The sequence below is a fragment of the Miscanthus floridulus genome, chromosome 9 (genome assembly GCF_019320115.1).
Source record: "Miscanthus floridulus cultivar M001 chromosome 9, ASM1932011v1, whole genome shotgun sequence".
NCBI classification, from domain to species: Eukaryota; Viridiplantae; Streptophyta; class Magnoliopsida; order Poales; family Poaceae; genus Miscanthus; species Miscanthus floridulus.
The window spans coordinates 49,147,377-49,219,465 of NC_089588.1; the positions used below are offsets into that span (position 1 = coordinate 49,147,377).

The following is a 72,089-nucleotide window of genomic DNA, read 5'->3' on the forward strand; positions in this document are numbered from 1 at the left end:
AAGATTTATTTATGTTGTAAATCTATGTTGATGACATCATATTTGGATCAGCCAATCAATATTTTTGTTAAGAATTTGGAAAGATGATGGCTAATGAGCTTGAGATGTCCATGATTGGAGAGTTAAGTTACTTCCTTGGTCTTCAAATTAAGCAATTGAAGAATGGTACATTTGTGAGTCAAGGCAAGTATATCAAGGACATGATCAAGAAGTTTGGCATGAGTGATAGCAAAGCCATTAGCACACCAATGGGAACAAATGGCAACTTGGATAGTGATGCAAGTGGCAATATGGTGGATCAAAAATTGTATCGGTCTATGATTGGAAGCCTACTCTATGTGACTGCATCAAGGCCGGATGTCATGTTTAGTATATGCATGTGTGCAAGATTTCAAGCCTCACTAAGAGAAAGTCATTTGAAGGCTACAAAGAGAATATTGAGGTACTTGAAGCATACATAAAATGTTGGTTTGTGGTATCCCAAAGGAGCAAAGTTTGAGCTAGTTGGTTACTCTGACTCGGATTATGTGGGATGCAAGGTTGAAAGGAAGAGCACCTCGGGCATATGTCAATTTTTTGGGAAGATCACTTGTTTCATGGTCATCAAAGAAGCAAAATAGTGTTGCATTATCAACCGCCAAAGCCGAATACATATCCACCGGTAGTTGTTGTGCACAAATACTTTGGATGAAGGTCACTTTGAGTGACTTTGGAATCAAGTTCAAGAAAGTGCCATTGCTATGTGACAATGAGAGTGCAATCAAGTTGACCAACAATCCAATTAAACATGCAAGAACAAAACACATTGATATCCGCCACTATTTCATAAGAGATCACCAACAAAAAGGGGACATTTGCATTGAAAGTGTAGGCACCGAAGATCAACTTGCCGATATATTCACCAAGCCATTGGATGAGAAAAAGGTTTTGCAAGCTAAGAAATGAGTTGAACATATTGGATTTCTCAAATATGTGTTGATGACATGCCTCTCCTTCGAGAAATCCAAGGTAAAAGTTGATTGGCATGGCATACATCCTTGCTAAGGACATGTTTAGTGCATCTAGTCATTCTTCACATTTAATAGGCTCATTCATGAAAATCAAATGAATTTGATGATTGTATGGTACCACTATTGCTTCTATGCTTATTTTGATCTAGTGGTAGCATATGACATGTTTGTGGGCTTGTAAACCTAGTGTTTGATCTAGAAAATGAGCTCTAAGTGTTTAACTCAACATGGTACAAGATAACCCTTATTTGAAGATGTGAAGAAGCTTATCCTTGGATCAAACTGAGTTAAATATCTTTGGCAAAGTATTCTAGATTGGACCAAATTTGGAAATATGATTCTCACCCCATTGATTGACATTGATAATCTCAACCTATCCACATTTTGAACCTTTGTGGTCATTGATGACAAAGGGGGAGAAATAGTGTACAAATATAGTGAAAAGACAACAAAGGGGGAGAATTTGACATAGGAGGAGAGATATGACAAAGGAAAGGGATCAATTAAAATTTTGAGCACACAAGTAGGGGGAGCAAGCTCATGAACTTGTATGGTGCATTTGAATGTGTATTTCATATGTTTGCTTGCATGGCACAAGTTTTAAATTTCAATATCCATGTTTGTGTGGTGTATGCTAGTTGTATGTTTGAATGATGAAATGAAAAACTAGCATGCATATGTTATCTAGTGATTTCATTTCCAAGTGGTATCGAACTAACCATGGTGCTAAGGATGGTATATTGGTGCACTTCGATTGGTATCACGCTTCAAAGGTCCATCTTTTATACCTTAGCATCATTTGGCAGATATTGTCTCCTATATTTCCTATCTAAGCATATGTGCAAGCTTCAATCCAAACTCTTAGCACATATGTAGGGGGAGCAATTGCTACCATATGGAGTTCATGAAACTTGTCCATATCCATTTACACATAGTAAATATGCTTGGACAAGCAACATGGATTCAATTAAATTTCAATTCATATCTTTGTGAAAGGGTTGTCATCAATTACCAAAAAGGGGGAGATTGAAAGCTCTAGTTTGGTTTTGGTGAATTGATGAAACCCTAAGTGCTAACCTAGTTTATCAAGTGATCATGAGATAGGTAGCACATTCCAAGTGGTGAAGCAAATGAAGATCATGACATGATGATGGCGATGCCATGGTGATGATCAAGTGCTTGGACTTGAAAAGAAGAAAGAGAAAAACAAAAGGCTCAAGGCAAAGGTATAAGTCGTAGGAGCCATTTTGTTTTGGTGATCGAGACACTTAGTGAATGTGATCACATTTAGGATCGATAGCCATACTATTAAGAGGGGTGAAACTCATATCGAAATGCAGTTATCAAAGTGCCACTAGATGCCCTAACTCATTGCATATGCATTTAGGATCTAGTGGAGTGCTAACACCCTTGAAAACATTTGTGAAAATATGCTAACACATGTGCACAAGGTGATACACTTGGTGGTTGGCATATTTGAGTAAGTGTTAGGAACTTCACCGGTGGAGTGTCCGCCCGTAGAGTGCGTACAGTCCGATGATGCCACCGGCGCCCTGTACAGAAAAGATAGGGTTTCATAGAGTGGACCGGACGCTAGCCTCAACTGGACCGGCACATCCGGTCAGTAGAAGTAGTGAAGATGCTGGCGTCGGTCTTCGACCGGACGCTGGGTCACTTGGTGACCGGACGCTGAGTGGGTGTGTCCGTTCCCACTGACGTGGCAATGCACAGAGGAGATAGTGAGTGACCGGATGCTGGGTGAGTTTGGTCGAGCATGACCGGACGCGTCTGGTCGTGAGTGGAGGCTTACTGGAAATGATCGGACACTGAGGTCCTACGTCCGGTCATGGCACTGTGCTACGTCCGGTCATCACTTGACCGTTGGGATCGGGCGCTCAGTATTTGAAGAGAGGGACAACATGGCAGCCATCCATTGACCGGATGCTAGCAGGGTGCGTCCGGTCGATCTGACCAGAGCGTCCGGTCACCCCGTGTTGTGCCCAGTGAAGGGGTACAACGGCTCTATTTCGTGGGGGCTTCTATTTAAGCCTCATGGCCGGGTCTAGCTCACTCTCTTGGCCATTTGCATTGACATAGCAACCTTGTGAGCTTAGCCAAAGCCCTCCTACTCATCTCCATCATTGATTCATCATCTTTGTGGGATTGGGAGTGAATCCAAGTGCATTGCTTGAGTGTTTGCATTTAGAGGCACTTGATGTTCGTGTTTCACTACGGGATTCGCTTGTTAGTCTTGGTGGTTGCCGCCACCTAGACGGCTTGGAGCAGCGAGGATCTTCGAGTGAAGGTTGGTGATTGTCTTCGGCTCCGATCATGGTACTTGTGAGGGGTTCTTGACCTTTCCCCGGTGGAAAGCCAAAAGGTACTCTAGTGGATTACTCATGGTCTGCGTGATCCTCATCTTGTGTTGGTTGTGCGGCACCCTATTGAGGGTTTGTCGTGTGATGCCAATTAGTGCGTAAACCTCCAAGTGAGTGAATCACCACAACGAGGACTAGCTTGCCGGCAAGTAAGTGAACCTCGGTAAAAAATCATTGTGTCATCATTTGATTCCGAGGTGATTGGTATTTATTCTTGTGATTGATTGGTTCACTCCTCGACTCGGCGGTATAACTATCTTTCTCACTCTCTTTACATTACCGCAAACTAGTTATCAAGCTCTTTAGTGTAGCTAGTTGTGAGAGCTTGTTAGTTTGGTTAGTGTGGCTCTTTAGTTAGCCTTTGAGAGCACACTAAGTTAGTATAGTGACATAGCCATTGTGTGGTTAGCAACAATAGAAACTAGAATTGTGGTAGATGGCTTCCATTTTTAGTAGGCTAGCGCAACGCTTGCTTCGCCTCATAATTGTCTAACCGGTTTGCTAAGTGTTGTTGTAGAAATTTTTAATAGGCTATTCACCCCCTAGCCATTAGGACCTTTCAGAGTGTTAATCTTTTTTAAGACCAAAGGCTTTAGAGAGCGTTAATCCATTTCCAACAAGCTTTTTGGGTGCAGATTTAGGCTTAGACTTCAAATGACCAATACCATGCATTTCCATGTGGAATGATTCACCCATTCTTTTTCTCAACCCCAAACACGGCCGAGTATGAATGTTACCCAACAAATCAAGTGACACTACTGAAGGAGTTGATAAATGAGCAAGGGTATAAGTGAAAATAATGACATAAGCCAAGAACAAGGGTATAATAAAGTAAAAGTAATGACATAAGCTAGGGCTTGAGAATAATGCATATTACTTCTTATTATGCACTGGTGATCACTAGTTGGACCGAGGCGGAGTTGTAATGCGTGTTTTTATTGTTCTCTTGTCTAATAAAAATCATGGCAAATCTCTTGCCATTCTTTAAAAAAAAAGAAGTACGCTGGTGATCAGGTGTACTCAACATAATAAACAGTTGTAAGCCAAAACATGATTTAGGTAATGATTTGAGATTTTGGCCCTTGGAAAGAAACATCCATCCTGCAGTCCCAATGTTTAGACAGGCCAAAATGCAGTTCAACCAATTCAACCATTCGAAACCGGCACACCATGGCCTGTTAGCATTCTAGTTTTTTCCCCGATGTGCCCGAGTAGAGTATTTAAAATGGTGGAATTTATTGGGTAAGCTAAATAATTCCAACAAGCTTACAAGATAAGTCCATGTCACAAAGTTCCCACTATGAAGGGTAGATGAACGGGGTACGTGGGATGTGGATCGATAATTTAAAGTTCCAGATTTCTAAGGGGGTATACCTCTTCGGGATGATTGATTCATAGAGGGAAACATGATCCCTAAATATTTGGGACGATAACGTGAAACGTAGCCATTAAACGAGGATCGTGATCAAGGCTAAATTTCTTTACATATATAATTTTATAATAGTATGACTTTATATTGCATTTACATATTAAAGTGTATAGATCTGAATATGAAAAACATCAATATATTACAGCATCTTGGGCTACAGGCCCATTTGCATTGACCATTAGGACAAAACTAGTATTTCTCATCCAACTGCCGCCTCAGCGCCGCCTAGCTCGAGAGCCGCGTGGTCACCAGCGCCCATCACTACAACATTGATCTCTGCATCTCGTCTTTGGGACATCCGTGCTGCTGATCTCCGCTAGCACCCAGTGTGCTGTTGATTCAGCAGTGCTTCGGGATGTGGTCCCAATTATCCCCAGCATTGATCTGTTGATGTACCGTGTTGTCCCCAGACCACGACCCGAAACGACATTCTACGGATGCCGAACGCCACGATGACCCATGATCCGTGTAACTATGCTATAGGTTGCAAGCTCCGATACCATCTTGTATCCCACGATTTTAGTTCGCACATATAATACTGTTGGGTGGGCTTTACATTTCTTTAACAATAGTATAGTACAGTACAAAAGCATTTCAAACAAACATCTGATGTAACTTCCATCTAATTAGTTAGATCCCAACTAAAATAAAATTACCATTGAATCTTGAAATAATTCTAGAAAAATATGATCACCTAGGTGGACATGTTACATCACAACAAACCTAACCAATTGAGCTACGCTTGCATAAAAAAAGGTCATATGCTTAAATCCACATAGGTCATAATCATTGGAGTTAATTATACAAGAGATCAAACAATAACAAATTATGATACTTGTTGGTAGAGAGAATGCCCAAATTTTAGAGCCCGGTGTGGTATTGCACTCTCAGAAGGTTGAATGGAAACTGGTCCGAAGATATGCCATATATACTCTCACAAGGTATATGCTACTCTTAGGATATAACTACTTGGCATCTTTGCTACTGTCGGTGTTTAATGACCAGCAACTCGTCAAGGGGTTACCCGGGATGTTGTTCGGGGGGCTTCGGCATATGCAGAACTCGGCGGTAAACGCGAAGACATCGATTTATACTGGTTCAGACCGCTTGAATTGCGTAATATCCTAGTCCAATTAGGCGTGTGCCTTTGCATTGGGGTGTTGTGTATGATTGATTGTTACAAGGGTTGCGCGCCTACATCTCTTTATATAGCTCAAAGGTCAGGGCGTACTGCTATAGTCGTAGTCGGTTACAACAGGAGAGGCCTAATTCCATTATAGAGACCAATTTTTTTAAGAATCCGATTAGGTCAGTCCTTGATAGTTTGGAGATAACGCCACCTTGTTCCGCGTCTTCAAACAGACCTTCGGCCAGCCCAAACCCATGGTGGGTTAGTCGGCCATATAGGGAACCGTAGGATCCTGATCCGTTAGCTACTGAGGCCCCACATGTCCATGCCAGAATATAAATATTTTAACTATTAACTAAATCTATCAGGTCTATTTTTTCACAGAGGGAGTGATTGAGTTTTGTGACATTATACTACCCAAATAGTACTATGCGATGCTATACATGTTGAACATTAGGCTTTGGACTATTAAAAAATTTGTTTACCCCTTTAGATTTGAATATACAATCTCCGAATTCAGGTACTGCCCTTGTCCACGTACTTACAGTAACACAAACATATATAAGGACCAAATTATACATCTGGATCTAATCCAACAAAAATTATATGATGAGAATCTTGATGGAAAATAATCATGATACGAAGTAGCAGAGTTGAAAAGCTTACGAAATATGAGGCATTAAGAAAAACATATCAGCACATATGTTTATCATGCGCTTGCTTCCGAGCAACTAGCCAAGTACAGTAATCTTATCACCAAACACGCATGGTTGCGGTTTACTGGCACCTGGTAAAACTTGTACAATGAATATTTGTAGCTAATACTAGTACATAACCCACGTACCCTGCTGCTTTTTCCTTCTTCACTAAAAAATCCCGAATTGGCTCAGAAGATGGGTTGCTGCTTTTTCCTTCTTCATTCACTAAAAAATCCCGAATTGGCTAAGAAGATGGCCTCACCCATATCGAGAGGTTCTATGTCTCAAGGTGAAGAGTGGAGGTCAATAATGTGTACGTTTTTATTTGTCTTGAATGTTCCAACGCATAACGGATTCTATGGAGCTCTAGTATAAAATATAATTGAATTTCTTTTGTTGGAGTTAAGGCCTCAAAGAAATCACAACCCTAGATTTTTTAAAATAGATGGAACAATCCTTATAAGTTAGATGTAATTTCAAGATTTTTAATTATTTTTGCAATATATTTTTGCTATCTTTCAAAATAAAAAAATATGAATACATATTTCTTGGATTACCTCAAGGAGATAATATGTAATAATAACCAACAAAGTCTATCTACCTTCCTCCCTTAAAAATATCTACCTAAATAGAGTGCCGCTGAGCAGAGCCATGGCTTTCTGGTTGATATTGTGATGTTACACGGTCCAAGAAGAATTGATAAAACTTGACACCAATATGTACTTTTGATGCAGGGTTATCATGAACTAGACACATTGTTGACCATGCACGATCTGGTGCATGACTTGGCAGCTTCACTTCTTGGCAATCAAATGCTTGATCAGAGCAAACAGTGCAATACTAGGGGAAGCAGCTGCCAGTATGCGTTGCTCGTAGATTGTAAAAAGCCATTGAAGCAATGCACGACTTCTCCAGCCAGTCTAAGAGCACTGCGCTTTCTAGACTGCTGTGGAATTGAACTACGAGGTGCTGCATTTTCGCCTGCTAAGTCCCTGGCAGTACTGGATTTAAGGGGGTGCTCCAAACACAAGTTGCCAGATTCCATTGGCCAACTGAGGCAGTTGAGATATCTTAATGCTCCAAGGATCCGTAATCGAACGCTTCCAGAATGTATCACGAAGCTCTTGAATTTGACTTATCTCAATCTTCACGGATCTTCTATTGTCGCACTGCCTGATTCAATTGGAGAACTGCAAAGTCTGGCACATCTCGATTTATCGGACTGTAAAAAATTAAAACAATTGCCAGGCACATTCAGGAAACTAGAAAAATTGACGCATCTGGATTTGTCACGATGCCTTCGTATCTCAGGTGTATCAGAGTCGTTAGGGAGCCTGAGCCATCTGGAGCATCTGAACTTAAAATACTGCAGAAACATGGAAGACCTGGCAGGACAATTGGCTCGCCTCAGAGAACTGCAGTATTTGAACTTAGCACGTAGCCAAGACTACGATTTGGAGTTCTCCATATGTGGTCTAAAGCAAGTCCTGGAGAATCTCACTAAACTCAGGTACTTAAATCTGGAAAGATGCCTTGCTGAAGCAGAAAGTGACATTGTACTTGAGTGCCTTTGTACCATTTCCAATCTAGAGCATCTGGATTTGTCTTGGAATCATTATCTTTTCAGGATACCTGAAAACCTTAGCAACCTTAGCAAGTTACATACATTGAGCCTCTCCTCCTGCAGAAACCTGAAGAGGCTGCCAGATAGCTTATCTGAAATTGGTAGCCTGAAGTATATAGATGTGTTGGGTTGCTCGAGTTTGGTTAAGCCCATGCTGCCCCAGTACAAGAAAAGCTTAAAGGTTCTTCCAAGTTTTGTGGTGCATGTTGTCAATGGCGAATCTAGAAGCAATCTCTATCAGCTTGAATATGACAATCCTACTCGACTGGAGATAATCAGGCTAGAAAACGTTACTTCCGCAGAAGAGGCACGCAGAATAAAGCTGGTGGAAAAGCAGCGGATTCGAAGAATTGGATTACTATGGACTAGAGATGCTAAGAGATTCGCGGACGACACAGAAGTTTTGAATGAACTTGTGCCACCAGACACTGTAGACTCATTCAACGTAGAAGGTTATAATAGCGTAAGCTTTCCATCATGGATGATGAACATTACTACTTATTTACCTCAACTAGTACATGTTGTTCTGCTGGACTTGCCCAGTTGCAAGAAGCTACCACCGCTTGGTCAGTTACCAAACCTCATGCATCTGCATCTCAAACAATTGGACAACATTAGGATCATTGACGGGGACTTTTATGGGGGAACAAATCCATTTCCCAAACTCCTTACCATTAACCTGTGTCGTATGGAAAGCCTGGAAGAGTGGAACACGGAATGCTCCCCATTTCCGGGCCGTTCGAATTTACTCATGTTGCCCAATCTGGGATATCTGGAAACAAAGCACTGCCCCAAGTTGAGGTTCAAACCATTCGTGCCACAAGGTGGCTACAGATTGATCATAAATAAGAGAAGTGACCAAGTATTATTGTCATCACCAGGGGACGTGTTTGGTGGTTTCTCCAGTCCTGGACCACGCTTGCTTTCTGTGAACTGCTGTGAAATGCCTCTGCACCAGTGGACCTTGCTTCGCTACCTCCCTTACCTTCGCTTTTTAGACATCGAGAACTGCAGTGATCTCACATGCAGCTCAACAATCTTTGGATAAGTGAGTGTGAAGGTATCAAGACTCTACCAGAGAGCATACAACAACTTGCATGCCTCAAACACCTATCCATTTCGGACTGCCCCGAACTAGTTAAGTGGTGCAAATCAAGGGAGAATAGGATGAAGCTCGCTCACATAAAAAAAACAGTACGTGCCCTGCAAAGCTATCCATTATTACGTTTCTTTTCGCATAACTACTCTTTTTCTCATCTTGATAAATGTGGAATCTATATCCCATTATTACATATTTTGGACCTTCTCTCTTGTAGTACAAATTTTATTATTCCCTTCTTTTTCCCCCCGTCAAACTAGAAGGTAGTCCTGCTTCGTTTTACCCCCAAAAAAAAAGAGATAATTATGGATTCATTTACAATTGAAAAAAGCATCGATACTATTTGTTCAATGAGATGTAGGCAGCTGGAAACTCTTTTATATAGTTCGTCAAGATTCTTTTCTTTCAATTTGTACACAGGGCTAAGAAGTTAGTCCCTCTATCTTATAATAAGTGTGCTTCTAGCATTTAAATTTTATTCCGAAATAAGTGTATCTTTAACAATGGGACCACCTTGCTCTAATAATTTTTCTTCTGCTTTCGCTATTCCCAAAGTATAACTGTTACATGTTGGAGCAACTTTTCATAGACATATATATACGTAATTCCTCAATAACATTGATCTTCTTAATAAAACCCTACAAGTGCACTTGTTTTAGGATGGATGAGGTAGATAGATTTGTTAAAGTTAAATGCAAAATTTAACCGTGAAAAGTTATTAGAAAACCACCTAAGGCTTCGCGTTACTTGTAAGACTCTTTAATTTTATTTAATCTTATCCAGTAGGGGTCCACACCCCTCCTGTTTTCCTAAAAAAAACATCACCCGAGACGTACTACTGTATAGTACGAGGGAAATGGCGTGGTTTCTTATTTGCTTATTTCTTTCAAATGTTCGCCTTTTCAGACGTTAGATGGTAAACGGTTATTATATACTAAGGCTGAAAAAAAGAGCCACAATGTCGCAGAAGAAGCAGATATTCGAGGTACGCTTACAAATACTACCTTGTAGATCATCATTTTAATTTTATTATGAGTCATATAATCTTAAGTTTGACTGAATTTATAAAAAAATACAAATATTTCTTTATACTAATAAATAAATAACATTGGTTTCGTAATGCAATGCGTTTTTATATTAAATCTATTTAGTGTGGCAAATGTTAATAATCTACTAGTATAAACTTGGTGAAACAAATTAATGAAAACTAAAACGACGACAACCTTTACGAGACGGATGTATAGTAGTTTCCTTGCTCAAATACCTTCTAAACCACGCAACCTGGTACAACGAGGGTCTTTAGTCTTTACTAACATTATTCACTCGACCTGTAGAGCTTGATGTGAAACTCACAGGACCGAAGTCGAAACGCGCGAAGCTGTGTGGGTCTGTGGGATGCCACGACACTGAAGAAGTGAAGAAGACTCAAAACCGCAGCAGCCTGAAGGAAGGCGCACATCCAGCGGCCCAGGGCGAGGAACCGGAAGTGGAGAATGCACCAAGATCATTTGCAAGGACTAACTGAGTGCGACGACCCAGTGTCTGGCTCACCCGCCCAGATTGGGAAAAGAAGCCAACTGTGGCTTACTAAGCAAGTGTGTTGTGAAACACAATTTCAATAAAGAACTAGAGAGACCGACAAGCCTGGAGACCGTCAGCTTCATCTTGAGATCCGGCGAGATAGCCGGTGTTCAGTTCGTTTGTAAAATAGACAGTAAAACTCCATAGAGATTATTACTGGCATCAGAGCCATATTTCACTCGGAACTAAGTCCTTGGGAAGCTTCACGGCGGCCTCATTGTCTCGGCCGGCTGCAGTGGCGCTTGTTCATCGTTCGTGGCAGATCGACTTCTTCCTCGACTCAGAGCGGAGGCCGGCGAGCGAACCTGGCGGCCATCCTCGACTAGCTATCTTCTTCGGCCGCAGTACATGACGCGCAAGCACAAGAGAGATCGACACCATGGAGCAACAAGTTCCGGCGCATCCGATCGATCCTGATCCGCCACAAAAGGTCTTCGACCCAGAATACACCGACCTCGTAAAGTTGACTACCGCCCACTGGTTCCGTCCTAGGAGGCAGCTTCCGAGCCAAGTGGCCACGACTCTGTGTTTCATCACGAGGGAATCGCCTTGGGTCAGTCACCACCCTTGTGCCTTCCACGGACTCATGGTGCGAAGCTACAGCACTAGTTTTCTCCTAAGCAATTTAGTTTAGGCAAACTCTTAAAACTTTTGCTAGTATCACAAGTGCTGTTCCTCAACCAAGCTTTCCCCAATTTGATGGTGCAAATCCCAAGATATGGATGAAGCAGTGTGAAACTTACTTTGTTCTCTATTGCAGACAGCCAAAAGTTGCTAAAGCGTAAAAAGGACTTCATAGCAATGTTTCTGGCACTGAAACAATCAAGAAGAAGGATATTTGGATCATTGCATCTGGAGTTTGGAACGCGAAAAAGGATTGGTGCTTAGCCTACACAACCGACCAGGCCGATTTTCCTGCTGTGGCTGGCCGGCACCGTGAAAACCGGGCCCCCAAATCGGCCAGGCCAGTTTTCTTGCTGTGGCTGGCCGGCCAGGCCAGTTTGGGACCTGGCCAGGCTGGTCTCCCAATTATAGTCCGAGCCGATTTGTTTCCAAATCGGTTTTGGGTCCACTTTTGGTATAGAAAACTTGCGGATTACGATTTAGACTTGTTTTCTACTGAGATAATACCACCCCCTCTATATATATTAGAGGATCACGACTGATTGAGAGATCCAAACATCCAATCATTTTTTGCGTCTATTGCAATCTTTACCTTATTTTTCCCAGTCTCTTGCTGTTCGTTGCATCTCTCCGCGAGATCCTGCGACGTTCTAGGTGGCCTTGCCTGTTAGGATTGCAATCCCAAACAGGTTTAGGAAGGGGTGTGGAGATAAGAGGAGGCGGAACTTAGGGTTTGCAAAATGAGACCGGGAGAGAGACCCCTTACCCTTATGCTCTTGGCACTATACATAGCCAAAGAAAATTTACAAGCTACTACACTAACCCCTATGTCATACGGGCTCCCCTAACAGTAGCCCCTCAGCTATTAGGTTATGGCTAGTACTACTACATGACCTAGTTGATGCTCACACAAGAAGAGATCAAATATAACTCAAGCCTTGGTTGCGAGGACCACCCTTCGCAACCCACACGTGCGCGCCTCACTAAAAACTCCATCCCAAAAACCCTGTGGGAAAAAAGAGCAGGAAGAAAAGAGCACGCGTATGACTCTAGCCTATACATGTTCTAATTTCCGAGGCTTCTAGCTCCACGCCTTGATATTCAAAATGTCTTCATCTTTGGGCTTCGGCTCATTTTACCGCTTGGTCTGTCGACTTTGCTCAGTGCGCAGGTATTCGCCTTCAGAACCTTCTCGATGCGCAGGTCTTCGTCTTCGGGCCCTTCGTCTCTGGTATTTTCTCGGCATGCAGGCCTTCGTCTCCGGGGCATTCTCCTCCAGTGTCTTCTTCGTGCATAGGCCTTCGACTCCGGGGCCTTCTCCTTTGGTATCTTCTCGGCATGCAGGCCTTCGTCTCCGAGGCCTCCTCATTGGAAGCTTCGCTTGACGACGCGTCATGGTTGAAGTAGTAGATGTAGTCGAAGAAGTCATAGCTGAAGGTTGCTGTGAAGCCTCCAAATCTTCTCTCATGAGTGCAGGGCAAAAAATCTTCACCCTCCAAAGTGGATGGCCCTCCTGTATGCTCCTGTAGCACATCTTGGCCGGTGCTCATCACCGAAACATCAGTCGCTATTGGTGTAGTCGACATAGTGGAAGTAGATGTTCAGATTGAAGTTGTTGATGAGCCCCTCGAGTAGAAGTGGTTGACGAAGGTGTAGTAGACCTCAGAGCCAAAGGAGTTGACGTAGCCCCTCGAGCTCGGTGATGACGATAAGTCATCATGGGTGTTGGTGCCGAAGGTGTCGATGAAAGCTCTCGAGTCATTGTAGTTGGTGAAGATGATGGCGAAGCCCCTCTTGCCGAAGTGTTGGGTGAGGCAAGGCATAGATGCTTACCGAAGATGTTGGCGAACCCCCTCTTGCCGAAGTGTTGGGGAAGCCATGTCATTGTGGTTCGCCAAAGATGTTGGCTAGGATCCTCCTCCCGAAGTGCCTTGGTATGTTCATGCTATCATAACTAGCTAGCTCAATTTGTGATGAACAAAGGTACTACTTTGATGAACAAAGTATACTACTATGATCTGTTTATGAGTATTGTAATGACATGTGGTGTTTGGAGCTACATGTGATCTGTGTTGTGATGAACTTACTATGATCTTATCTGTGTAGTGATGAAAAATGATTTGTTACTGTGATGAGTTTGAAGCTAATTAAGTGAAGTGATATGTGTTCTGTGTTATGTGAGATTTGTGTATGTCATTTGTGAACATGTGTGTTCTGTTCTATGATGTGGCCGCATCTCTGATAAGCGCTAGAAAAATAGACGGGTGTAGACTACAGACGCGTCTGTAGTCAGAATAATACTACAGATGCGTGTAGACCAGCAGCGTCTGTTGGTACACTTTTAGTACATACGCGTTTATAAAGTGTTGTCTGTAGTATGGTTTTTACTACAGCTCGTGAAGAGAAAACACCATACTAACTTCTTTATTACAGACGAGTGTGAAAAGAAAACATGTCTGTAGTAATTTCTTACTATAGACTCGAGTGAAGAAAACGCGTCTCTGGTAAGTTCTTACTATATACGCATCTTGACTCTACCGGTCTATCTTATAAGCAAATTACTGACGTGTGTTTAAGTATCACATATGCGTTTAGATTTCACGCGTCTGTATGCAGGTTTATGCTTCTGAGGTAAGCAGTGTGAAAGTGGCGAGAACGAGATGCCCTCCTAGGGATCTCAGTTGCGTGGTATATTGAGCACAGGAAGAGCCCCTGGCGTGTCTTGTACATCAAGTAGAAGATACAACAAACTTAGGATAAGATCTATCCTAAACAGCCTTAGGCTACAAGCTAGGAATTCCCCTACGTGTCAGGGCCCCTAGCCAAACAACTGAAAGAACCTGATCATCTAACACTCCCCCTCAATCTTAGCCACTAACAAGGTTAAGATTGACTCTAAACTTGTCAAGAGAATATCGTCGGCAGTCCTCTGAGGGGTATCCCACAAAGGTAGATTGATCGGCAGAGATGCGTGTAATCAAGAACAAGAAGACAACAATGACACAAGAGTTAGACAGGTTCGGGCCATCGGCGCGACATAATACCCTACTCCTATGGTCTGTTGGATTGTATTGGCTATCGTATGATATTGCGTGTGTTTTGAGGGGGTCCCCTACCCGCCTTATATAGCTGGGGGGTAGGGTTATAAGTCGGTTAGATCTGGGAGATAACTGGTAAGAAATAACAGATTACATGAATCATGGGATCGAACATATCCTAACAGATCTCGTAGTATCTTCAGGATATCGTCTTTGATGTCTTGTAGTACACGTCGAGCTCATGTAGTCTGCCGTGGGTATCCGGGGTCGTACCCCCCACAGCTAGTCCCCGAGCACCTTGTATCCGCTATGCAACACCGTCTTGAGCTTGTCCGAGCAGGTGTAAACAAAGCCAAGCAGTCAGACTCATGGTCCGACCACCGTAATGAGTCGCCGAGCAGTTGTGGACCGCAGCCAACCAGCTTAACTGTCCGTCCAAGCACGAGCTTACCCAAGTAAGGCTTGCCAGAAGGATGTAAGTAGCACAAGTTCAAAATCAAAAATTGCCTTGCAGTGGACCAAGTGCGCCCACTTAGAGTCCGACCATGAGAAAGGGAGATAATCTTCTTCAACTTCAGGAGGCACGGAGTCTTCTAGATTAAAGCAAACACACTCACCGCAAGGTGAAGTGTGCCCACTTTGTCCCTGAGCCTAACAGTAGGTGATGTGGTCACGTGTTGCCAGGGTCCAGAAAGTAGAATAAAGGCATAAGACCGACCGAGCAGGCAACCAGTCCACGGGCTAAGCCCAGAAATGAAAAATGCACATTCACCGCAAGGTGAAGTGTGCCCACTTAGTCCCCGAGAGTAACAGTAGGTGACATGGTCACGTGGTGCCAGGGTTAGAAACAATAGTAACCAGAAGAAAGTCCCCAGTGTGGTGAGAAACCGAATCATAATGATGATGTAGTCCTCGAGCCACAAGTGGAAATCTCGAATAAATCAAGAAGTGTTGATTACTCAAATCGTGGAGAAAAAACCAAAGTAATGGCTGTACAGTAGAAATTACTGAGCCTTGATGGTATTGCGGACAAGTCAGCGAATATTCGGTGTGCAGTTCCAAGTTGCGTCGAAAAATGAGCGATATGGGCTGCAGTTGTGTGGGAGCCCAGATAACGGCCCACCACGCCGCTTCAAGGAATTCAGAAAGGCGCAAATCATGGTGCGGTTTCCCAAAAACCCTTGAATGCGAAAAGTGGAGAGGATGCCTTTATAACTGCATCGCCGCACTCCGCGTTCCCACCTTTGCCACTCTGCCACTTTGTCTTCCTCCTTGCCCTCGCTCCCCCATCTTGATTCACATGCGCTTCTGCCGCCAGGGCAAAAAAGCTTGCGTAAAAAGGCTAGTTCCAATCCAGATCTGAGGGATGGTGCCAAAGAGGGGAGGTGGTAACCCGAAGAAGGCAGCCGTCGGGGCGAGCCATGACAAGGAATGGGTGCCATCACTCAATGAGATGGTGGAGGCGGGTGTTCTTCCTGACCGAGTCACCGCCGGATGGCGTCTGGCCGACGGTGAGCCCTATCCGATGCCACACACCGATGAGCTTGTCGTATTTGAAGACTATTTCTGGCGTGGATTAGGACTTCTGGTGCATCCTTTCTTGCAGGATTTGATGGAGTATTGGGGAGTCAGCCTATGTAATCTGCATCTGAACACCATCTTGCACATTTCTGTGTTTATCCATTTCTGCAAGGCGTATCTTGGCATTCTTCCCCACTTCAATCTCTTTCGACACCTGTTCCGGCTAAAGAAGAAGGGTAGGGGTGGTTCCAAAGTGGTCGGCGGTGTGTATCTACATATCCACGATGGGATGGCGGGCAAATACATTACTGTGTCGTTGAACACCTCGCTGAAGGAGTGGAATGCCAGGTGTTTCTACATGAAGCAGAGTCATCCTGCCATCCGGCGTGATGTCGACCAGATTTCGGAGAACCAAGGAGATGGTCAGAGAAGCCGACTAGTGCTAATATGGAGCAGGTGAAGGAGCTCCTCGAGCTGATGAGGGGCATGAAGATGAACGGAGTGGTGGTTGCAGTGAACTTCATAATGTGCCGCATCTAGCCCTGCAAGGAGAGAGCCCGCACGGGCTTTGACTTCAAGGGGGACACCGACGGCTCCTAGGAGAGGACAGAGAGACTGACAAAGGAGGTTGTGCTACACCGGGCCGCTGAGCTATTCGCTCCAAGCGTGCCAGGGCAGCCAAAAACCTTCAACTGCACAAACCCACCTCCTTAGGTAAGAATCTCGACTATTGGTCCTGGTGTTTTTTATCCTGTGTCGGCGCCAAGCAGTGGTATAATTCACTTGTGAAAAAATCAATTGGCAGGAACGGGCGGCGTACTTCTCGAGCATGCCGAGGGGTGATTGGCCAAAGGCAGTGGATGTCAGGCCGATCACTTAGCCGGAGGAAGGTTTCATCAGCGCCTTGTCCGAATCTGAAAGCAAAGGTGCTGGTCAGAAGGAGGGTCCACCCCCTGATATCGGAGAAGGTTCGGGGGAAAAGGGCGGCGATAGATGAGCTGGCCTGAAAGAAAAGGAGAATGGCGGATGTAGCTCCCCGCAAGCCGGGCGGCATCTCACTTGGTGGCGATCGGGCCACTCGGACACAGAGTGCGGCGGTGTCCGAGTGGTCGAACGACGATGGGGCTCCGGTAGCTCCCCCTCCGAGCACTAAAGCGCCATCGCATAACACGTGCGCGGAGGTGCAATCGGAGGGAGGGGAAGGAGTCCCCGAGCAGTAGTCGGAGAAGACGCTAACGGTGGGGGCCGCGCCTTCATCCTAGGACACGCGGGTTGACCCCAGAGCAGTGCCTGGGTGCTCGGGGAGGCAGCGCCAGTTCAGAACCGTCTACCGGGAAGCTAACGTGTAAGTATCCTTGCCTTGGAATCGTTTGCTGTGCAATATTTATAGTTGCGGTGATTGATGAGCTGATCTGATGTAGAACAGGGCATGCGTAGGATCTGAATCCTTCGGGCCAGACTGGCGAGAAACCAGGGGCTGTTCCCGGCATGGAGACAATGCCAGCAGACTCCGTCCTAGAGTCCCCAGGCGCTCATCGGTTTGCAAAGGAGTCAACCACCCCTGCTGGTGGAGTTGAAGGCAGAGAGCGGTTGGCGACGATGGCGGGCGAGTCGACGGAGACACCAGGAGCAACGGCGAGAGCCACCGAGCCTTTGGAGGCGGAGGCTAGAACTGTCGATGTCATGCCGGAGTCTAGGGCACAGAGTTGGTGGTGTCGGAGGAGCAAACGGCGTGCCCTATGATGTTGCAGGTCATTGTCGGACGCTTTGTGCGGCCACCAAGCCCCCAAGGAGCACTACCGGCTATGGAAGAAGAGGACAAGGTCGAGGAGATTGAGCATGAAGAATCACGACCTCAAGCCATCTGGATCCTCCGCAAGCGAGGGGATGAAGTGGTGGTCGTGGAAGAGGAGGACACCACTAGGGAGGTGAAGAGGCTACGGTCCACCCTTTCCACAGCAATGAAGCAAATTGAGGTTAGTATTGCATCAACGGTGTCCGTCTTTGGCGTTGGAGAATATGGCCCTTTATAATCTTGGTGCTTTGCAGGGCATTGCATGAACTGCCGTACAATAGCAGCACCTGATCAAGAGGATGGAGCCCCTTGCTGAGGAGAACGAGAAGCTAAAGGAGGCGGTGAAACTGATGGAGAAGAACGTCCAGAGGGTCCAGCGCGAAAGGGACCTTGCTGAATCAAATGTGAGGGACCTAGGGTACTAGAAGGGCGCCTTATCCGAGCAGGTGAAGACCATCTTCGAGCAGCTGGGGCGCACCTCCGAGCAGCTGGAGCGCAACTCCGAGCAACTGAGAAGCATCTCTGAGCAGAAGAAAGGTACTGCGGATCAGTGAATTGTTCTACATTGCCGAACAGTCTTGATGTTATTGTTGACTGTTATGTTTGTAGAGCAAGATGCAGAGCTCGGCCAGTTGCGTCAAGTCATCAACCAACTCCAAGAGGAGAAGGAGAAGGCATCTAGGCGAGTGGAGAAGTTGGCCAAGGATCTGGAAGGTGAGTAGTTCGTGGTCAGAGTTGTTGCTGATATGATTGCTTTGTTTGACGAAACTCTTTCGTGTCTGCAGAATACCGTTGAAGGACCAAGGTGTAGTTCGAAGTGCTGGAGCTAGAGGCACAAACCCAGAGGGGAAAACTCGACGTTGTGGTGGCTGGAGTCAAGCCGGTGCTCGACTGTATCGACATGGAGGTAGCTCCTCAGCCCGACGATAGGCCGCCATGTTCGGACGCCATCATCGATAGGTGCAAGGCGGCATGGGAGAACTTCAAGAGCTTCAACCAAGACGCCACTGGCTCCGTCGTGACACATGCCCTGGCAGTGGTCCGGTCTCACTACCCTGCCATCAATCTTTGAGCGATAGGGGCCGGATTCGCCAGAGGGACGGGTGCGACGAAGTAGGAGCAGACGAAGGATGAGGTGGAGGATGCGGCAAAGTGGCTGGCCGGCGATGTTGATCTATTCGGTGAGGTAGATGGTGAGGGCCAGGCTCAATAACCTGAGTGGAGAGAAACCTGTATGTAACATCTGGAGAGGAGAGTTAGATGCATGAGGGCATAAGCAAACATTTATGTATCTGTATAAATGTTGTAAGTAGACATGTGCATGTTTATGCATCTTGCTAGCACTTTTGGTGAAAAAGAAACTTGTTGTTAACCCTAACGCGTTTATACATGGTATAAGTAGCGTTCGAGCAGTTAGTTCATTACTGGGCTCTTGGCCTTGGCTAGCCCGTATTCCATAACGTCGAGCGCTGGAGCCCGTGCACGTGTAGGAGGAATAGACATGACCAAGGAACCACAGCTGACCACCCATAACACAGAGCGCGGAGCCCATAGCACGTGTATGCAGAGATCGGAGACTGGGTTTCTCTAAAGAACACAGAGCGGAATGTGTGCTGCCCGATGGTTGGCGAAATATCTTAAATATATTTTAGTATGGAGAAACATGGCAGAGCATTTATGGAGATCACGTATAATTGACAGAGTTTGTTAAGGAGTAGCATAGAGCTGGCGATCGCAAATGGAGATTAAACCGGAGTGGAGAAATAACGGAGACAAATTATGGCGATAGAAACTTTATTCATCATGGAGTGAAGAGTACATATCTGGAGCATTTCGAGGATAGAAACATATAAGGTGCTCGATGTGCCATGAGTTGGGGATATCGATTCCCTCCATGTCACATAGCCAGTAAGACCATGGTCGGGTAATCTCTTTGACCACATAGGGCCCTTCCCAGGGGGAGGAGAGCTTGTGCATCCCTTCGGTTTTCTGCTTTCTACGGAGAACGAGGTCGCCGACCGCAAACGAACGACCTTTGATATTGCGATTGTAGTATCTTCGCAAGCCTTCTAGGTATTTGGCTATGCGGATGCAAGTGATCAGGCATTCTTCTTTGGCCCTGACGACGTCCTCTGTCCGAACAGCTGTGACTTATTCTTCATTATAATGCTCTACTCGGGGTGCTCGGAAAGCAATGTCCATGGGAAGTACGGCCTCTGAGCCATAGACTAAAAAATATGGAGACACCCTGATGTTGTGACTAGCTTGAGTGCGCAGTCCCCAGACCACAGCCATCTGCCCGGATGCTTTTCATCTTTCTGGTATAGTCTCTTTTTTAGGGCATCGAGAATCATGTCGTTCGCCCGTTCGACCTGGCCGTTGGCTCTAGGATGGGCAACGGAGATGTATTTGACGTAGATGCATCGGTCTTCGTAGAAGTCCCAAAAATGGTGACCAGTGAATGAGGTTCCAAGGTCGGTGATAATGCTGTTCGAGAGACCGAATCTATGGATGATATCTTCGAAGAGCTCGACTGCCTTCTTTGCAGTAGCCGAGACAAGCGGCTTGTATTCGATCCACCTAGAGAACTTGTCAATGGCGATGTATACGTACCGAAAATCGCCTGGCGCAGGCTTGAAAGGCCCAATCATGTCCTGTCCCCAGCATGCAAAAGGCCAAGAAGCTAGGATGGTCTGCAATTCCTACGTTGGCACGTGTATTTGCTTGGCGAAAAATTAACATCCTTCACAACGTCGGACGAGGTCTTCTGCATTGGCGATAGCCGTGGGCCAATAAAAACTGGCTCAGAAAGCTTTGCCGATCAGGTTTCTCGAGGCCACGTGATTGCCATAGGAACCAGAGTGAATTTTAAGAAGTAGTGAAAGCCGCGTGATTGCCATAGGAACTAGAGTGAATTTCAAGAAGTAGTTTCACTCCCTGTTCTTGGGTGATGCATTTCTGTAGTATCCCTTCCTTGGCACATTTCCTCATCAAGTTCACATCCACCAGCACATAATGCTTGCTATAGCAAATGAGGCATTCAGTTTCGGTCTTGTCGGCGGGTACGTTGGTGCTGGTGAGGTACTTGATGAACTGTTCTCTCCAATCTACGATCGGCGAAGATACTATAAGTACCAGCTGCTCGGTGGTGGGGGGATTTCTTGAACTTCCTTCTCTTCCTTAATAGATGACGTAAAGAGGTCTTGAACGAAGACTCCAGGCGGAATCACGGTGTGAGAAGAGCCTATCTTAGATAGGTGGTCAGCGAGCTGATTTTGGTCTCCTACCACGTGGTGGTACTCGATACCGTAGAACTTCCCTTTGAGTTTCCTGATCTCAGCGCAGTACGCGTCCATCTTCTCACTAGAACAGGACCAATCTTTGTTGATCTAGTTGATGACCAGCGTGCAGTCTTCGTATACCATGAGGTATTTGACGCCAAGCTTGATAGCTATACGAAGTCCATGGAGACATGCTTCATATTTCACGGCGTTGTTGGAGGCTAGAAAATGAATTCGGAGGACGTATCGGAGCTTGTCCTTGGTCGGAATAATGAATAAAATGCTAACACCAGCACCGTTGATGTTGAGGGCGCCGTCAAAGTACATCACCCAGTGCTCGGGGCAAGCAGCGGGGATGGGCTCTTGGATCTTGGTCCACTCAGCGACGAAGTCAGCCAGTGCCTGTGACTTAATGGTAGGCCTACTTCTGAATTCGATGGAGTAAGTGCCGAGCTTGATAGCCCACTTGATTATGTGGCCATTGGCCTCTTTGTTGTGGAGGATGTCCCCTAGAGGGAACTCGGTGACCATGACGATCTTGTAGTACTCAAAGTAATAGCAGAGCTTGCGTGACGTGACTAGAATGGCATATAGCAACTTTTGAACCTGAGGGTAATGAGTTTTGGACTCATTAAGAACCTCGCTAATGAAGTAGACCAGATGTTGTCCTTATAGGCGTGTCCAACTTCCTCACACTCGACGCTAATAGTTGTGCTAACGACGCGAGAAGTGGCGGCGATGTAGATCAATAGGGTTTCGTTTGGTTGAGGCACCGTCATGATCGAAGGCTTTGTTAGAAACAACTTGAGCTGCTCGAAAACTATATCAGCCTCCTTCGACCAGGAGAAGCGCTCGAAGGCCTTGAGTAGTTTGAAGAATGGTAGTCCCTTTTCGCTGAGGTGTGATATAAAGCGGCTGAGAGCAGCCATGCACCTTGTGAGCTTCTGTATATCCTTTACGCAAGTTGGTCGTTTCATATTGGTGATGGTGGAGACCTTGTTGGGGTTGGGTTCAATACCACGGGCGCTGACGATGTAGCCTAGGAGTATACCAGATGGAACTCCAAAGATGCACTTTGAAGGGTTCAACTTTCATCGATATCTTTTCAGGTTGGTGAACGTTTGTTCGAGGTCGGCGATGAGATTGTCGGCGGTTTTGGATTTGACGACCACATCGTCGATGTAAGCTTCAACATTGTGGCCTATCTATTGGTCAAGGCACATCTGGATGGCCCTTTGGTAGGTCGCCCGGCGTTCTTGACTCCAAAGGACATGGTGGTATAGCAATACGCACCGAAAGGCGTGATAAATAACGTCTTGATCTGGTCGTCCTCTTTGAGGGATATCTGGTGATAGTCGGAGTAACAGTCGAGAAAGGAGAGTAGTTCATAGCCGGCGGTGGAGTCTACAACCTCATCTATCCTTAGCAGACCGAAAGGGTCATTAGAGCAGTGTTTGTTGAGATCGGTATAATCAACGCACATTCTCCATTCTTTATTCTTTTTTTGAACAAGAACTGGATTTGCTAACCACTTAGGATGATACACTTCTTTAATAAATCCATCAGCAAGGAGCTGTTTTATTTCTACCCTAATAGCCTCCTTCTTGTCTGGCGCGAATCGTCGGAGTTTCTGCTTGATCAGTTTGACGGTCGGCGAGACATTCAATGAGTGCTCGATCTTCTCCTGTAGTACCCCTAGCATGTCTACAGGTTTCCAAGCAAACACATCAGCGTTGGCACGTAGGAAGGAGACTAGCGCGCTTTCCTATTTGGGGTCGAGATGAGCCCCAATCTTGACGGTCTTGGTGGGGTCATCAAGGCCGAGGACGACCTCTTTTGTTTCCTTGGACTTGGTAGAGGTGTGAGGAGGCTCCAGCACTAGGATCTCTAGGTTGTTGGCGAGCACTGTCTTGGCATCAATGACCACGCTAGCCATCTAGATGCAGAGGTCGGTGGCTTCGGCGAGGGCGAGACTCTCTGTTTCGTAGGCGTAGGCAATGGAGAGGTTGGCCCGTAGACCCAAAACTCCTGCAGGCGAAGGCATCTTCAACACTAGATAGGCGTAGTGCGGTGTGCCCATGAACTTGGCCAGAGCTGGCCGACCAAGTATGGCATGGTAGGCAGTGTTGAAGTCGGACGTAGAAGTTGATGTGTTCGACATGGTAGTTACTAGCCCTACCAAATTGTACCAGGAGGGTGATCTATCCAAGCAGTTTGGATGCCCTGCTAGGTACCATGCCCCAGAAGGAGGAGTCGGAGCGAGTGAGGTCTTTTATTCCAAGGCCCAGCTTCTTTAGGGCTCCGGCGAAGAGGAGGTTCAGAGCACTTCCGCGGTCTATGAGTACTTTCCTGAAGAGTACTTTCTTGGCGGTTGCATCAAGAACGAGGGGGAAACGCCCTATGTAAGGGATGTCCGCCAACTGGTCAACCCTACTGAAGGTGATGGGGACCTCAGACCAAGGGTGATAGCTAGGGTTGGCGATGGCGTCTTCTGTGTTGATGGTGAGCACCCGGCGGGCGGTGAGCTTTTGATCTCTTCTGCTCTTGGCGGTGGCTAGGCCCTTGAAAATAGTGGAGGCCACTTTATCGTGATCCTAGAAGGCGTTGTTGTTGTCCCCAGGTGGTCGGCAACCTCTGGCTCCGTCGTTGTTGTCGCCGTCGTTCTTTTTGGCCTAGAACTCCTTAGCCAAGCCAAGGCAGTCCTTCATCTTATGCTTGTTGTTCTTGTGGAGAGGGCACGGGCCTTCGAGGATTTTCTTGTACTGCTCATCGTAGTTACGCTTGGCGCGAGGTTCGTCAACGGTGGCGATGATGTTGTCTGGTCGGCGGCGGCAATATTGACCAGCTTTGGACCCCTCTGGCCGATCGCGGTCATTGTCCCAATGGTGGCCACAGTCGTTGTAGCGGCGGTCACTGTGGCGTCATTTGTCGGGGCCCTTGTCGCTGCGGCGAGTTGAGCGGTGAGTGCCCGCATCCTCGTTGAAGTGTACTTCAGCCTCTTCAGCATCGGTCATGATTATCTCGCCAATCCCCTTTGGCGGCTTACGATTGAACTTGGAGCGGAGGTCGCGGTGATGGAGTCCATGGATGAAGGCGGTGATGATTTCTGCTTCCATGATGTTGGGAATAGAATTCCTCATCTTGGAAAAACATCTGATGTAGCTATGGAGGAGCTCGGACGATTTCTAGTAGATGCGATTCAGATCATGATTTGTGCCCGGCCGAGTACACGTAGCCATGTAGTTGTTGGTGAAGACCTTCTTCAGCTGTTCCCAAGATCCAATGGAATCCGGGGCGAGGCTCGTGAGCTAGTTCATTGCGGTTGGCGTGAGCATGATGGGAAGATAGTTCGCCATGACACTGGTATCTCCCCTGGCGGTGCGCACAGCAGTGGCCTAAGCTTGTAGCCACTGTGTGGGGTTCATTCCCCCGTTGTAGGGCTCGACCCCGGTGATTTTGAAACCATAGGCCCACTAGAGTGTTCGGAGTCCCCTTGTGAATGCTTGGAGCCCTTTGGGATCGTCACCATTGTGATCTGCAGCATTGCCGGCATCAAGTGGCTAGAGGGCTGCATCCGAATTGTTGAACTCTTGCTCGTATTCTTGACGTCGGCGTACTTCCTCTTCATGGCGAGAAAAATGGCGCCCATCGATATGATGTCGCTCGTCCCAGAGATTGTTGATGTGTGCTCAGACATCTTGGTTGACTTCTTGGCCATGTTGGCGAGGGTAGTCAATGCGGTTCCCCATAGCTCCCCCTAGAGGGGTTGTCCAACATCACGTTGTTGATTGGTGAAACGGCTTCTGCTGGGGCAGCGATTGGATCTCGGCGCGGCGGATCGGTGAATTGAGATCGTCGAGTAGGAAGGTCTCTGATACTAGTGGATCTCGTTGACTTGGTAGCGTGCAGCTTTGAGCATTGCGGCGACCATGGCGACTTCTAGAGTTTGCTCGAGCCGAGCGAGCTCATTAGCGGCCACAGCCAAGTTGGTGCTTGGGGTTTTGTAGACGTCATGGCCGTCGACACAGATGAACTCGTCATCGAGGTTGTGGCGGAGTGGGCGTGGCCTCCCTTGCGAGTTGAGCTGTTCTCCGTTGCGAGTTGCCTCGGCTAAGACAATGGCAGCCTCATTTACTCGGCGCTACGCACGGTTGGCGTTTCTGTTGACATGGGCGGTGCGGTCCTCATCGGTTTCTCCATCCCGTGGAGGGCTATCGACGCTGACATTAAAAATCCCGCCTCCTCAAAAGGGTGGGAAAGGAGGTTGTACGATGGTGGTTTTGGTGACAGTCTCCGTAGAGCCCTGGGACTCAGAGTCTGGATTCTCCTCTAGGATGGTGTGAAGGGATGCTTTGGGGCATCGGCCGATGTGCAGTATGTTGACAGTCGGCTAGAGCTGGTCGGCAATCGGGTTGGTGAGAGGATAGATGTCTCCCACCTGGTCAGCGAATCTACCCCTTAGGGCATCCTGATTGATAGCGGCCGTAACCCCTGGAGTTTCATGATCAGCCTCCGATAGATCAGAATTGGAGGGTGGTCGGCGCTAAACCAGATTGGTCAGAGCCAATTCCACGATGGAGAGGCAGTCGGTGAGCTTCTGGCCAACCTGATCGATGGATGCAATCAGATCATCGTTATCGATCTGCTTCCTTGGATAGCGGGGGAGCAGGCGGTGAGTTGTTGGTGAAGACGACCTTGGAGGCGGTTTCGAGATCGGATCTGCTGTTGCAGGTGTTGGTGTGGTCAATGCATAATCGATCTGCATAGGCTTGATGATCTCTCCGTCTCTGTCAGCATTGATGACCTAGGAGATCGATCCGACCATAAAGATCTGGCCGGGCTTTGGGGAGGACAAAGAGCCTACAAAACATACCATCTTGTTCGTCATGGAAACAACATGCACACCCCTACCTGGCGTGCCAACTGTCGATAGAATATCGTCAGTAGTCCTCCAAGGGGTATCCCACGAAGATAGATTGATCGGCAGAGATGCGTGTAATTAAGAACAAGAAGGCAATAGAGACACAAGAGTTAGACAGGTTCGGGCCATCGGCGCGACATAATACCCTACTCCTGTGGTTTGTTGGATTGTATTGGCTATCGTATGATATTGTGTGTGTTTTGAGGGGGTACCCTACCCGCCTTATATAGCTGGGGGGTAGGGTTACAAGTCAGTTAGATCTAGGAGATAAACGGTAAATAATAACAGATTACATGAATCATGGGATCGAACATAACCTAACAGATCTCGTAGTATCTTCAGGATATCACCTTTGATGTCTTGCGGTACACGCCGAGCAGTATCGTGCACCGTAAGTCTTTGTCTTGTGGGCTAGACCGCCCATGGGCGCACAGCCCATGTAGTCTGCCATGGGTATCCGGGGTCATACCCCCCACAAAACTGCTTCATCCAATTGCTTTAGAAAAAACATCAGCCAGTTGATTGTTGGAGTGGATGAACCGAATGTCCAACAACTTCTGTGCAACCCATTCTCTAACAAAGTGAAAGTTGATCTCTAGATGCTTCATCCTAGCATGAAATACTGGATTAGCATAAAGATACTTAGCACCCAAACTGTCACACCACAACCGAGCCACAGGAGGATGATGAATGTTAAGTTCTGTCAACAACTTTTGAACCCACATCATCTCAGCTGTAGCATTGGCTAGTGCCTTGTACTCAGCCTTTGTGCTAGACCGAGAGACAGTTGCCTGCTTCCATGCATTCCACGAGACCAAATTACCTCCAAGAAACAGAGCAAAGCCCCCAGTAGACCGTCGGTCATCTACACAGCCCGCCCAATCCGCATATTTGAATGCACTAACCATCATAGACTTGGACTTCTTAATCTTTAGTCAAATACCAATTGTCCCACGGACATATCTCAAGATCCTTTTTACAGTGCTCTAGTGAACCATAGTAGGGGCATGAAGAAACTGACACACTTTATTTACAGCAAATGAAATGTCTAGCTGTGCAAGTGTTAGATATTGCAATGCCCCAACTAGGCTCCTGTACCAAGTAGAATCCTCAGTTCCAAGCTTTTCTCGATCAACAAGGCTGAGCTTCTTGGTGTAGGACAGTGGAGTATCAATAGTCTTGCATTTGTCCATTCTTGACCGTATGAGAATGTTTGCAGTGTACCTCTCCTGAGAAAGCACTAAACCATCTGGAGTTTTCTTAACTTCTATTCCCAGAAAATAATGAAGATCTCCCAAATCTTTTAATGCAAATTCATGCTGTAGGTCCTTGAGCAAAGCCTCTGTTGCTTCTTGAGAGGAGCAGGCAATAATAATATCATCCACATAGACCAACACAAACATGTTATGGTTTCCATGGTTATAGTAGAATAAGGAGGTATCGGCCTTCGATGGAATGAAACCGAGTGCCTCCAACTTCTTGCACAGCCTCGCATACCAGGCTCACGGCACTTGCTTCAACCCATAGAGGGCCTTGTCTAGCTTGTAGACATAGTTGGGATGAGATTTATCTGCATAACCCGGTGGCTGTTGCATATAGAGCCTCGCATACCAGGCTCACGGCACTTGCTTCAACCCATAGAGGGCCTTGTCTAGCTTGTAGACATAGTTGGGATGAGATTTATCTGCATAACCCGGTGGCTGTTGCATATAGACCACTTCCTCCAATACTCCATGAAGAAACGCATTTTATACATCAAGTTGACGAAGAGACCAACCTCTTGAGACTGCAATTGACAAGATGAGTCATATAGTTGCAGCCTTAACCGCTGGGCTGAAAGTATCTTCATAATCTATCCCATAACGTGGTTTCTAACCCTTTGCAATAAGACGTGCCTTGTATTGATCAATCGTGCCATCAGCCTTGCGCTTGATCTTGTAGACCCACTTGCAGCCAATAATATTTTTGCCCTCGGGAGGAGGTACAGGATGCCATGTCTTGTTTTGCAACAATGCTTGGTGCTCACTGTCCATGGCCGTGACCCAATTTCAATCACTAAGCGCCTCACCAAGTGTTGAGGGTTCATCTACAGAAGATGTAGCAAGCATGCACCAGCGAACCATACCATCAGTGTAGGATTTCGGCTTGCGTATACCTTGTTGAAGCCGTGTTGTAGGTCTCTGCGTCACCGTGGCCATAGGAACACTGCCAGGAGAACCATCCGTAGTAGATCTCAGTGAAAGAATCACCTATGGATCAACGATAGTCGCCTGCCCCCCCCCCCTCGCTGGGATCTATCTGTGGAGAGGAGACACTGGGCGCTGAGGGAGGTGGAGCAGCATCGGGCGTAGAAGATCCAGATGGAGGCGGTCCCGTGGCTGAGCACGCGAAAGACAGACGGGACAACGACAGCCACTATGCTGCGCATCCCGAAGTAAATGCGTCGGCGCCAGCAGATCAGGGAACACCAGCACTAGGGAGATCCGCCTCGCATCGTGTGCTATCACTAGGCAGGGCAAACATGAAATTTCACTGTGGAGATGTCGTCTCTTGATCATTTGACGTCACGTTTCCTCCTATATCACCCAAAACACCACCTGAACTCGGCAACGCATTAGTAGGTACAGGAGAACTCAAATGCTGATCATGCAAATTTGCATCCCCAAAGCTAGTAGAAGAATTATGCAAGGCATCAGGAAGAAGGGCTAGCTCGGAGTGAAGACAGGCACCGACATTTGGGTGAAGCGAAGTGAACGAAAAAACACGTTCATCAAACACAACATCCCGCAAGATGTAGACATGCCCTTGTTTGGGATCTAGACACCTAAACCCTTTATGCAAGTTACTATATCTAAGGAACACACATTGCTTAGACCGAAAGTGAAGTTTTCAGGAATTGTAATACCTTAGATTCGGCAAAACAGCACAACCGAAGGTGCGGAGAAAACTGTAATCAGGTTGGCGACCAAGGAGATGCTCAAAGCGGGTTTCATCACTTATTACTTTGGAAGGCAGCCAATTAATAAGAAACACAGTGGTAGAAAACGTTTCATCCCAAAATTTAAGTGGTACAGATGCATGAGCAAGAAGTGAAAGCCCCATCTCAACAATGTGACGGTGCTTACGTTCTGTAGATCCATTTTGCTGATGGGCGTGAGGGCAGGAAACGTGATGAGCTATGCCTATGCGTTGGAAGAAAGAGTTCAAAGCTTGATACTCTCCCCCCCTAATTTGTCTGAATAGCTAGGATCTTGCGACCAAATTGTCGTTCAACAAGATTCTAAAAATCTCGAAAACATTGAGAAACTTCAGATTTATGATGCAATAGGTAAAGCCAAGTAAACTTGCTATGATCATCGATAAAACTGACATAATAATTATGACGCCCAATCGAGGTTGGGGTAGGTCCCCATACATCAGAAAAAATAAGGTCTATAGGACTAGTAGACACACTAGTGGTCATAGGGTAAGGCAATTGATGACTTTTGCCTTGCTGACAGGCATCACACACCCCATCATTATTTGAATCATGAAAAAAAGGAAGCTTGTGGCGACTAAGAACTTACTGGACTACACGAGTGGAAGCATGCCCTAGTCTATGATGCCACAAGGACGTAGATGGCTTGATGACACCAAGCGCTTGTTTATTTGCAGAAGACCGCAAAGGATACAGCCGTCCTTCACATCTGCCACTGAGGAGGGTTCTCTTCATCACCTGTTCCTTGATAGAAAAATGGTCGGGATGAAATTCAAGAAAAACATCATTATCTCTTGTGAGACGATTCACAGAAACAAGGCTCTTGCTAGCTTTTGGAACATGAAGGATATTATTGAGATGAAGATCACTTCTAGGGGAACGCAAAGTGCTATGACCAACATAATCAATCTCCATACCTGTCCCATTGGCTGTGTGAACCTGCTCACCGCCATCGTACTTGTCATGGACAGTTAGTTTCTCCAGCTCTTCGGTGATGTGATCAGTAGCGTCGGAGTCCATGTATCAGTTCGTATCAACACCATATGAACTAGTTAGCGAGGAAGCGCTTTTCTGTGGAGGCCCTATGAAAGAGGCATCAAACCTCTTGCAGCAACGTAGGACAGTATGTCCTTCCTTGCCGCAGAGCTGGCAGACAATGCCTGAAGACGCGACTCCCTAGGTACGACCGCCACCATGGCCACCACGGGCCATGGCCAAAACTGCCACGGCCTCCACCGCTGCCGCGGCCTCCACCACAAGGATTGTTGTTGTTGCCACCGTGGCCTCCTTTGGCAGCCATGTTGGCCGAGGACTAATTCCCCCCACCATGGAGTTCCATGCGTTGCTCAAAGGAGACGAGTTGCGTGTAGTGTTCTCCCACAGATATGGGTTCCACACATGACGCTACCACCGACACCACCGGATTGAATTCAAGATCCAACCCAGTTAAGATGTAGGACACAAGCTCTTCATCTTCTAGCTTTCACCCGGCAGATGCCATCTCATCTGCTAATGACTTCATCTTGGCAAAAACTCGTTGATGGAAGAGGAGCATTTGGAAGTTGTGGCAAGCGCCATTCTGGTGCTGATGACGCGCGTCCATGACTGGGATGCAAACATCCCTTCTATGGCGGCCCAAGCCGCCAACACGGTCTCCGTAGTGGAGACCTGGCCGAGGATCGAGAGAGAGAGAGAGAGAGGTCAGCAAGTAGCTCAGAACTTGCTAGTCCTTCGCCATCCATGTTTTGAACTCAGGGTTCGGCATGGGTGGCTCCTTCTTGTCATCGCCTTTTGGGGGCAGGAACACCTCCGGTGGTTTCACCATCGTATGGATGAAGCTTGCGACCTGGGCACCCCTCAGCACAGAGAGAATTTGCGCCCTCCACACCTGATGATTGTTGTGAGCCAACTTCTCGGTCACCGGAGAAAGCCGAGAGAGGTAGCAGCAGACGCTGCGGAAGAGGATTGTAGCGCCATTCTTGAGTTTCGGTAGGAATGATGCTCTGATTACCATGTGAAAGTGGCGAGAACAAAATGCCCTCCCAGGGATCTCGGTTGCGTATTATATTGAGCACGGGAACAGCCCCTGGCGTGGCTTGTACATCAAGTAGAAGATACAACAAACTCAGGATAAGATCTATCCTAAACTGCCTTAGGCTACAAGCTAGGAACTCCCCTACACGTTAGGGCCCCTAGCCAAACAACCGAAACAACCTAATCATCTAACAAGCAGCACTAGTACAAAAACGAGTTGTACTTCCGGTTGGGAAACCCCTTCAGTCCCGGTTTCTCAACCGGGAGCATGAATGCGGGACTAAAGGGCCCCTCCTTTAGTCCCGGTTTCTCGCCCAAGACTAAAGGTCCACCTTTAGTCCCGGTTGGTAATACCAACCGGGACTAAATAGGCCTCCTGGCCTAGCCACGTGGGCCTGGCCATGCGGGACTAAAGGGCTCCTTCTTTTTTTTTGTTTCTATTTTCAATTGATGATTCGTTTTGGTTTTCGAATAGGTTTTTGAATACGCATTCTACGCTGCTAATAATATACATATTGTACACGCTTATAATGTTCGAACATTTTGTACAAACTAAAGTATAAAACTAACGTATATATTACATGCATATACATATAGTGTACGTTATTTTATGTACATATAATATGTATATATATATTACAAATAAAGCTTGCATTGTATATTCTATCATATCCTTGGGATAACAAATTCACTCCATCTGGTTTGGCTTCCATGTTTCATTCACGTCATTGTAGAACTCGTCGGCGGGGTTTAAGACCTGGTCATTAAGAAATCCTGCTATGGTCTCTTGAATTGCTTTCAGTTGGTCAAGTCGTATTACTTTTTCCTTCAACCATAGAGTCTTCAATAAAAGTTAAAGGAAAAGTATTAATATATATATATATATATATATATATATATATATATATATATATATATATGTTGGTCACATGATTACTTATATATATGAGCAATAAAAGAAATTGTAAATTGTAAATATATGAATATATTTATATAACGTACATTGAGGATCTCTTCAGGAGTTCTTTTTGCGTATGCCATGATGAACTCGCAAACATAGTATCCGTAGTAGTTGTTCCCCTGTTCTTGCCTCAGAACCCACTTTTACGAGAAAAAAGATTCGGTGATTTGAAAGCATGCATGGTGTACTTACTTTGTGTGCGATTACATCTAGTGGCGCTTTGCGATGTTTCATGTGGTGTTCCTCAATGAAACTTTTCCAAACACTGCGCCCAATAAAATAAAATTTTAATTTGGCCTTTAATAATTGTTGTAGTTAAGAGATCAGGGTATATATAGTTGCTAGAGAGACCAAATTACCCTTGGATAATATCTATCATGTCTTGGTACTCTGTTTGCTCTTTTCTTAACGAGTCTAAGATGCTCAACTGACTATTGGCCATATCGATGACCATCAATATCCAGTGTTTGCTGCATATGTTTTTATACACAAATATGATCGACATTAACTAGAGTCAACATATATATATATGGGAGATAGCTTAGCTAGTAAGCAAATAATTGAACAAATATCCATATGATCGACATTAATTATTTAACACTCACTTGAAGTTGTAGGGGAAGAGTATGTCCTTGTTTTGTTGGTTCACTAAGAACCTCATGAGATTTTTCTTGAGTTCAGCTTTCCATTGAGGCGGGGGATTAGGGTGTTTGAATACGACATTTGGATCAACGAAACCAACATCATTATCCTTTCTCTTTCTGAGTTCTGTCATCTCATATCTGCATATATAAAAATATAGTGTGAGGATATATAATTTATATATATACATGTAGCTTTATATATATACACTTTAATAGTAGAAAATAATCACACTTACAGACAATAGCAGCTAATGAGACTTTTGTCGAGAGAGTCCAGGTGGCATAGTTGGTGTAATTCTAAAACTCGACATATATAACGTCATCGCCATGGAAGTAATGTTGGTTTCTAACTCTGACAGAAACAAAGTTCTCTCCCCGTTCATACACCGCCATGTACCACTTGTTTAGCAGGTACATTTACGTACCCAGTTCAGCTAAGGCCTTAGGGTTGTATAGACTCTTTCTATGTTCAAATTTCTTCCAAGGATCCACTTTCGGAGCAGATGGTCCTTCAGCGAGCACTTGGGCAAGGTCCAAGAGGGGGGACTGATTGTTGCGATTGTTATCCAAGTTATGCAACACCTTTCTCTGCCCTAGTCTTTTTCTGCGCCGCCTCAAATGACTTGGTGAGAGAGCGGTCGTAGTCCGATTTTGGCAGGGTCTTTTGAGATTTCCGCTTTTTCTGGTCCACCTTCTTTCTTAGAAGATCTGGAGGTAGGTAGAAGTACAGTTTCTCTAGGTTCTCCCTCGCATCTCGTTGCTTTCTTACTTTTTTTAAGAAACTGTTCACATCTTTTTGTACTGCAGCATTTAATTCCTTTTCATTTTTCTCGTAAGACAATTTTTAGGGAATAACTGGATTAGAGGAGACTTTCTTCTTTGCCGGCTAGTGGGCCAACGACTTCGTTTGCGGGGCAGACCTCTTAGGAGCTGGCTGCTTCTTGGTCATCAAGGGAGGCGGGGCAGCCGTTGGAGACCTCCTTGGAGGTGTTGGAGACCTCCTTGGAGGCGGCGGTGTTGCCACCTGATTGCCCAGAGCACTATGATGATCTGGAGATTGAATAATTGGACTTAGGTTGGCGGAGGCCCTGCTGTGTGAGTACAAAAAACAATAATTAGGTATAAGAAATTGTTATTATTAATCATGCATGTCAATAGAAAATTAGTGAAAAAATTGTTTCGTTCACTTTTGTCCGCACCTATTGTCTGGCAGTTGAGGAAGCGGCGGTGGACTAGAGACCCCGGGAATAATGATGTAGCGCTTGCATCATAGTATGAATGTCTTCTCTGCTTCTCCTAGAGTCTTCCCCCCATCACCTCCTGGAATGTCAAGAGCCAGATCACTAAAACCTTTGTTAACTCTATCCACTGAGACGCTAACATATCTAGGTGGTATTATTGCCCCATGGATTCTTGGTGCCTTGGTAGGATCTGGAGGAGAAAAAACACCGAGAGCCACCATGATTGTGGCATTCCCTTTTGGAATATGTAGCTCACATGATGTAAACGGTGCAGTGATGTCATCCACGGGGAAACGTAGCATTGCGTCATCTTGATTTGGCAACTCCGTGGAAGCGCAGCTGCTTTTCAATTGATCAGGGGGCTAATATTAATGTTGATTCCTGGATCTGATGCATGCCTTTGGGCACTCATCGCTATTTGCACTTGCTTTATGATTTCGTCCTGTATTCTAGCTTGCATGTCTTTTTCGCGCTCCTGTGCTTGAAGCAACGCCTCCCGTGACTCATGAACATATTCCTCCAACCTACTGATCCGCGCTGCTTCCTCATCCTTCCTTCTCTGCTAGCTTCTGTAGGTATCTCTGTCGTTAGGGAAACCATGGTCCCAAGAAATGTTCCGTCCTAAACCTCTCGTTCGGCCACTATGTTCAGCAGTCCCGATGGCATATGTCAGTTCATCCTTCTCTCTATTGGGCCTGAACGGACCAATAGCTTTAGCTTGTAGAGCATAAGAAAATCTTTGTGTAGCTCTTTCAAGTTTTAGGCCATGAACCAACTTCCTGGTCTCTAGGTCCAGTCTTCCCCATGAGCGAAAAACCAATTCTTCGCACGTTTGGGCCAATTGAGTGATTCTGGTGTGATACCCTTGGCAAGAATGTCTGCTTCCATTTTTTCCCACTTGGGAATGGCAGTCGCGTAGCCACCTGATCCCATGCCATGGTGGTATACCTTCTGTCGGGTATTCTCTTGGTTCCTTCTCACCCGTTCCTCACCCTCTTCCGATGTCTTAAACTATACAAAATCATTCCAGTAGGGCCTCAACTTCACGAGCGGGCCCCTAGTATTGAAATTGGGCGTTAGGATCATCTTGACGTATTTCGTGTATAGGGAAGTCTGAAATTGTGTGGCCATCTTCTTCATAGCCCACTTTCGAACTAGCTCATTCAATTCATCATCGTTGATATCATCATAATCATCTGCTTGCAACGTGAAATGTTGAAGGATATCATCCCATATTAAATTCTTATCAAGATCAGAGACAAAACTAACATGAGGCTCGTTAATCTTTTGCTTCCATTCATGGGCACTGATTGGAAGTCTATCCCTTACAAGGCACCCACAGTGTTGCACGAATTTCCTTGCATATGGACCAAGTGGTTCGCCTGTCTCAATATTGAATTCCGATATTATGTAGCGCCCCTCCAATGGCTTTTTCGGGCCTCGAATATTTTTGCTTTTTGCCGTTGTGGTCATCGATCCAGAGGGCTACGTTTAAAAAAGAATAAATAAATATCATGTGTACACATAATAGATGATAGATATTCAAATATATATATATAATATTTAAATATATATATAAATATGTATACCTCGCCAGTATTTTCTTGGTTATCTTCAAGAGCCAGGTATTGACTCCCGTCATCTACATCATGCTGGTCACCATCGGCAAATTGAGTGCCGGTGTTGATAATATCCATCATTTCTTCATCCATGTTGTCTCTTGGGGCAGCCATCTAGCTTTTACACCACTAGATATATCTATAAAAAATAAAAACTATATCTATAAAATGGACTCTTGTAGGACGTGCCACCTCTAGGATAGTAACATTTGTAGATGACATTTGTAGGTCTGAAGTTATCAAATATACATCAAATTCTAGCTCAAAAACATGTTTAAATAAATAACCATCCGTACTAGTTGACCTTGCTTACGTGATCATCTCGGCGAGCATTTCTCCACCGGACGGCATCGTACTTGGCCATGGAAGAGCTCTGATTCTACGAGGAAGGGAACACGGTCTTCCACGACCGTTGCCGCTCTCCCTCGTAGAATCAAAGCTCCTCCTTGACGTCCGTTACCGCTCGGCAGAGAACAAGCTAGCCGAGATGAACATGGTCCGCAAGTTCAACTAGTACGGATTTTCTACAATTTTCTAACTATTTTCTAAGTTTTTCATTTCATGGAAAAATTAATTCTAAAAAATAAAAGGCATGATTTCTAAGTGGCCTGGTCGACATCGGTGAGCTCGCGGGTGGCGGCATCCGCTTGCCATCCGTACTAGTTGACCTTGCTTATGTGATCATCTCGGTGAGCATTTCTCCACCGGACGGCACCGTACTTGGCCACGGAAGAGCTCCGATTCTACGAGGAAGGGAACACGGTATTCCACGACCGTTGCCGCTCTCCCTTGTAGAATCAAAGCTCCTCCTTGATGTCCATTACCGCTCGGCAGAGAACATGCTAGCCGAGATGAACACGGTCCGCAAGTTCAACTAGTACGGATTTTCTATAATTTTTTAACTATTTTCTAAGTTTTTCATTTCATGGAAAAATTAATTCTAAAAATAAAAGGCATGATTTCTAAGTGACCTGCTCGATATCGGCGAGCTCGTGGGCGGCGGCGTCCGCTTGCCATCCGTACTAGTTGACCTTGTTTATGTGATCATCTCGGCGAGCATTTCTCCACCGGACGGCACCGTACTTAGCCATGGAAGAGCTTCGATTGTACGAGGAAGGGAACACGGTATTCCATGACCGTTGCCGCTCTCCCTCGTAGAATCAAAGCTCCTCCTTGATGTCCATTACCGCTCGGCAAAGAACATGCTAGCTGAGATGAACACGGTCCGCAAGTTCAACTAGTACGGATTTTCTACAATTTTCTAACTATTTTCTAAGTTTTTCATTTCATGGAAAAATTAATTCTAAAAAATAAAAGGCATGATTTCTAAGTGACCTGCTCGACATCGGCGAGCTCGTGGGCGGCGACGTCCGCTTGATATATATTCGTATTATACTTCATGCAATTTTTCAACTTTGTACTCCTACATCAACGGCGTAGTTTTGCATGACACGGTCTCCTATATGCCGAATTGAGTAGAAAATTTTTATAACTGTTTACCGAGTTGGTAAATAGATTTTACCAAAATACATGTGAAATTTTGGTATGGCATACCCTTTAACAAAATTCTAGATCCGCCACTGATCACTCACATACATGTACAACATGATCATCGTTATATCACACACATATATACACTGTATCCGCCACTGATTACTGAGGACGAGGAAGGAGAGGATGCTGACATATGGCACACGTGAACGATGGTGGCGAGGCTAGCGGGGCATAACGAGCTAGAGGCGAGGCCAGCGGGGCGTGATGAGCTCCAGCAAGGGAGACGATGAGCACGCGGCGATGCAGCGCGTGGAGCCAGGGACGACGCGCGAGTGACGAGGCGGTGATGATGAGGACGAGGCACTTCGGCGAGGACGAAAGATGAGTGGCTAGCCAGAGAGAGGAGGCACGCTCGTGCGGGCTGGGGACAAAGCGTGAGTGACAAGGCGGTGATGATGACGACGGAGGCGGTTCCAGATCAGATCTAGGTGAGGGGCGAGGACGACGGTGGCGGATTTGGATCTACGCGTCGCGCTCGGACGGGAGAGGCGTGAGCCGGCCGGGCCACCGGTGGAGACAGCGAGAGAGGTGCACGTGTGTGCAGGTGGTGTTGGAGGCGATGAGGAGCTGTGGCGGCGTGGTGGCTCTTGGCGAAGAACAAGAGATGATGGAGGGGGAAAGAGAGGGGGCGGTATATAGGGGGACCTTTAGTCCCAGGTGAAGCCATAGCCCGGGACTAAAGGTACTTTAGTTCCGGGTGATTGTTAGAACCAGGACTAAAAGTCTGACCTTTAGTCCTGGGTGCAGCCACTGCCCGGGAGTAAAGGGAATTTTGGTGGGCCGCGAAAACATAGCCCATCTTTAGTCCCAGGTGGTTGATTCACCCGGGAGTAAAGGTGGGCTGCGGTTTGGCTTCCCGCCAGTTTCTAGAAGTTTTTCCTTTTTTATATATTTATTTTATATAAATATGCAGAGAGTTGTTAATTGCTTATTAAATAAAATATTATCAAAAAAATTACAAAAAGAATTCCTGTACCTGGTTTTGCATTATTGTACATAAGAAAAATCTATAACCTAAACTCTTTTGTTTTACCGTATAAATATTTAACATAGTGTAAATAATAATCATAAGTTTCACCATGCAAAAATGTACTGCTTAATAAAAATCATTAAAACTATTGCTTTTCGATAGGAAATTAGTTTTCACATCTTATTGACGTTGATCATTTGTTTTTCATCACACAATCTCCACAGGAAATCCACCGTCAAGCAGAAAATTCATTTAAATTGTAGAAAATATGAATACACGACAGAAAAATCTGAAGTCACAATTATTACATAATAGGTCTAATACATCACTATATCAAGCGGGAACAACAATGATCTTCTTCTTAACGTATATCCCTTGGTTATGATTCGCGCCATAACCATGGAGTGTCCTCATCATTTAGCTGGATGCTTGGGTCTTTGTTCACTGTGAAGGGTGGAATTCAGTCATCCTTTTCATAATCTTCTTATATGTCTGACTTGTCTTCAATTCCGATGATGTTTCTTTTCCCTAAAAGAACTATGTGGCGCTTTGGCTCAATGATTGGGTCGTTGTTGTTTTTTCCTCTCTTCGGTTTTGTAGACATGTCCTTGACATAGAACATCTAATTCACATCCTTGGCAAGTACGAACGGTTTGTCTTTGTACCCAATATTGTTGAGGTCCACGGTTGTCATTCCATACTAGTTGTCGACTGCTACCCCGCCTCCAGTCGCCTTTACCCATTCGCACTTGAACAAAGGTACCTTAAAAGTAGGTGCATAGTTTAGTTCCCATATCTCCTCTATGCGGCCATAATATGTTTTCTTATTTCCATTAGGGTTGGTGGCATCTATGCGGACACCACTGTTTTGGTTGGTGCTCCTTTTATCTTGGCTACTGTGTAAAATGTATTCTCATTTATCTCATACCCATTGTATGTGAGGATATGCCACGATGGCTACCTAGCCAACAAATACAGTTGCTCATCAATACTCTCATCACCCTGACATTCTTTTCGCAACCAGTCGCTGAAAGTTTCCATGTGCTGACGCGTAATCCAAGCTTCAGACTTCCCTGGAAACTCGGATCGGAGCAACTCTTTATGTGTCTCGATATATGAATCCACCAAGGAGGAGTTTTACAGAACTGTGTAGTGTGCTTTATTAAAATAATTGTCCTACGTACCAATATATGTTTTCTTCCCTAGTGTCCCCTTTCCACTTAGTCTCCCCTCGTGTCGTGATTCAGGAAGACCAATCGGGTCAAGGTCGGGAATAAAGTCAACACAAAACTCGATGACCTCCTCTGTTCCATAGCCCTTGGCGATGGTTCCTTCTGGCCGAGCATGGTTGTGAACATATTTCTTTAGGACTCCCATGAACCTCTCAAAGGGGAACATGTTATGTAGGAACACAGGACCGAGAATGCTAATCTCCTTGACTAGGTGAACTAGGAGGTGTGTCATGATATTAAAGAAGGAAGGAGGGAACACCAACTCAAAGCTGACAAGACATTGAACCACATCATTCTGTAGTTTAGCTAGATTCATTGGATCGATTGCCTTCTGAGAAATTGCATTGAGGAATGCACATAGCTTCACGGTGGCTAGACGTACATTTGGAGGTAGAATTCCTCTTAATGCAACTGGAAGCAATTGCATCATGAGCACGTGGCAGTCATGGGACTTTAAGTTTAGGAATTTCTTCTCTGGCACATTTATTATACCCTTTATATTTGAGGAGAATCTAGATGGTACCTTGATGCTTGCTAGGCATTCAAACATGCTTTCCTTCTCTTCTTTGCTAAGAGTGTAGCTGGCAGGACTTAAGTAATGGCGTCCATCATCTGTCTTCTCTGGATGCAGGTTGTCTCGTTCTTTTAAACACCGCAGGTCCTGTCATGCTTCAAGTGTGTCCTTAGGCTTCCCATACACACCCATGAAGCCTAGCAGGTTCACACAAAGATTCTTCGTTAGGTGCATCACGTCGATCGCGCTACAGACCTCTAGGACTTGCCAATAGGGTATCTCCTAAAATATGGACTTCTTCTTCCACATGGGTGCGTGACCGTCGGCATCGTTCGGAACAGGTTCGCTGCCATGTGCCTTTCCAAATACTACTTTCACATCCTTGACCATATTGAGTACATCCTCACCAGTTTGGTTGCCCGGCTTGGTCTGGTGGTCTGTCTTACCTTTAAAATGCTTGCCTTTCTTTCTCAGGGGGTGATTCGTAGGAAGAAATCGACGATGGCCAAGGTACACGACCTTTCAACATTTTTTCAAGAATATACCTTTAATGTCATCGAAACATTGCGTGCATGCATTATATCCCTTGTTTGATTGTCCTGAAAGATTACTTAGAGCAGGCCAATCATTGATTGTTATGAACAACAATGCTCGCAGATCAAAGTGCTCCTGTTTATGCTCATCCCACACACGTACACCTAGTCTGTTCCACAAAAGTAGAAGTTCTTCAACTAGTGGCCTCAGGTACAGATCGATGTCGTTGCCAGGTTGCCTTGAGCCTTGGATGAGCACTGACATCATAATAAACTTACGCTTCATGCATAACCAGGGAGGAAGGTTGTAGATACATAGAGTAACATGCCAAGTGTTATGACTACTGCTCTGCTCCCCAAAAGGATTCATACCATCCATACTTAAAGCAAACCTTAAGTTTCTTACGTCATTTGCAAACTCCGGGAATTCTCTATCGATTGCTCTCCACCAGGACCCATCAGCAGGGTGTCTCAACATATTGTCTACCTTATGGTCTTCTTTGTGCCATCGCAACAACTTTGCATGGTCTTTGTTTCTAAATAGATATTTCAAGCGTGGTATTATAGGGATTTTCTTCGTGGGACGTTCGCCCTTAACATCACCAGGGTCATCTCGCTTGATCTTATACCGCGATGCATGACATACCGGGCATGCATCTAACTTCTCGTACTCCTCGCCACAGTAGAGGATGCAGTCATTAGGACATGCATGTATCTTCTGGATTTCTAATCCCAAAGGGCAGACTACCTGTTTTGCTTCATACGTAGTGGCGGGCAATTCGTTATCCTTCGGAAGCATCTTCTTTTGGATTTTCAGTAACTCCCCAAATCCCTTGTCAGATACACCATTCTTTGCCTTCCATTACAACAATTCTAGTGTGGTACCCAACTTTTTCTGCCCCGCATCACAAGTTAGGTATAGCAATTTCTTGTGATCCTCTAGCATGCGCTCGAACTTGATCTTCTTCTTTTCACTTTCACATTCTCTTTGTGCGTCACGAATGGCCTGACCAAGATCATCAGCGGGCTCATCTTTTGCCCCTACCTCTTCTTTAGCTTCCCCCATTGCAGTATCATTGAAGGCACCATATTCAGCAATAATGTCATCATCGTTCCATTGTTCTTCTTCACCTTCTTCCATTACAACCCTAGTTTCTCCGTGCTTCGTCCAACAAATATAGTTTGGCATGAAACCCGACTTCAACAAGTGTGAATGAAGACTCCTTGAGCTAGCATATTCCTTCAAATTCTTACATATGGCACATGGGCAACACATGAAACCATCGCGTTTGTTTGCCTCGGCCACACGTAAGAAAGAATGCACGCCCTCAATGAACTCTTGGGAGCGGTGATCAGCATTGTACATCCAATGCCGGCTCATCTACATTACATGACATACATACCATATTAAAACCTAGAACATAATTAGTTAATTATACGACATGCATGCCACCACACAAGGTATTAATTTATGAAAGTCTCGCTACAATATAGACAATCCCAACTACCACTAAAAACTAAAGCTAAAATGCACTTCAGCAGCATAAGGATTTCGCGACCAATCCTAACTAAAACAGATAGATCATGCGTTTGTTCAACATCTATGGGCTTTTTCCGTAGGATCACTGCCTCATCAGCCACAGTAGCCGCCTGTGCAAGAGAGTTTTGCACGTGTTCAACATACTCTTCCTCCCAGTACCAGCCTGAACATCCAGTGCTATCCCACTGAAATTAAAACAAAAAAATAGAACTTTAATCACAATCATCATGAAAATAAGTATAAATTAACCATAATCATCAAATGCGACAAAATAACTCACATTGCGATCCAAACACTTGTAGAAGATACGGCCCTTGTTGGGACACTCCTTCCTCACCTGGTACTCCATCACAATCTTCTCCTCACACTTGCCGCAAGCAATGAGAGGGAGGTCCGGCCTCAGTCGCTTTGGAACCCGATGAGAGGCCGAGGACCTAGAAGTAGCTGGCATCTACTCTCTATACTCATTTTTAATATAATATAAATTTCTCATTTTATAAACAAATAAAATTAAAAAAACTCTAAAATTCTCTATATCTCTAAACCATGAAGTGTGCTATGCATGTAAGAAATGAAAGCTGAATACTAGTTTTGAATAACTACTTTAACATTCCTTCATCCAAATATGCAAACTTTAAAGTGATTTTGAGCTTAAATGGCTTACAAATAAAAAAAATCCACCATAAAAAACCACATATATCTAGTCCACAAAATGAGATATGCTACTAATAAAACATGAGAGTATAAAGTTGGTAACCTTTAGAATCAAAGAATCGATGGAGGAATCAAAGAAATCTTATGATTACCGACGATGAGAAAGATGAGAGGCCGGCGATATAAAGCAAGAACACTGAGCTCGAAGTGGCTCGGGCTCGAGGAGGAAGAAGGGGTATATAGGAGGGGACCTTAAGTCCCGGTTGAAGATAGAAACCGAGACTAAAGGTCCCTTTCTAGTACCGGACGGAGCCTCCAGCCGGGAGTAGACTTTTACTCCCGGTTGGAGGGACCAACCAGGAGTAAAAGTTAACCTTTAGTCCCGGTTGGTAGCTCCAACCGGGACTAAAGGTCCCCTGCAGTAAAAGGCTGCCGCAGTAGCCATTGGGCAGGGACCTTTAGTCCTGGTTGGAGCTACCAACCGGGACTAAAGGTTTCTCTAGTCTCGGGCGCGAAAAATACCGGGACTAAAGCCAAATTTTGAAGTGGATCAAAAGACGTTTCTCTACTTAGTGCAGTAATCACAGACCATTATAGGAGACGCGTAAAACCACGTCCGTGATGTGCGTTAACACGTGTCCGTGATCAACTTTTTTTACATAGTGAGAGCCAAAGTTAAGCGCGTACCATGTACCTCTGTTCCAAATGATCCAAGCAACGTGTCTTGTGTGGTGGTCTTGCCATTAGTGTCTGTAACACTGACAAAACTAGTTGTACCAAAGATATATCTCTTCCTTCAATCGTGCATCAACAATCACGCTGCTCGTAACTTGAATCACCACTCCCCAAGGTAGTGGGGCAACTGTCCAGTCAAGATTTTAATTCTCCTCATCCCGCATGGGCCAATCCGGAATGAGGTGGTCCGATGTTTTTTGACTGGATGTACTCACTCGTCAAATTGACATGCCATTAGTACTCGTTCATGACGGACGACGTGAACCAAAGTCTTAAACCAAACAGGTACTCGTTCATGACGACGTCGTGAACCAACGTCTCAAACGAAACAGTGCTATAGGCTCGGTTGTAGGTTCAGATGGTCCGGCACAACATCCCGTCTGCAAACCAAACAGACCATAATTCTCCGGGGATATAGCTGTTAGAGGTCGGTCTAGCTATTTGAGAAGCCAGATCGTACCATTATAGCCCACGATTTAAAGCACCTAGAACAGATGCATGGCTAGAGAATTAGGAGAGAACGGTGATTTCCCACAACTGATCGGAAGCAAGCAAACACTGGAGGATGTTCACATGATGCACCGAGGGAACCCGTGTTAGGCAGTGGTGACCAAAACCCGCACTCTACGCGGTGGTCCTTGGATTCCCCGCCAGTCTGTCACAACTCATAACCTTCAATTTAGTTGTCCAAAAGCATTTGGTTAATGAAAAAAATGTCCGAGTGAACCAACTAACCTTTGTTTTGCCTGTTCGTTGAAGCAGATGGCTTCTAAATTCACGAATGGGAAATTATAGTGTTTTTAGTGAAGATGGAGGCAAAAAAAAAAAGAAGAAGAAGAGTTCCTGAAAAGTTGGGACAGAGTGCTTATATGACTTGTGATTTCTGGAGCAACAAGCTGCTCACAATGTGAATGTTATCCAACAGTGGCCATCATAAACTTGCGAGACGACTCGTTTGTTTATGTTGAGGTGGTGCTCCTAGCTGCTTCAAACTGATTCGAAAATTTTGCTGCAACACTGTTTGATGCTGGATTCAATGTCCATAAACATCCAATGGAAAGAAAGTATGATGTTTTAACTCATGTTAACCAGTTCTGGCTAGGCAACAGTTTCTGAACTGACTGTGAGCAACAGAGGCAGTACGCAATAAGGAAGTAGATTCAGTCAGAAAACAGAGGTACAATGGTGAGTCCTGCACAAATCTGTAGGATCTGTTTCACTCGCCGTCGCTGGCACTGCTCTGCCCCCTATGCTAGCACAACGCACCAAGGCGGCAATATAATCAGAGAGCAGGGATAACAAAAGCAGCTGCTGCAGCTTGCAGGGACCTCCTTGTCGTCTTTCAAGACATTCCAGATGAAATAGTGCATGTCTTGGCCTTGCCATTGCAGCATGTAAGGTAGCATAACTATTTGAGTACTTGAGTTGTGGCTTTAGAAGCCACTGCGGTGGCCGGCCGGACATGCTGGCACGCTGCTAGTTCGTGCCTCTGTTAGCTGAACCAGGCTGTGTGTGCTTTCGGTGTTTCTCAGGGTCTTCGGTGTCCTGACGATTTTCTTAGGCATGGTGCGTCACGCCCTTTAAGAAAACTGAGCGAAAGAGAACATCAGATGCTTGATTTTCTGATAGAAATTTGTGAGCGTGCTAAGTTCTCTGAAGTTTATGTAAGATAGTGGCAGGCATTGGAGGGAGTACGCATATTCCTCAGTCAAAAACGTTGTTAGGCTGTCGTCTTCATACTGACCAAGGCCTCCTATCCTATGATGCTCGTACATAAACAATATGGATGTTGTTTTCACTCTCAACAGCGATGTTCTTAAGTGAAAAACCTTATTGGACTGTCGTCTTCGTACTGAACAGTTGGCCTCCTATGATGCCTGTACATAAACAATATGGACGGTGTTTTCACTCTCATCAGCTGGTTCAATTCAGTTCGTTGGGCGGCACGTATGGAAAACTCAACCGGTTTTGAAAAACATTCACGTCGACGTTGATGTGAACAAGCTTTTACATTTTTTATGCCTACTTGTTGAACCACCAAACAGCGGCCCATTTACTTTAATGAAGTCCGACATGCTTATGTATCCAAACCGTGGTTTGGTGTGAGTTGGCATAATTATCTCCCACCCACAACTGATATACATACTCAACTGGCCACAACTGATATACGTACTCAACGCACTACCGGAGACCGGCTCTTTGCCGAGTGTCAAGTGGTTTGCCGAGTGTTATTTTTCGGGCACTCAGCAAAGACGCTTTTGCCGAGTGTTTTTTTTTACACTCGGCAAAGACGCATTTGTCGAGTGTTTTTTTTGACCCTCGGCAAAGAGGTTCTTTGCCGAGTGTTTTTTTTTACACTCGGCAAACAAGCTTCTTTGCCGAGTGTTTTTTTTGACACTCGGCAAAGAAGCTTTTTTGCCGAGTGTTTTTTTTTACGCTTGGCAAAGAGGCTCTTTGCCGAGTGTTTTTTTTACACTCGGCAAAGAAAATTTCAAAGCACATTTTGAAGCAGTAAATTAATTCAACTGAAAAAGTTTTCAACTACAAAGTTGTATAACTCATCAAGATGTACAATGTTTGTTTTGGTCTTTTCTTCATATGACAAAGTGAAAGTAAATTTGTTCACAAATCTAACATCTCTCTCTTGTAGTCTATGAAACTACAAGAGAGATATATAAGATTTGTGAATAATGTTAGAACGACCATGTCGGATGAACAGATGACTAAACAACCAAAATAAACTTTGTATATCTCGAAAAGTTATGAAACTTTGTAATTGGCAACTTTTTAATTTAAAATCATCTTGTCATGCAAAACTGTGTTTGAATTTTAAAATTCGAACATTTTCAAACGACCTCAGATGGAAAAACAACCAAAATAAACTCTGTAGATCTCAAAAAGTTATGAAACATTGTAGTTGACAATTTTTTGATTTGAAATCATCTTGTCATGCAAAACTGTGTTTGAATTTTAAAATTTTAAAATTCGAACTTTTCAAACGACCTCGGATGAAAAAACAACCAAAATAAACTCTGTAGATATCGAAAAGTTATGAAACATTGTAGTTGGCAACTTTTTTATTTGAAATAATCTTGTCATGCAAAACTGCGTTTGAATTTCAAAATTTTAAAATTCAAATTTTGTAAACGACCTCGGATGGAAAAACTTCCTAAACTAAAAGTGTAGATCTCAAAAAGTTATGAAACTTTGTAGTTTACAACTTTTTTATTTGAATTCATTTAGTGCCTCAAACAAGCAATTTACACTCGGTTTAGTATAATACGTTGGGAACTAAAACGGAATTCAGACACAAGTGACAGTATGGTATAGTGGTAGACGAGGTTCGCGCGCAGGGGAGGTCGCGGGTTCGAATCCCGTCGGCCGCGTTGCTGCGAAATTTATGCGAAAAATGCTGGAGATGGGCAGGGGCTAATGCACTCGACAAAGGCTACTTTGCCCTCGACAAAGCCTTTGCCGAGTGCAGCACTCGGCAAAGAGCCTCCGGTAAAAAATCCGTCGGCATTGCCGAGTGCCTTCACTCGGCAAAGTTGGAACAAAAAAAAATAGAAAAAAAATGGAATTTTTTTTAATCGATGGAGGCCCCCACCGGCCAGCGCCCGCCTATCTCCGGCATTTTTCGCGTAAATTTCGCAGCAACGCGGCCGACGGGATTCGAACCCGTGACATCCCCTGTGCGCGAACCTCCTCTACCACTACACCACACTGTCACTTGTGTCTAGCTTCCGTTTTAGTTCCCAACATATTATACTAAACCGAGTGTAAATTGCTTGTTTGAGGCCCTAAACGAATTCAAATAAAAAAGTTGTAAACTACAAAGTTTTCTAACTTTTCGAGATCTACACTTTTAGTTTAGGAAGTTTTTCCATCCGAGGTCGTTTACAAAATTTGAATTTCAAAATTTTAAAATTCAAACACAGTTTTGCATGACAAGATGATTTCAAATCAAAAAGTTGCCAACTACAATGTTTCATAACTTTTTGAGATCTACAGAGTTTATTTTGGTTGTTTTTCCATCCGTGGTCGTTTGAAAAGTTCGAATTTTAAATTTTTGAAATTCAAACACAGTTTTGCATGACAAGATGATTTCAAATCAAAAAGTTGTCAACTACAATATTTCATAACTTTTCGAGATCTACAGAGTTTATTTTGGTTGTTTTTCCATCTGAGGTCGTTTGAAAAGTTCAAATTTTAAATTTTTAAAATTCAAACACAGTTTTGCATGACAAGATGATTTCAAATTAAAAAGTTGCCAATTACAAAGTTTCATAACTTTTCGAGATATACAAAGTTTATTTTGGTTGTTTAGTCATCAGTTCATCCGACATGGTCGTTCTAACATTATTCACAAATCTTATATCTCTCTCTTGTAGTTTCATAAACTACAAGAGAGATGTTAGATTTGTGAACAATTTTACTTTCACTTTGTCATATGAAGAAAAGGCAAAAACAAACATTGTACATCTTGATGACTTATACAACTTTGTATTTGAAAACTTTTTCATTTGAATTAATTTACTACTTCAAAATGTGCTTTGAAATTTTCTTTGCCGAGTGTAAAAAAACACTCGGCAAAGAAGCCACTCGGCAAAGTGCTTCTTTGCCGAGTGTAAAAAAAACACTCGGCAAAGAAGCTTCTTTGCCGAGTGTCAAAAAAAAAACACACGGCAAAGAAGCTCTTTGCCGACGGTAAAAAAAAACACTCGGCAAAGGCGTCTTTGCCAAGTGTCAACAAAAAACACTCGGCAAAGGTGTCTTTGCCGAGTGCCCGAAAAACAACACTCGGCAAACCACTTGACACTCGGCAAAAAGCCGGTCTCCGGTAGTGCCCTTTGTATTCCACCTCCCGTACCTATAATGTCTTCTCTAGCCTCATCCACATAGGACGTGTTTGGTTAGTGGCATCGCAGGTAGCGCCGCAGCCAAGCATGCAGCAATCTCCCCGAGAAACCGAAGTCGGATATCTGGAAACAAACGCAGCGCCAGGCAATAACAGCGTCATCTGCACATTGCACGACTGAAAGATCATTTTCTACCAGATGAGGCACTACCCCTTTGATTTGCCCATCTTTGGCTCTATCAATAATGATTGACAACATATCGACCACTATAATAAATAGTATGGGGGATAGTAGATCACCCTGTCTAAGACTTTTTTTTGTAAGTAAGGCCCCCAAATGATCATTAATATTGATTCCCACATTTCCACCTTGAACAAAAGTTTGAATCCAATCATACCGCATTTGTGAGAACCCTTTGATATGAAGAGTCTATTGTAAGGAGTCCATTTCACTTTGTCATTTGAGTTTTCAAAGTCAACTTTGAATATCACTCCTTTCAATTTCCTTCTATGTAATCCATGAATGGTCTCATGTAAAACAATTGCCACTTCCATAACATTCCTACTGAGAAGGAAAGCAGTTTGTGAAGGCTGATCTTCTGGGCTACAAATGCTATCTTATTAGTGGCCACCTTAGTAACGATTTTGAAACTCACATTTAACAAACATATATCAGTATTTATTCCTAGATTTGGTTTGCATCACTACTTTTTGGTAGTAAGATAATGGTTCCAAAATTTAAACAATGAAGAGGGAGAGCACCTTTACGAAAATCATCACACAAAGCCATTAAATCCTCCTTTATAACATTCTAGAAAAATGATAGAATTCTGTGAGGAAACCATCAGGACTTGGAGACGTATTCTGATTCATTTGGAAAATAACATCCTTAACTTCAGCTTTAGAAAAGCTTTGCATTAGGATTTCATTTTCCAATGCTGTAACTTGAGGAATATCTTATGTAGGAGTCTCGTCCATTGTCACAAAAGAGAGTTCCGGAGCACCAAACAAGCTCTTATGATACTTGGTGATATACTTTTTTAAGTTCAGCATCACCATTTACTATACCCTCATCTTGTTTCGATTGAGAGATATGAGTTTTAATTTTCATGTGCTTCCCAGATACCACTCATTGGAAATATCAGTATTAGCATCCCCTTCTAGTACGTTTCTAACCCTTGCTCTTTGGTACCATTTGAAGGATAACCTTTGATGTAAGGCATGCTTATGGTTAATCGCAGTCTCAACTGAAGATTGAAGGGCCCAACTCTAATTTTTTATCTAGTTCATCCAAATTATCTAACAATTTTTTTATCTTTTTTGTAAGAGCAACTTATATAATTCTTTCCTCACATCGTTCCAAGGGAGTAGAGCCATCCTGCACATAGATCCCAACATCCCTGACCATATTAAAATAACATCCCTAAGTATCCACCGCAACTCAAACTTAAAGGGAGGTGGGGCTGCACCTGTGGAAGGTTCTCTAGTGCTTAAAAATAAAGGAGTGTGACCAGAAATATCTCAAGATAAAGTCTAGACAGTAGAGTGATTAAATTTCAAAGTCCCAATCTATCGAGACTAAAATTCTGTCGAGTTTTCGAAGGTCTGAACTGGTAAGTTATTTGCTTATAATAGCATCAAACAAGAAAGACCATCTATCATTATAATTTGAATTGTTCTTTTCAAGTGAGCCACTTATAATGTTAAAGTCACCACCCATTACAATAGGTAAGGTTTCTTTAGCACATAAGTAAGCCATCTCATTGAAAAAACCCTCTTTGTAGTCATCTTGATGGAGAGAGTGGCCGAAGCTACCACCAGCACTACCAGCGCGTTTCTACTGCCTCAGTAGCCATTCTGAGCGACTACGTCAATCTCGCCTCTGATTGAGGTCGATCCGTCTGCGCTCTGCAGTTTTGTCAAGTATCCCCTCGAGCTCAGCTAGAGTTCAGTTCGTCGCGTTGGGGCGTTCCTCTTCTGTGCTGCTCCCTAGTCAGGTTAGATCCTTTGATCTTGCACCTATATGCTCCATCAGCATGCAGCATGTGCTTCCCCAGTACAAACCTCCGCCCAAGTTCACAAGCTCTAGCATGCGGCTGGCTACTTCAATCTCTCCTCTAATTGAGCTCGATCAATTTGTCCTTCAGTTCAGGCCCCTGTAGTGTTGCTGCCTTGGCTTTGACAATTCGTCTATGGCAATCGCAATTCGAGACTCATCGCATCTCTAGTGTTGTTGCCTGGTAAAATTTCGTCTGGTCTTTTGACAAACGAGTCCATTAGTGAAGGTTAGGCACCTTAATCAGTATGAGCCGGTCGGTGACAGGGGGCAGGTGAGATCCACGGTACCTGAGAGGCATTCATACCTGCGCATCTGGGTTGACTCTGCGGTGCTACTCCGGGGTCAGGATCAATCTGTTATCCATCATCGCCTTTGTGCTGTGCTTTTAAGCTCTACTAATGTGCCGCTGCCTTTTCTTCCGTATTTCATTCCGCAGTCGTTGTAGCTTTGGTTGAGTGTTCATGCCTGCCAGCTAGTACGACAGGAAAGAAAAGGAGACCAATCATACTAGTCTTCTGTAGTTCTGTTCGTAGCTGATTAATAGCATATATATGTTCCAATTTGCTCACTGAAGGGGCATCCCCAACAAGACAGACAGCAAGGGCAGCAACAGGACACAACAATGGAACCAGAGGAGCTAACATTTCAAGAGATAAAAGAAATTACAGATGGTTTCGCGCAGGAACTTGGTCATGGATCATTTGGAGTGGTTTACAAGGTAAGTATTTTTTTTCCCTGCTTGGTTTTCATAAGTACATCTTTTTGTCAATATAAGTCTCGTCAACGCAGATGTTGCTGCAAAGTATGCGACAAGCTTACCATGAAATTTGTTGCAGCACCTTGTTTGTGATAACTATAAGGAGCCATTTGGATCCTTTCATTTGGAGGAATTGAAGTCTACTTAATAAATTAGACTATTTGGCTTAGAATTTGATATTCCACTACTTTTCAATGTTAATATATAAGTCTATCTCAAATTCAGAAAGAAAGGCAACGAGCCCTCGGGACTAGTTGAACGGACCCGAGAACTATATGGACTGGCCATCAGGAATTTGGAGTCGGCCACCAGCTGACCCATGCCGGACCCTCGCGAACGGGAAGCCGGGGCCCCACTCGAACCTGCCCGTTAACAGTTCAGCCCCTATGTTTTATCGAAAAAAACGTTTGAGGGAGGACGACCTTAAGAAGAGCTGACCCCTCGACCTGACCCTTACTGTGCCTGGGGGCTCGAGGTTTGGACTCGTGAGGAGACCGAACACGCGGTTGCATAACAATGGTGGATCGGTCGGAACCTAGAGTGGAATCATAATCAAGAGAGATCTTCTCAGATCCCCCGAATCACGCAGCTACATGCTCCCGAGGAGTGTGAACACAAGGAATCTCGACCATACCAAGACATCCCATGGCCCGCAAAGGGAGATCAAGATCCCTAGAATCCTTCTGTCCAAAAAAGCCTTCGAAGGTGTATCCTATTCCTCCACAGGCTCGGGGGTTACTGTCGGGTATCGGTATCTGGGATACCCGGAAGAAGGAAGCTAATGGCCGCAAACGCTAACTCCCTCGGATGGTCAAGAGCGTATCTTGGTCTTGCCCGGCCCCATGGGCACAGGCTCCGTCTTGCCCAACCTCAAGGATACGGGATCCGAGTTACCCGACCCCAAGGGCGTGGGCTCTGCCTCGCCCGACCCTGAGAGCGCGAGCTCCGTCTCGTCCAACTCTGAGGGTGCGGGCTCCGTCTCGCCCGACCCGAAGGGCGTGGGCTTCGCCTTGTCCGACCCCCGAGGGTGAGGGCTTCGCCTCGTCTGACCCCCGAGGGCACGGGCTCCCCCTCACCCGATGGAGGTCCGTACCGTCCCAACCACTACGGGTCTGAAAGTACAAGTACGGGGTCAAACTTCTGACGCCAGAAGGGGAGCAGGTGTGTCTTGATGTGACCTACGGCCATGATGGGCTCTGTCTGAGGAAGCACATCGCCAATAGCGTCGGGCATGCTAGCACTATACTACCTACTCCCTGTATGGCCTCAGGCACAGACATCAATAAGTCATACCGTCCGCTGGGATTGGATAGAGCGCCACGACCGGCTAACGACGCCCGCATGCGACGTTAGTGACGAATAGGGCCGCGACGTGGAGCCATCCCCGTTATCATCTACAGGGTCGGTGGGACCTGCGTGAAGGAGATAGAAGACGCTACAATCCCAGAAGCCTTCCTCTCCTCGTCTCTTTCTTTTTCTCTCTCTCTGATGTAACATGCATCTTCACCTTCGTCTATAAAGGGGGATGTAGAGCACCCTATGGAGGGGTGACTCCAAGACACATCTAACACGTCTAAGCTTGGGCGCTCGGCAGTAGACAGAGAGCTCAACTGGACTCACTCTTTCCACCAGAGACTTGAGACCTTCTCCCTCTCACGCCTGTTTATAACCCCTACTACAAATCAAGTGTCGGTAACACGAGCAGCAGCAGACTAGACGTATGGACGTTCCACCCAAACTAGTATAAAACCTTGTGTCCTCTGAGCACAACCATCCGTGTCAGACGCGCAAACTAGAAATTTACTAGCCGGTAATTCGAAACACCGACACGAGTCTTCTAGTGTAGCTGCTAGAGACATCGCCATGTAATAAACAAATGTAATGAATGTTTGGATTTGAATGCTTCTTATGGTTGTTCTTGCTTCTTTGTTTGAGTGTATGGATAGATTTAAAATTGATAATAAATCACCTATGTAAGGAAAATGGACCAACACGAGCCCATTTGCTTTGGATTTTGGTGCCTGATGACCAACACAACCAAATTGGATGCACTGATGACACTGTTCATTGTCACGACAACGTTTTCAGCGTGACCGGATGCAGTGGCACTGGATGACCAGACACATGAAGTGCAGCGTCCGATCGAGTCTAGAGAGGTTTCAGAGTGACGCCAGCGCGACCGGACACGTCCAATCGAGTGTGACCGGACTCAGCTCAAAGTCTGGTCAACTTGCGTGCTCCAATGGTTGGGATGACCAGACGCATCCGGTCAGGACGACTGCAGCGTCCGGTCAGTAGCAGAAAGCTGGGTTTCGTCCCCAACGGCTACTTTCTCAGTGGGGCTTATAAATAGACCCCAACCGGCCATTTGAGATGTGGAGAGCTGAGGAAACATACCAAGGGTGTTGATACACCATTTTATTGATCTCCACTTGCATAGTGCTTAGTGATTCATTAGGTGATTAGCGTAGGTACTTTGCGAAGTGCTTAGGTTGATTAGACCACCGCTTATGAGCTTGCTCTAGGTTTAGGCCTAGTGTTTAGTGAGGTTTGCATACCTCTTATCACTCGGTGCTTGTGCACATCATTGTTGTACATCAGAGGGGCTTATAGTCTTGCGAGATCACACCAACCACATTTGTGGTGTGGCCGCCACCATGTATCGGAGGGAACAAGGCCCACGGTGTTTCAGCTGGAAGGTTGATAGTGAAGACGATGGGGAGCGGTCCAGGAGAGGCCTGCTAAAAGGCACATCGGAGACCCACTTGCGTGTGGGAAAGGCCCGGGGCTATCCACGGAGTCATCCGACCGGGAGCTTAGCCCTTGCGAGGGGCTCCAACGAGGAGTAGAGGGAAGCTTGCGCGCTTCTTGATACCTCGGTAAAAATACCGGAGTCGTCGACATGAGTTTGCATATCTCTACCTCACTCTTTAGCTTTTGCATTTACATTGTTTGCATAGCTCCTTTTGTGGTAGAGATAGCAACACACTAGCAAAATTGTAGTTGCACATTTAGATAGTTTATCTCTTTGTATAGGTTTTGCTAAGGATAGAAAAAGAGGCCATAGTTTAGAGTTAGAGTTTTCAGTTGCCTAATTCACCCCCCTCTTAGGCGTCATGGTCCCTTACAAGTGGTATCGGAGCCGGTTGGCTCAATTTGGACCTTTGGCTTCTCCACCATTGAGCCGATGCTATTTAGAGTGGTTGGGATGGATACCTCTAGGCCCCCGCACTTTGACGGCACTAACTTCCCCTACTATAAAGCTAGAATGGCTTGTCACCTTGAGGCGGTAGATTTGGGTGTTTGGAGAGTCACTCGTGACGGGATGAAAACCATTAAGAATCTCGATAAACCCACAAAGAGTGAAGAAAAAGAAATTCATTTCAATGCTAGAGCTAAAAATTGCTTGTTTAAATGTTTTAGCATGGATGTGTTTAACCAAGTGTTCACTTTAAATATGGCACATGAAATTTGGTTAAAACTCTAAGAGCTCCATGATGGCACAACTAATGTCCGTGAGCAAAAACATTGTCTAGCTAAACAAAATTATGATTCCTTTAAAATAAATGATGATGAACATTGTCTAGATGATGCGGACATCATGAGAAAGATCATCTCCATGCTATCACAAAAGAAATATGCAAGCATCATCACCATCCTTCACAACATGGAGGACTTGAGCACCATAACCCCGGCCATAGTCATTGGCAAGATAGTGGCATTTGAAATGTCACGAAAGATGGGTAAAGAAGAAGCCTCTTCACCAAGCAAAGGCAAAGGTCTCGCATGTAGTGAGAAAAAGAAGATGAAGGGCAAGCAAGTTGAGACAATCTCAAGCTCAAGCTCCACAAGTGAAGATGAAGAAGAAGATGAGGATGATGATGATGAAGATGAAGATTCAAGTGATGATGATCAATCTTCCTCCTCCACCTCCGACCTTGATGAAGAATCAATCAAACTTATCAACAAGGTGGAGAAGATGATCCAAAGGCTCAATGTCAAGGGTGTGCCTATCCAAATTCAAGATTTCATCTTCACCTATCAAAGAAATGAGCAAAGAAAGAAAGGATGCTATGGATGCGGCGAGTTGGGGCACTTTGTGGAAGTTTGTACAAACAAGCCCACACCCAAGACAAAGAAGAAGGCATGCAAGGACAAAGCCCTCACATCAATAAGGTCATGGGAAGATTTATCAAGTGAAGAAGAAGACCACCACAAGAGGCGCGGGCACAAGCATTCATCATCAAGCACCTCACGTGTGTGCCTTATGGAACGAGGTAACAAAAAGCCTATCCCTAGTGATAGTGACAATGATAGTGATAGTGATGATGAGCTACCTTCTTAAGATGAAGTTGTGCAAGAAAATCTTAGCTTTGCTAAAGTTTCCACTAGTCAACAAAAGAAGCTTGAAAAATTAAAAGAAAAACTAGATAGCTCACAACAAGCTTATGCTACTTTTCTTGAACAATATGAAACTTTTGCCAATCTTAATATGGAGCTATCTAGTAAAATTGAGCAACTTGAGGCTAGTGCAACAACAAATGCATGCACAATCAATGATGAGCAACTTGTAAAGAAAAATGAAAAATTAAAAGAAAAGTTAGCTAGCTCACAAGATGCTTATAAAAGTTTGCTTGCTAAAATGGAAACCAAGTGCAAACATTGTGATGAGCTAACTAATAAAGTTGCTAATCTTGAAGCCGTCGGTACAACCCTCACCAAGGCACCTAAAAAGAAAAGTTCAATTTTTGACATGCCTAAAAAGGATGCCTCTACTTCTTGTAATGATTTATGTTTAGACTCACCCTTGTGCAACCAAGTTTGTGTTGAGAAAGTTGTTGTAGTAACATGCACACAAGAGGTCACAATGGAGAATGAGCAACTCAAGCAAGAAGTGGCTCGCCTCACCAAGGACTTGACTCAAGTGAAAGGCAAGACGAAGCAAGCCCAACTTCATCAAGATAACACCGTCAAGGGAGTAAACAAGCTTGATGAAGGACAAACCGTGGTTTGCTACGTGTGCCACAAGGAAGGCCACAAGTCCTATGAGTCCAAGGTGAAGAATGGGGGAGGAGCTAAGAAGAAAGAGAAAAACAAAAAAAACAAGCAAGCTCTTCAACACCTACACCAACAAAGGTGGACAAAAAGGCCTCCACACCTTATCTCTTGAAGAAGAAGAAAAATGACAAGGTGGTGGCCATCAAGGTGAACAAGCAAATCAACAATGGGGTCAAACGCATTTGCATGCCAAAGGAGATCATTTCCAGCATGAAGAGCACCAAGAAGGTTTGGATCCCGAAAGGGAAGTGAGAAGTCCGATGGACATCGGGGAATTTGGAGACTTGGCAAAATATGGGCGCATTTCATAGGGTGCATCATTATGGACAAGGTAATTGCCAAGTGGGTTAGTGAATACTATGAACCCAAATTCCCCTTCCCGTGTTAGGTAACTAGATTTAATTTCTTGCAATTTCAATAAGCATCTAGTTTCCTTTTCATGCCTAGGTTTGCATTTGCATGTTTAAATCTTTTGTCATGCATACACTAGGTATATCTTATGGTAGGCTTGCTCGGTTTCACTCTTAACCCTTGGAACAAACCTACATGGTTTAAATTGTTTAGGAACTCGGCACATAGCTTGTTTTACAATTGTTCATCTAATATGTGCCAAAGTCCAAATTGTAGATAATTTCTCCCAAACATCACTTTCAAAAATGATTCTCACATTCATGTGATGTCATCTTTCAAGTGGTATCTTTGATTCTAAAATCAATGTGCATGTCTCCTACAAGTATTCCATACTTGTGTGCACAAATTTAGGGGGAGGTTACTCTACAAGTTGGATGCTTTGAGACTAACACCTTTTCAAGCTTATCATGTGTATAGCAGTCTCATTGCAAGGAAAATGGAGTCCTCGGAGTTAAGCATCATACTTCAAATATCCACCACCTATTGCAAGTGGTATAAATCAAATTGGTTTCCACATGTGGTATTTCTAAACCAATATCATCATGTTGATTTCACTTCGGTATTTATTTGCTTTCTCCATGCATTATATAGATTAAACTCCCTTGAGCATTAATTTGCCAATTATGCATAAACTACATTCTCCATCGTATGTATGCATATATTTAGGGGGAGCTTAGTCTATGTAATGTGAGAGTCAAATTTTGTGATCTATTCCACTCCACATACAAAGGATCACAAAGTTTGACCCTCCCTTATGCTACTAATGTCTTCCTTTTTGGTGTTTGATTCCAAAGGGGGAGAATCTGTAGGACCAAAATCAAGCTGATCATAATAATTTACATGTGGTAATGGTCCGAGAAACGGGGATAGTAGATTATGGAGTTAAGGGGAGGCTTAAATCCATAATGCCACATGGGGACATTTGCAAGGGCAAGATAAGTTTTCAAAGATATTTACATGTGGTATCTTTTAGCTTTACATGTGGTATCTTTTAGCTTCATATAACCTTGCCCTTTGCATTGCATCCTAGAAAGTAAATAGTTTTAAAAATTCCAAAATTTTTATTATTTGCTTGTTTTGGTCATGTTGTCATCAATACCAAAAAGGGGGAGATTGTAAGGAAAATGGACCCTAGGCCCATTTACTTTGGATTTTGGTGTTTGATGACCAACACAACCAAATTGGACTAATGAATTTGCAAGTAATTGTTTTGTAGTTCAATAGGGTGCAAGACGTGACTTGGATGAAGGTGACATGATGATCCCATGATCAACACCATAAGTAAGACCCTAGAAGCACAAGAGAAGACCCAAGATATCAAGCATAGTCCAAGCACGAAGATGGGAAAGAAGCCAGACGCAAGATCGCGAAGAAACGATCTCGGCAGAGGTGACTGGACGCGGCCCTTATAGGGACCGGACAGGTCCGATCAGTTGCTCAGCAATAGCAGGTGTCAGCAGCTGTGATCGAACACTGAGCGAAGTAGTGACCGGACGCACCGATGACATTGTTCTTCATCACGGTAATGTTTTCAGCGTGATCGGACGCAGCGGCACTGGACGACCGGACGCACAAAGTGCAGCGTCCGATCGAGTCTAGAGAGGTTCTAGAGCGGCGCTAGTGTGACCGGACATGTCCAATCGAGTGTGACCGGACTCGGCTTAGAGTTTTAAGTTGCCTAATTCACCCCCCTCTTAGGCGTCATGGTCCCTTACAACCTAACCACTTAACAACTCTTGACCTAACGTTTGCAAGAAGATGTCATGTCACCGCTCTGAATGTCTAAACCGTCGCTCTCCGTCCCCCATGCCCGTTGTTCATGGTCGTTGTCATGGACGTGGCCATGGAGGAGGATGCACTATCGCCCATGCTACCCTCAACCTTGAGGAGGAGGTGCCATCTGCTGGGGAGCTACATGTGGAGGAGCCCATCCCGGAGGAGCCAGGCGTAGTCCAGCTTGGGGTGAGGACGCTCCACCTCCACCACCACTTCTGTCTGAGGTGATGGACCGCCAGACGCATCTCATGGAGACACTAGTTGAGGGGCTACTGCACCACAATGGAGGTCCGCCCAATGACTTCTAGAGGAAGCTGGAGGGTTTCCTCAAGCTGAGGCCCCCTATCTTCGATAGCTCTGACAATGACCCCATCACCGCCGAGGACTGGCTATGTGAGATGGAGAAGAAGTTGGACCTAACCACTTGCTCTGATGAGGAGTGTGTTGGAGTCGCAGCCCACCAGCTCACTAGTGCCGCACGTGCATGGTGGGATAGCTACTGTGACACCCATGCAGTCACCACGCACATCTCATGGGAGGAGTTTGCCGAAGCCTTCCACGAGCACCACGTGCCTGAGGGCATGATGGATGCCATGGTGGAAGAGTTCCACAACATTTCCTAGGAGTCCCAGAAGATTTAGGAGTACATCCACTGCTTCACTCATATGATGAGGTACGCTCCCGGTGAGACAGACTCCGAGAAGAAGATGTACTTCTTCAAGAAGGGTCTGAACATGCACCTCAAGGTGGCCCTTTCGGGCCATACCTGCAACACCCTCTGGGAGATGATCAATAAGGTCCTAGAGATGGAGAGGGATTGCCTAGAGGGTGACACCCGCTACAGGGAGAAGAAGCGCCGGTCCGAGAGCTCATCTCGTGCCCGGCACCTAGAGGCCACTTGCTCACGTGCCCTCACTGCCTCGCCCTCATGCCATCCAAGGAGCCGCACCTACTCCAAGCCTTGGAGGTGGTACCTACCCCACCAACTACCACTGCCCCACTCAGAGCTGCCCTACTTAGAGTCCCAGCACATGGAAGACTGCAATGCCTACCTCTACAGGCAATGTGCCATTCACCTGTTTCGGCTATGGTCAGCCGGGCCACAAGGTTGCTGAATGTCCCATGAAGAATGCACACCACCTGCGCTGCCCCCAGCAAGACATGCTTCTATTTAGGGTACGCCACACAAGCCCACTATGGGACACACCCGTGGTCATCTCACCCACCTGACCGCTGAGCACGCCTAGAACGCCCCCGATGTGGTGTACGGTATGTTTTTAGTACATGGAGCTATAACTTCAGTATTATTTAATTATGGTGCTACATGTTCATATATATCCACCATGTTTGCACGAGAGCATAACCTACCTATGACTCCATCGAGAGTGCCCATAGACACTAGTTCACCTTTGGGCAACAACAGATGCATCAAGAGATGTCAGGGAGTGAATATGACCATTGAGGGTCACCCTTTTCTAGCTGATCTCACCTTGCTTCCCTCTGATGGACTAGATGTCATACTAGGGATGGACTGGCTGACTCAACACAAGGGAGTCATACTTGCTCGCTAAGATACGTGGAAATAACACATCCGAGTGGGCATGTAATCCGGTGTGAGACTAATCACAAGAAGACATTTTCCATGTTGTATGCCTTGGAAGCCAAGTCAGTGGAGGAGGTATCCATAGTATGCGAATATCCTGATGTGTTTCCCAAAGAATTGTTGGGTATGCCACCGAATCGGGATGTGGAGTTCATGATTGACCGTCTGCCTGGTATGGGACCTATTGCTAAGAGGCCCTATCGCATGTCGGTTGATGAGATGGAGGAGCTCAAGAAGCAACTCAAGGAGTTGTCTGACAAGGGGTACATTATGCCCAGTGCTTCACCATGGAGCTCCCCTATCCAGTTTGTGAAGAAGAAGGATGGTTCTATGAGGATGTGCATTGACTACCAGAACTTAAATGCCGTGACTATCAATAACAAGTATTCGCTATCGAGGATAGATGAACTGCTAGACCAGTTAAGGAATGCCAAGTTCTTTTCCAAGATTGATCTATGATCTGGGTACCATCAGATCAAGATCAGGACTGAGGACATTCCCAAGATAGCCTTTGTCACTAGGTACGGACATGTTGAGTTAACCGTTGTGTCCTTCGGACTCACAAATGCCCTAGCCTACTTCATGAACATGATGAACAAGGTATTCATGGAAGAGCTAGACAAGTTTGTGATGGTTTTCATCAATGACATTCTTGTCTATTCATCCACCATAGAAGAACATGAACAACATTTGAGAGTAGTGCTGGAGAAGCTGAGGTAGAATCAACTATATGCCAAGTTCAACAAGTGCGAGTTCTGGCTTGAAGAAGTTTCCTTGGTCACATTCTCATTGCTAAGGAAGTAGCTGTCGATCCCACCAAGATTGAGGCGGTGAAAGAGTGGGATCAACCCTGCAATGTGACTGATATCTAGAGTTTTCTTGGGTTGGCAGGATACTATTGCCACTTCATTGAGAACTTCTCCAAGATAGCCAAGCCAATGACCAACCTCCTGAAGAAGACTAGTGAGTTTGAATCGACGCCGGAGTGCGAACAAAGCTTCCAGACCTTGAAGCAGAAGCTTACCACCACTCCCGTGCTCGCATTGCCTGATATTCAGCAAGAATTTGTGGTCTATTATCATGCATCTAGATAGGGACTTGGCTATGTTCTAATGCAGAATGGGAGAGTTATAGCCTATGCTTCTCGCTAGTTGAAGGACCATGAGCAACGCTACCTGACCCATGACCTTGAGCTTGCAGCAGTTGTACAGGCCTTGAAGATCTGGAGACACTACCTGATCGAGAACAAATGTGACATCTACACCGATCACAAGATCCTAAAGTACTTTTTCACTCTGGAGGATCTGAACATGAGATAGCGTCGATGGCTAGAGCTAATTAAGGACTATAACCTGGAGATACATTATCACCTAGGGAAAGCCAATGTAGTCATAGATGCCTTAAGCCGCAAGAGCTATTGCCATGGTCTGATGACCGAGGCCATACCACCAAAGCTGAGTTAGGGGATGGAAGATCTCCAGCTCGAGATCCTACCAAAGGGAATGTTGAATGAGCTTCGAGTGCAATACAACCTCAGAGATCAGATCTGCAAAGCCCAACAAGATTGCCCTGAAATTCGAGATATTCGCAGGCTTATGAAGCAAGACAGGTGTCCTGAGTTCTGTGAAGACAAACAAGGGGTATACTAGTACAAGGATAGGATCTATGTGCCCACCGATCCAACACTGCATGAGGAGATCCTAGCAGAGGGGCATGACTCCAAGTATTGTATCCACCTAGGGAGTACCAAGATGTACACAGACCTAAAGAAACTCTTCTGGTGGAGGAATATGAAAGTCGATATTGTGGGACATGTTGCGCGATGCGACATCTGCAACAGGGTCAAAGTCGAGCACTAGAGATGGGTAGGACTATTGAAGCCTTTAGATGTCCCAATGTGGAAATGGGAGAGCGTATCTATGGACTTCATAGTGGGTTTGCCTCTGAACCTCGAAGGGTCATGACTACTATTTGGGTGATTGTCGACAAACTGACCAAGCTAGCTCACTTTATAGCAGTCTGGATCGATTATTGATGCGATAAGTTGGCAAATCTATATGTGGACAACATCCTCAGGGCTCCATGGAGCACCTGTTAGCATAGTGTCTGATCGAGGGACACAATGGGTGTCCAAGTTCTAGAAGAGTCTAGCACAAGGCAATTGGGACTCGACTAGATTATAACACCGCTTACCATCCCCAAACAGATGGCCAAACAGAAAGAGTGAATCAGATCTTAGAGGATATGCTTCAGAGCCTGTGTGCTAGAGTATGGATCGGATTGGGAGAAGAGTTTGACTACATGCTGAGTTCTCCTATAACAACAGCTACCAAGCTAGTCCTCAAGATGTCACCATTTGAGGCCTTGTATGGGAGAAAGTGTAGAAACCCCTCTAATGTGGTCGGAAGTGGGAGAAAGATCGTTCTTTGGCCCCACAAAGATCAAGGAAGCCAAAGAAGGAGTCACCCAAGTGCGAGAGAATTTGAAAATTGCGTAGCGCCAACAGAAGAGTTACGCAGATAATAGGCGTAGAGACCTCTAGTTCAAGGTTGGGAACTATGTCTATCTCAAAGTCTACCCACTCCAAGGCACCATCAGGTTCTATGTGAAAGGGAAGTTGGCACCAAGGTATGTAGGACCTTATCGGATTTGTTAGAGAATTGGCAAGTTAGCCTACAAGCTGGAGTTACCTAAAGAGGTGACAGGACTGCACCTAGTGTTCCATGTATCTCAGCTATGCAAGTGCTTGAAGCTACCAGATGAGCAAGTACCTACAGAAGCATTTGATATACAGGACACTCTAGAGTATAGGGAGCACCCGATTTAGATACTCGATAGAGCTAACAAGGAGACTAGAAGCGCCACTATACCCATGTGCAAGGTTCAGTGGAGCAACCACACTGAACGAGAAGCCACTTGGGAGAAAGAGTCAGAACTTTAGATGCTTTACCCCTACCTCTTTGAAAGGTACGTCACACCTTAAATCTTGGGACGAGATTCCTGTGAGGGGGGAGGACTGTAACAACCCAAGTTTTCAAATAACCCGAACATCTGAACTTAAATTTTTTTCTAACAAAATCCAAGCATGGCGAGTGTGCATACTAGGAAACCACCCATGTAATTGCCCAAGTAGATCCCAAGCTAGCATGATTGAGTATTTGCATATTAAACAACTTGTGAGTTGAATCTTTATGATTTTATGTATTGATAATAAAATTAACTAAATTCTTGTAATAAATTTGGTGTGTGAGTTGCCAACCCTTGGTATGGATCTTAGAACCCTAGATGACCCCTAGTGGACCCCATAAGGATGTGTACGTGCTTGGCAACACATGTATACATATATAGGAGCACAAGGTATAGCATAGAATGGAAATAGAAACAGAAAAGGATTTAGAAAAATAGGGGAAAATGGAAAAAGGAAAAACAGCCAGCCGCAGCAAGTAGCCCAGTCTCGCCGGCCCACGTCGCCTGTGCAGCCTAGCCACCTATGCCCGCAGCTCGTCGCTGCCGGCCTAGCTCGCAGCCCAGCTCCCTCCCACGCGTGTGCATGCTCGGGTGACTGAGCCAGCCCAACAGGCGGCCCACACCATGCCCTGCGTCGTGACGCACCATAGTTGTCTCCTCTCCTACCATTGACTATCGGGCCCCACCTGTCATCCCCTTCCCCTCGCCTCTACTTTGGCGCCGAGCAGAGCATGACGCCGGAGGGGGGGAATCTTCCCCACCTGGGCACGCCAACCGTTCGCGCCACCAAGCCATTGGGCACCAATGCTTGGATAGACTCCATGTACATAATCTGTGGCACACGTGCCCCCCCTCGCAATGCCACACCATGCTGACATCGCTATCGTGGCCGCGTCGCCATGATGTCGCCCCATCCACCTTTTTGACCGGATGCCGCTTGAATTGGTAGTGCCAGCACCCATGCGACCACCCCATGCTCCCAAAACCCTAAGCTGGAGCCCTTGATCACCCTCCACATACCCCCTTCCCCTCCATCCACCATTCACCGGTCGCCATGGACGCGACCTCCCTATAAAAGGGAACACCTGGTGCCAAAGTGTACTTCCATCGCCCTACCGCCACTGGTGGCTTCACCAACCACACACCGATATCAAGAGAAGGGAAGGAGAAGGGAGGAGGGAAGGATAAGGAGGACGACCGCGCCCCTACCGCCAAGGAGCCATTGCTGGAGCTAGAGTCAGAGACGACACTCCGATCATCTACACTGGCATAGCAGCTCAGCATGGCACTGCACCGCCTCATAACGGCCTTGCCTCACCACCGCACCACTAGCCTAGCACCACCGCCACCATCGGTGAGCCTTGACGTCGCCTCTATTCGCTGACGTGGATATGCCATGGCTGCGCCACCATGTTCTCCCCCTTGGGAGGGCCAAAGGCTAGCCCTTTTGCCATCATGATGTGCTACACATGCGCACGCACGTCCACAAGCCAAGGCTCAGCCTCACTGAGCCACATGGGCTAGGTAATGCTGGCGCCCGCCATGCTCACTAGGGCCGGACCCGCCATGGCATAGCTCTATTCCAGCCACCTCGGGTAGGTAGAGGTTGAACGAGCGCCTTAGAAAGCTTCGCCTCGCTGAGGGATGCATCACGCGCTAGATGGGAGAAGAGAATCCCTAGGGCCACTGGTCTTGTCCTCCTCGTCGGACCACCACGCGCCCATGTCTCCGCCATGCCGGGGACGATCTGACTAACTCTGGCTGCCTCGCATGATGAGAGTTGGCCATTGAGCTTCGCCTTGAACCTACGCACCTTGGCGTGTAGATGGTTGAGCGCAAAGCCCTCGCCTTGCCCTAGTATGCCATAGCTGTAAGGTCACCGGAGCTTTGCCAAGCACCTTGCCACGGTGTGGACTCCGCCATGCCCTATGGTCGCCGCCATTGAGTCCATTGCCTTCCCCATGGCCCCAATTGAGGGAAAGAAGCCACCTTTGGCTCCAAACACAGTCGTAGCCACCTCACCGCAACCCGCCACCGAGCCGATGCCATCGTGGCCAACCTCACTGGAGCCCCTAGAGCTTCACCTAGCCCCTTAGCTGCATCCGTCGTAGCACCATGAAGACATGGGAGCCACGATGGGCATGTGCTAATGTCCTAAGTACCCTCATCATCGACCCTCGCCACCGTGAGCCACCATGACGCCTACGCTGGGCACCTGGAGCTCCAGGCCACCATCTTTGGCCCACCGTTGAGTTCCCTGTGACCTCACGATGCCATAGGTCCCCTTAGTTGCCCCTCCAAGCTGCCATAGCACATAGATGCATGAGCTCACCACCGGCGAGAGCGCCGCCGCGAGAGGAGAAGAAGCCACTGCGCCCCTTGCCTGGACCCACGTATGCTCGGCTTACTATGAGCCAAAGAGAGAAGAGGGAAAGATGGACGCAGTCCACCCGAACCGAGCCTATGGTCTATGGACCCACCCGCCTAAGTCCACCGTGAGCTGTGCCTATGGACTTGAGCCCAGTGATGACCCACCAGCGTCATGTAGATAGCCGAGATGAGCGACACGTGTCCAGGCCAGGCCGGCCCAACCTAGCCTAACTCAGCCCATAACCTAGCCTGCTTGAGCCCAGTCAAGGCCCAGTCAACATTGACCATTGACCAGTCAACGCTGACCATTGACCTAGTCGCACCTATTAGTGATCGTAGCCACCTCGTCCAATCAGGATGCACCACGTGTCAGCCTTTGGATTTTCCTATCCTTTTTCTTTTTCAAAATATGATTTAAACTTAGGAAATTCATAAAAAATTCATACGACTTCAGAAAAATATGAAACCAATGCGCCATGTGTCAGCCACCTCGTTACAATGTAGATGCTAGTGCTTTACTTTTTGCAATGATCTGAGATAGGTTGCATGGTAGAATTGCTTGTGAGCCATTACCTTGTCGCAACCTATACCCCTGCACACCCGCTGTTAGGCTAGATGCTCGCTTACTTACTTGCTACTACTTCTGCTAAGCATTATATCTGTGACGCGAGTGTAGCAATAGTTCGGCAAAATATACTTCGGATGGATGGATTTACTCTTGATCATCCTGCAAAATACTCCATCAAGAACACCAAAACTCGTGGCATAGATTAGGATAAGGGGTTAGCGGTCAGCTATTCAGAGATTTGTTGTCCTTGGGGTTTAGATAGATTTCCTAATTGGCAAAGTCCTAGCAGGATGTCTATTTAATATTTTTTTTTGGATTTTCTTATTTATATAATGTAGAAAGAAAATATGCATGCATGATATTTTTTTTGCCACCATAGTGAATACTCCCTTGGGATTTTACACACCGAGAAAATTTGACACATGGGGCTTTGGCTTTATGATGTAATGATGTAATGCAGTCATGAAACTATTTATCTTCCTTTTCTAAAAGCAATGTTAATGCAGAAAAATGAATATGCTAAAGTGAAAAGTAATTCATGCAATACTAAAAAGTAAATATGGATAACTACCGATGTTACCTCATGGCCAGGGTTTGGATTTTTAAGTCCTCCAGACAAGATTTGGCTGGAGAAAAGTTGTTCACTCTTCAGGTGCATCATCCAGTCTCAACGATGGAGACCTAGATGGCTGCACATCTTATGACGGTGTCTCTGATGGTGATGTCACCTCTCTTTCCATACCTGCTTGGTCTATGGGCTTGACTTAGGTGGAGTAGGTTCATCTTTCACAGGCTCCTTATGTTCTTCATCTTCTTTCCATACATTCTTTGGAGGTTGATTCTTTTAGCATTGGGATGATCGACGTTTCCTCCTAGACTGGGTCTTCTTGGGCTGTTCATAAGTGGTATAACTATTGAAATAACAGCATACCTTTTCTCTAGTGAATTGTAAGTGGACTTGTCTAGATCTGACATAGATGATTGCATTGGTTGTGTTGAGGAATGGTCTTCCCAATATAATAGGTGTATTATCTTCTTCTTCACCCATGTCTAGAACATGAAGTCGGTAGGGGCAAACTAATCGTGTATTCTTACCATGACATCTTTTGCTATTCCTTCCAAAAATTGAATTGATTGGTCCGCCATCTGGAATTTCATATATGTAGGGAACAAAGGTTCATCATCGAATAAGTATTAATACATTACCTTAGACATTATATTGACACCTGACCCAATGTCGCAGAAGGTTTTGTGAAAAATTCTTTGTCCAATGGTACACTCGATCGTGGGTATGCCTGGGTCATCCTTCTTAGCAAGGAATGGTGAAGCGAGGAGGTGGTCGCACTTTGATCGAAGTGTGTTGATTATGTTAACTGATTCTTCTTGAGGCTGGCTGGCCTTGTTCTTCCTCCTCCTGTTGTTCTTCATGGTCACTGTTGTCTCTTCAGGCAGGTATGGCATCTGTGATATCCAGGAGATTGCAGGATGCGGTTCTTGAAAGAAAACTTCTCCTTTCTATGCTTGATTGTGAAGCAGATCTTGGCACTGTCCATGTAGATGATGGCTTTTGCGGTGCTTAGGAAAGGTTGATCCAAAATAATGGGTGCCCTTACATCTCCACCTATTTCCAAAACCACAAAGTCTATAGGAACATATGATTGTCCCACTCAAACAATGGCATCTTCAATAACTCCCTTGGGGTAACTGAGTGACTAATCTACAAGCTACAAACGCATGTTTATGTACAACAAAGTATCTCCATTAATTTGATCATAAATTACCTTAGGCCTGATGTTGACACTTGCTCCGAAGTCATAGAAAGTTTTTTTGAAAAATGTGCAATCCGATGGCGATGGGGATGCCCTAGAATCTTACCTTTGTCGGACGGAGGAACAGCAGCTGCCACCTGAGCTATTTGTGATTCTACCATTTTATTAAAGCTATGCTAGTTCTTAATGGCAGAAGCAAAGCTATCCAATCTATTATTTATATTCTCTAGAATTTTATCATTGGTATCTACCTTTCTAGATAATCCCTCCATAAGTTTGGATTGGCCAGCAATTAATTCTCTCAAGGGTCATTGATTGAAATTATTAAAATTATTACCTTGGTAGTTTGGTCTCTGTTGCTGGTTCCATCCTTGATTCTGTTGAGGACGAAAGTAGTTGTTGTTGTTGACAAAGTTCCCTGAATGCCCAGTATTTCCACACTCTTCACATGTCATGCGAGAATCATGAATGTACATGACTTCTTGCTTCTCATTGGCTTGATCTTCAAGCTTCTTCATCAGCAGGTCCATCTTAGTAGATAGCATGTCTACCTCCTTGAGTTGATGCATACCTCCACCTCTCTTGTGGGTCTGAAGACGTTCTTCATTCCAAGTTTGGTTAGAGGTCATCTTCTCCACAAGAGCTGTTGCAGCTAGGATGGTGAGTGACAAGAATGCACCTCCAGCAGCAGCATCCATAGTCTCACGGGTACTGTTGGTCAACCCATGGTAGAAAGTCTACATGAGTAGCCAATTCTCCATCCCATGATGACGACATTCCCCATTGTAATCTTGAAAGCGTTCCCATGCCTCAGGGACAAATTCATCATGTTGTTGCTGAAAGCTTGAAATTTTCCCACGCAGAGCATTGGTCTTGCCTGTGGGAAAGAACTTTGCTTGGAAGGTAGTGGAGTAGTTATCCCATGTAGTATTTGTATCTTTGTTGGCGTAGAACCATTTCTTTGCCCTCCCCAAGAGTGAAAATGGGAAGAGACGAAGTAGTATGGCATCTTGGGTCACTCCTTTGATGGTGAAAGTGCTACAGATCTCCAAAAAGTGTTGGAGATGTGCACTTGCATCTTCATGTGCCTTTCCACAAAAATGGCTTGCTTGCACCATGTTGATGAGGGCTGGCTTGAGCTCAAATCCATTATCTCCGACATTGACTGTTGGTCTAGTACGGATGCTGGCTGTAGTTGGAGCAAAGAATTCATGGAGAGTCCTATTAGCCATGGCTTCAAATTTAGGTGTTAGGCTTCGCCTTATATGGTTGTCTTCTAACTTTAAAGCTAGAAATTTCTTGTGTTTAGCCTTAGTCCTCCTGATTAATGCTTCTAGATCTTCAACATAGTTTGTCGGAAGGTCAAAACTGGTCATACATTACCCTGCATAAGATACACAAGTAGGCAAAATAAGGGTAAGCATGTTTGAGCAGAGGTCAATGGTTTTCCTCGATCACATAATTAAGTATAAGTTTATCAATACCTCCTTTGCTTAGCTACCTTCCTCGGCAATGGCGACAGAAATGCTTGTTGGTATTTATTAACTTGTCACTTGTTTAGTAGCCACCTATTATAAACCTATATCTCCTAACGTTACTTTACTAGGTTGTCATCCCTAGTGATGATGCTAGAGATGCTTGTTTGTACTACATAGCATTACTACTAGAATAATACTAAGTAGTTCTTTATAAATTTATGTGACTAGGAAGAATATATAAATATATGAATGAAAAGGATCTGCAAGTGCACAGATATTATACCATTGTAGCACTTCACCCTAGAGTATTCCAGGTATCGTTATTTATATTTTTACCACAGGGAAGGTCTAGCATGGACATGTATAGATAACATATTATTGATGGAGAAGTAAACCATAACCAATATTCTACTCATAACAGGGGTAAGTCATAGGATAAGATATATATATGATAAGTATTGATCATCAATAATGATAAATCACACAGAGTACTCCTTTATATGGCATTAGCATGGTTAGGTAGAATATTAGAGGAATAAATCCTAATTTATTCTTAATTACAAGTCAAAGCATATATTGATTAGTTCAGTTACACCTAGTAGTCATGGCTAAGGTTATCTTTATATCTACACATAAGGGATATTACTAAGGAAGATTAAGAACAGAGCTTGTTCTTCCTTCGTAACCGGACCCTACTAGCTCCTATGTTCGGGGAGTGGACTACAAAGGACTCAATGGGAGTGTCACATCTGCGATCTACCACATGACCCAAAATATAGGTTGTATCCGCAGGTAAACAACGTATAAGCACCACGCTTGCACAATGTTGACCACCCACCCCATGTACTTTAGAGAGAGCGCTATACAAACTTATGCATAAACATAATGATAAACTAGCTATACTAAGTATATAATCAAAGTAGATGTTGAACATTATAACGAAGAACATGAATAAGATGAATACTAATATTGTCATAATAATTGTAACTAGCATATAAAAATAATGGAGGTACAAAAGAGAGGGGGTACAAAGATTATACCAAACCACGCTCTTGACAAGATCGGGAATCCAAGCGAAGCCTGCTTGCCTCCCTCTAGACCTAGCCTAACTAGGTATGCCCTAGAATATGCTAGAGCTCTAAAGATGATGTGGGTTTCTATCTTCTCACATGACTTGATGACTAGGGTTATGCCTAGGGGGTTTTCTAGATAAACCCTGCAGAAAATATAGATTCACCAAAACTTGTGGAATTTGTTAGTTTAAACCCCTAGACCTTCGTTGATGATTATATTTTTGCCCTTATGTATGTTATATTGATGGTTTATAATGGTTGTTAACTACCGTCAACAGTGTCTCAACATATCGTCTACCTTATGATCTTCTTTGTGCCATCATAGCAACTTTGTATGCTCTTTGTTTCTAAATAAACGTTTCAAGCATGGTATTATAGGAGCATACCACATACCTTGACAGGGATTCTCTTCCTAGGACATTCACCGTCGCCCTCAACATCACCAGGGTCATCTCGCCTGATCTTATACCGCAATGAACGACATACTAGGCATGCATCCAAATTCTCGTACTCGCCATGGTAGAGGATGCAGTCATTTGGACATGCATGTATCTTCTAGATTTCTAATCCCAGAGGGCAGACAACCTGTTTTGCTTCGTATGTAGTGGTGGGCAATTCATTTGTCTTCAGAAGCATCTTCTTTGAGATAGTCAGTAACTCCCTAAATCCCTTGTCGGATACACCATTCGTTGCCTTCCATTGCAACAATTCCAGTGTGGTACCCAACTTTTTTTTGCCCCTCTTCGCAAGTCGGGTATAACAAGTTCTTGTGATCCTCTAGCATGCACTCGAACTTGATCCCCTTTTCACTTTTGCATTCTCTCTGTGCATCATGGATGGCCTGACCAAGATCATCAGCGGGCACATCTTCTACCTCTACCTTTTCTTTAGCCGCTACCTCTTCTTTAGCTTCCTCAATTGTAGTATCATCAAAGGCACCGTATTCAGCAAACCCACGATAATAATGTTGTCATCATCCCCTTCTTCTTCTTCTTCATCTTCTTCCATTATAACACATCTCTCTCTATGCTTAGTCCAATAAATATAGTTTGGCATGAAATCTGACATAAACATGTGTTTGTGAAGGACCTTGAGCAAGAATAATCCTTCTCATTCTTACATAGAACACACAGGCAGCACATGAAACCATTCCGTGTGTTTGCCTTGGCCACATTTAAGAAATCATGCACATCCCTCATGAACTCTGGGGAGCGGTGGTCAGCATTATACATCCATTGCCGGTTCACCTCCATTACATGATGTACACCATATCAAAAACATGTAATAACCCATATTATACAACATGCATGATTAGTAATTAATTAAAAGATCCAAAATATCCATCAATCAACATGATTAATTAATATCCTATACCACATAGCTATTTCACTCTTGAACATTAATTTATTAAAGCCTTGATACAATGTAGACAATCCCAAAATAGTACTAAATAAACTAAACCTACAATGTACTTTAGCAGAATAAGGATTTCATGACCAATTCCAACTAAAATAGACAGATCATTCTTCTGCTGGTTCACTACCTCATCATAAACAGGTGCACTCTCATCAGCCGCCTCAGTATCCTTTGCAAGAGATTTTTGGATGTGCACAACTCTTCCTCCTAATACCAACGGTCACATGATCTAGTGCCACCCCACTGGAATTACAACAGCAAATGAAGAACTTTAATCAAAATCATCATGAAAAATGGATACAAACCATAACAAAACATGACAAGAAATAACTCACTTCACGATCTGGATAGGTGTAGAAGATGTGCCCTTGGTTGACACCCTTCTCCTTCACCCTGTACTCCCTCACAGTCTCCTGCCCACACTTCTTGCACGCAATGAGTGGGAGGTCTAGCCTCAGTCGCTTAGGGACCCCATGCGAGGCCGAGGACTTGGAAGCAGTCGCCATCTACAACTCACTATACTCATTCTCATCAACTACTATAAATTTCTCATTTTGTGAACCATGAAATTAAATAAGTTATATAGTAGC

The 72,089-nt window shown here is 45.0% G+C and overlaps 1 protein-coding gene and 2 non-coding genes across 3 annotated transcripts; 2 read left to right on the forward strand and 1 right to left on the reverse strand.

The window, feature by feature from the left end:
• The first annotated feature begins 17,936 nt into the window (after positions 1-17,936).
• Positions 17,937-18,722, forward strand: LOC136479844 (uncharacterized). Its single transcript, XM_066477576.1, has 5 exons — positions 17,937-18,107; positions 18,211-18,330; positions 18,373-18,463; positions 18,536-18,640; positions 18,712-18,722. Exons 1-5 carry the CDS (start codon positions 17,937-17,939, stop codon positions 18,720-18,722), a joined length of 498 nt encoding a protein of 165 aa, XP_066333673.1.
• An 11,727-nt stretch (positions 18,723-30,449) lies between these two features.
• On the reverse strand, positions 30,450-30,588 carry LOC136484593 (small nucleolar RNA Z247). The gene has a single exon (XR_010766101.1). It is a non-coding gene; the product is annotated as a small nucleolar RNA Z247 (small nucleolar RNA).
• A 37,703-nt stretch (positions 30,589-68,291) lies between these two features.
• LOC136484447 (small nucleolar RNA R71) lies at positions 68,292-68,400 on the forward strand. The gene has a single exon (XR_010765967.1). It is a non-coding gene; the product is annotated as a small nucleolar RNA R71 (small nucleolar RNA).
• The last annotated feature ends 3,689 nt before the right edge of the window (positions 68,401-72,089 follow it).

Bases quoted from the DNA above. Each gene is read 5' to 3' on its own strand.
- LOC136479844 (XM_066477576.1), top strand. From the start codon at position 17,937: ATGGAAGAAGAGGACAAGGTCGAGGAGATTGAGCATGAAGAATCACGA. The intron at 18,108-18,210 runs GTTAGTATTGCA...GTACAATAGCAG, and splicing joins CAGCAATGAAGCAAATTGAG to CACCTGATCAAGAGGATGGA. The intron at 18,464-18,535 runs GTACTGCGGATC...TTATGTTTGTAG, and splicing joins CATCTCTGAGCAGAAGAAAG to AGCAAGATGCAGAGCTCGGC.